The following is a 70,689-nucleotide window of genomic DNA, read 5'->3' on the forward strand; positions in this document are numbered from 1 at the left end:
AAGGGGCTGGGGAAGGGGCTGGGAGCCGACTTCAGAGCGTCTCCAGGAGCAAAGGGAGCGAGGGAGAAGCCCGGCGTAGGAGACACTGGGAACCTCCACTGAAGGCCTCGGCCACGTCCAGGGCGCTTCCCAAACACACACACACACACACACACACACACACACACCACACACACACACACACACACCACACACACACACACACCACACACACCACACACACACACACACCACACACACACACACACACACACACACACACACACACCACACACACCACACACACACACACACACACACACCACACACACACACACACACCACACACACACACACCACACACACACACACACACACACACCACACACACCACACACACACACACACACACACACACACACACACACACAGAGGCAGAGCGCGTCCTCCTGGCCGGCGCGGCCACTGAAGCCTGGCACGTGACCCGGCCCACTGCTGGCCCTTCCCCGCGGTGCTACCACTCGGAGGCTCTGGGGAAATTCCACCTGCTGGCTGAGCAGGGAGGGTCAGGGGGCAGGACTGGGCTCCTTCTGCAGCAGCCACGTGGGCTGCAAGCTGTGCGGGCGCTCCAGCTGGTGGGGGGAGGGTGGCAGGGTGTTTTCCTACTGGGGCTGGGGGCTTTGTCACTGGAAACTGAGACTGAGTTCCCCAGAACGCCCCCCCCCAGCCCCCCAACAATTTGGGTAACCACGAGCTCCCCAGTGTCTTGTTAGAACCCCTTTTCCTAGTCTATGGCAGAGGTGGCTTCCATTGTGTGCATTAAAAACCCTCAATAAGCCGACACCGGTGTGGCTCAGTGGATAGAGCATCGGCCTGCGGACTGTAAAGGTCACAGGTTTGATTCCGGTCAAAGGCATGTACCTTGGTTGCGGGCACATCCCCAGTAGGGGGTGTGCAGGAGGCAGCTGATCGATGACTCTCTCATTGATGTTTCTAACTCTCCCTCTCTCTTCCTCTCTGTAAAAAGTCAATAATATATATATATATATATATATTTTTTTTTTTAAACCCTCAAGGATAGTCTTGTTCAAGTTCGCCTGAGGGGTCATTTCTTGGAGTCCTGGCAGCAGCAGCAACAGCTGCCATTTGTGCTGGGACAGGGACAGGGACAGGGCAGTGCCAGGGGCTGTGTACAGGCTCCTGGAATTCTCACACCTCATTCAGAGCGGCGAAACGGAGCCGTTAAGGCCGTGGTCGGCAAATTGCAGCTCAAGAGCCACATAGCGGCTCTTTGTACCCTGGAGTGTGGCTCTTCAACAAAATACCACGTGTGGGCGTGCACACACGCACAGTGCAATTGAAACTTCGTGGCCCGTGCGCAGAAGTCGGTTTTCGGCTCTCCAAAGAAATGTCAATCGTTGTCCTGTCGATATTTGGCTCTGCTGACTAATGAGTTTGCCGACCCCTGCATTAAGGGATTGGGGAACCTGTGGCTCCGTCGGCGACCTATGAGCCCAGTAGGGGGCGTGCAGGAGGCAGCCAATCAGTGATTCTCTCTCATCATGGATGTTTCTCTCTCTCTCCCTTCCTCTCTGAATTCAATAGAAACAACTTTTTTAAAAATAATAAAATGAAAAGAGGGTAACTCAGTGTTGAAGTAGACGAGCTCTTGAGGCTCCACATGCTTCCACGAGAGACGGAGGCAGCCGTGGGGAGGCAGGGCCGGGGCAGCAGCTGTGAGGGACCAGCGACACCCTGCCACGCTCACAGCTGGTGAAGGAGCAGAGACGCTGGGCTGTCCGAACGCTTCCCCGGGACAATGGCAGAGATTGCTGACAGTGGGAGGCACTGTCACTCCACAGTGTCTTCTCTGAAGCCCCCAGGGCTGAGGGGACGGCAGCGAGTGGCACATGGCACAGGGCACAGGGCGCAGCGAGCACCTCCGGGCGCAGGCCTGCCTCACCCACACAAGCTAATGCAGGAAATCCCTCTGCCTGCGCTTCAAGCACTTATTTGATTTGCATAATTCCGAGGCCAATACATCTCCCCATTAAGGCTGATGTGGCCTGGGACGCAGACAGCCTAATTAAGAATGAGGCATTAGATCGGCTCCTCTAAATGTTCTTTTCTCTGGTCTACGATTTTCTATGCTGGGTTGATCATTTTTATTATTATTATTATTATTCATAAGGGCTTCATTCCGATTTGTCAAGGCTGCGTTAACTGGGCAGCTAATGGAGACGCAGACGTGGAAGTCTGATCGCATTTGTCCTCGGCAGCAAAGTGAACGAAGCAGCAGGAAAAGGTCCTCTCGCACCCGGACCTCTCTAGCCAACCTGAGTCGAGTCGCCTCAGATACGCTTGGCTTCGGTCCCCCAGAACCGGGCTTGGCTGGAGGCAGCTGGTCAATGTTTCTCTCTCATCAGTGTTTCTAGCTCTCTATCCCTCTCTCCTCCTCTCTGTAAAAAATCAATAAAAATACATATATAAAAAAACAAAGATATATATATATATATATTGTATGTGTATATATATATATATATATATATATATATATATATGTATTAAAAAAAAGATTCTTCAGTAAATATGGGCTGGACTCCTACTGTGTCCCTCAATGCTCACACGAGAAAAGGGAGAAAATGCTCTTCCTTCTCTTTGAAAAGAAAACATAAAAAATTACAGTGCGGTACCCTGGCCGGTGGGGCTCAGGGTTTGGGCAGGTTCCATTCCCAGTCAGGGCAAATACCCAGGTTTTGGGCTTGATTCCGGGTATGGGGGTGCGGGGGGAGGCGGGGGAGTACAGGAGGCAGCCAATTGAGAGTTCACGCTCCTATTGTTTCTCTTTCTCCCTCTCCCTTCCTCTCTCCCTAAAAATCAATAAAAAATATATTTTTTTTAAAATTACAATGCAATGAGGTAAGTACTCCAACATGGGCATCATGGGACTTTCCTTAATGCCAGAGTTATCAGCACTCAAAATTGAGACTCAAAAATCATCAAATAGCCCTAGCTGGTTTTGCTCAGTGGTTAGAGCATCAGCCTGCAGACTGAAGGGTCCCAGGTTTGATTCTGGTCAAGGACACACACTCAGGCTGCAGGCTCAATCCCCAATAGGGGGTGTGCAGGAGGCATCCAATTCATGATTCTCTCTTATCATTGATGTTTCTCTCTCCCTCTCCTTTCTTCTCTGAAATAAAAAATATATATTTTAAAAACATAAAATCAAATCATAAAAGTGACTCACATGTTTTTATTGGACATCACTGCCCTGGAGATTAAAAAGCCAGTTGGGAAGCACTAGCCCAGCAAAGCGTTACCTGGTACCACAAGGGGGCAGCACTGCAGCGCTGAGCTGCCTGGGGCGGGAGGTTAGGGGAACAGTCTGGCTCCTAACATTTATTCTGATACTTTTAAGGGTATTTTAAATTGCTTTTTCTAACGTTTGAATGGCCCTTATTCTGTTTTCCCCGAGTTAAATAATAAAAATAAGAAGCATAAAACTTCCAAACTCCTGAATTACAATATCCAAGCCTGGAATGTTAAGGTTTCACTGTCACAGCTAGGGAAGAACCATAGGCACACACTATGTGACTCAACTGCACCTTAAGGGGCTGGTGGAATGAATTCAGGAACAGCTATAATATGGAATTTTTTTTGTATTACAAAGGATGTAAATGGATTATTACTAAACACGGAAATACATTTATGCAAAATTCAGTGGAAAAAAAAAAATCCCAGCTACAGAATTGTATGTCCCGTATGTATGTCAATTGTAAAATGGAAAAAAAGAAAAGAAAGAAAAAACCATTAAAAGCATTCATTGGCAGAGGTTGGGCTGGAAGGACATGTCCAAGACATTAACAATCATCTCTGCACAGACTACGGGTGGCCTTCCTTCCTTATTTTTGCAACTGCCTTAAATTAATTTTTTAAAGTTATTTTTAAGTTGTCCTACCCATTCTTCATTTTCTAATGCCACCGTCTCTCCCAATCTGTCCTGAGCCTTTGCTAAAGAAAGAACCGGTGTCTTCGTTAAAATCCTGGCACGTCCCAGCACCCAGCTGGGGTTTGCGCCTTGTCACACCTCGTCCTCCTCTAGCCCGTGTGCATGTGGCCTCCCCTCCAGGCCAGGGGAGCTCTGCACGGGGTCCTGCGTCTCCTCTGGGTCCTGACCCTCTGCCTGGACCTGACCACCACGTTATGGTCAAACGAACCAAACTCCCATGGCTCCATCCCTGACACAAAGTGACCGACGCCCTGAGGATAGGCTAAGGACCTCTCTCTGGCTTCCGAAGCACCTGTCACCGCTGGGGCGTCTGCAGCTGGGCGGAGCGAACGCTCCCGGGACGCAACGCGGAGGCGCCGCCGCGAAGTTTGACCCTTCGGAGACGCCGTCCAGGCCGCCCGCGTCACGTGACCCGGGAGCCTGGTGGAGGCGGAAGTGGCTCGCTGCGGGGCTCGGGTCCGAGTGGACGGCCAGGCCGGCGGGATGGAGGCGACTTTGGAGCAGCACTTGGAGGACACGTGAGTGGCGCGGGCCCTTGATCGGGACGGACTGCGCGAGCCGCGAGGGCCGGCCGGCCGGCCGCGTGGCTCGGGGACGCCGCGCGACCCCCGGGCGCGGGTCCGGCGGGGAGCTGGCCCCGGCCCGCAGGCGGCCGGCGGCCCGGAATCAGAGTTCCCGCCCGCGGGGCCCCGCACACTCCCCAACGCTGCTCCGCGGCCCGAGCCCTGAACCGCCCCCGGTCCTGCCGAGATTGTCTCTGGACAGGGGCCGCCTTTTCGGGTTTCAGGAACTGCGTTAATTTGGGGGAAGGAAGTGCCACCCTGTGGACCAGTCCTGCAATGTAAACACACACACACACACCCCTCCTTCGTGGGTAACCTATTACTTGGTGATTAAAAGGAAAGTCATCCCTTCAGTTTAGTGGACGGAGAAGCACCTCCTTCGCCCCAATGCCCCTCAGCTTCCCAGTTCCCCGCGGTCCCCCCCTCCACCACCACCACCAGGAGGCGCCCGTGTTACTTGCCAGTAGTTTTAAGTTAGAACACGAAAGCACGCGTTAACGAGGGACACAGAATCCTAGTTACTTTAATGTCTGTGGCCTTCCTAAGCTCCTGGACATAATCTTTTCTGTCATCAGAGAAACTCATCTATTTTTTTTTTTTTATCGGGACGAGGGGGTGATTAAAAGAAAGTTGATAAACACTAATTTAAAGCACTTGCAACAATGCCTGCCTGGTACGTGTAATGCCTGTGTGTGTTGTTGTAATGTGTTAAGTTCCTTTTCTCACCTCATCTGCTCCTGGAAATAGAATGAAGAATCCATCCATTGTCGGAGTCCTGTGCACAGATTCACAAGGACTTAACCTGGGCTGTAAGTACCTCTCACAATCCTGAGGTGGGTTGCACAGTATTTGAAGTTGACTGGGAGTCATTGTGCCGTTACCCTGCCACTTTCTAGCTACTTCTGTAAGCAGAGATTATCTCCCAATAAGGAGATTAGAAGATTGGCTTTTTCATTTGGTATTTACGAAGGTAGAAATGTTCCTTGCACTACAGTTATTTCTACTGAAATGGTATTTGCCCCATTTTAAAAAGTGGATTGAAGAAAGCCTTCAGTTAACATTGAATGTGTGCCGACTGCTTGGACTGCTAGGCTTCATATACGGATTATCTAATTTTCACATTATTCCTGCAAGGTGCTATTTTTCAGTATACACTTAACCGTGAGGGGGCAGTAAAAATGAGGCTTCAGAGTCGGACACACCTGGGTTCTACTGCCTGCTCTTCTGTTTGCTGGGACCAAAAAGAACCTCTCTGAGCCTGTTTCTTTACTGGGTTGTTTAATAATTATTATTATTGAATTACGTTTGAGTTTTTCTGTGTGCCAGGCACCATTCTAAGTGTTCTACATGTACAATTCTACATGTTCTAAGTCATTTAGTTCTCAAAACAAAGAAATTAAGTGGTAGCCCTGGCCAGTGTGGCTCAGTTGGTGGGAGCGTTGTCCTGCGCACTGAAGGTTGGAGGTTTGATCCCCAGTTGGAGAGCTGTGGGAGGCAACCCATCAGTTTCTCATATCGACGTTTCTCATCCTCCCTCTCCTTCCAGAATCAATAAAAACATATCCTCGGGTGAGTATTAAAGAATTAAGTGGTCTAGCTGGGATTTGAGTCTGGCTCCAAAGTCTCAGTATCACAGTATTATAAGATGCTATGTGTAAAACACAATACATAACCCAGACATAATGCTCAATAAATGGTAACAATTACAGATGAAGAAATAAGTAACTAAGACATTTGGCTGATGAACATCAGAAGCAAGAAGCCTGGGACTCTTTAGTGTGGGGCTTTTTAAAGCTCTGAGCTTTTGCTGGGAAGTTATACACACTGTGAATTGGAAGGAAAAAGACCAAGAGGATGGGGACATTTACCAGACTCACTAATGAAAATTCAAGGAAATATAAAACTAAATTAGTTCCTAATTCTTCAAGGCCCTCAAGACTGCACTCTCGGTGCAGTTCATGTTCTATATAACAGTCAACCCACCAGCTCTGTGGCAGCAGCATGTCTGGTACCTGAGTTAGCAGATAGGCTTGGATTGCCCTTACACATACAAACATATTGTAAACTTAGTAATCACTTTTTTGCCTGCCACCCAAGATGTTATTATCTACAGGCGAAAACAAGAGCCTATTCTGTTGGTGTTGGCAAACAGCCAGCTTGTTCTGACGGGGTGAACTGCGCACAAAATGTCCACATGTGCTGTCAAGGTGGACGTACAGCTGAGCTCCCGAAAAAACGTGCGTAACCTTTGAGGCGGAGCTCAGGGAAGGAAATTGGATTTCCTACGAGGAATGCGTTTCAACAGGTCTCTTGTCCTTCCTGCCGTGTGTCAATCTCACCTCCGAGTGCCTTGTTGCTTTCAGCAAGGTTCCTGTGGAATGGATTTATGACTTTCAGAGCGACTTGAAATTACAGCTTCCTTGTATGCTTGGGATGGTGTTTAAAGATGGTGATGGGAATGACTTTGAAAACTGGGTGTCTGTTAGGCTTTATTGATTCAGGAGCTGGTGTGCGGCGTTCTCACGGAGGCACCCAGCTGAGTACAGCAGAGCAAAACCATTTCATGTCAGTAACTAACCTGAGAGACCAGGACTGAACTCTCATGAATAATTCATGAGGTACCACTACAGCTCTCCGCTCCTTTCTAAGACAGTCGGGCTACATAATATCATGTCTTCCAGGCCGTGGGACCCTGTCGGATGAGCACGCGGGGGTGATATCTGTTCTAGCCCAGCAGGCGGCGAAGCTGACCTCAGACCCCACCGATACCCCTGTGGTGTGTCTGGAGTCAGACAATGGGTGAGTCGAAGACAGCAGTCCCTTCCTTTCCTTTTTATTTAGAAAGATTTAGGGGAGGGACTGGGGCCTGCCCTGTGTTCTTGGTGGTTCTTCATTCAAAGGGCTTTAAGCTGACGGGCTTTCTGACCTCAGTGGCACTTAAAAGAAGAGGAAGCATTGTCATGAACTGTCAGTCTGTCAGGAAAAAGAAAGTAAAGTAGGGGAAGGCCAATCAAAGACCGGAAACTGCTTCTGCAATAACAGAAGTACTAAAGATCTTCCAAGGAGTGTCCTCAGAATAACGGACACAAGCAGAGGACAAACTACTACAGTATCTTCACAGCTTGTTAGAAGAGTGTGTCACAGGATACCTGCACATAAAACCTGGAAATAGTAACTGTTTGTCCGAGTGCCAGGGGATAGGAGTCATTTCATTTTTATAGTTAATACTTTTCTGTATTTCCCAAGTGTTCTGTTGTGTTCATATATTGCTTATAAAATTTTTCATTGTGTCCTAAACCATTACCGTCACCGCCTCCTCATGGAACGTGTTACTGAAGGTCTTCCGCTTTGCCTTCCAGGAACATTATGATCCAGAAACACGACGGCATCACAGTGGCTGTGCACAAGATGGCCTCCTGACGGTGCCCAGGCTCCCCGGCAGCGTCTGCTCCTCGCCGTACACTGTTAGTTCAGTGGTTAGGCCTGTCATCCAGCGTGCTGTGGGCACTTCTGTATTAACCCTTTGCACTCCGAACCATTCTGGACATTGGCTACCAGCTACTCGACGCTAACGGCGGAAACGTGCGTTGAATTAACTCAATTCCCCGTAATCACTAATAAACTGCAATGTCCCCTGAGAGGGGACATCCGAGTGATATGCTAGAATTCCGATGTCCCCTGAGAGGGGACAGCGGAGTGCAAAGGGTTAATTTAGGCTAAGTTGCTTCTGGACACTCTGTGGACTGACTTCCCAAAATATTAGTCAGAAAGGACCTTGCTTTGCAGCAGCAGGTCTCGGTGACTGTGTATAGAATTGTTGTGTTCAATAAATCCGGTTGGAGGAAAGCTTGGATCTTGTCTGGATTCTTTAAACTCATCCGCCTATGGCCATACCATGCTGGACACGCCCGACCCGTCCTAACTCTTACCAAATGTTCATTTTTTCAATTACCAAACTGGAAATTGTTTTCAAGGTCTTTGTTCCAAATTATTCTCTTCTCTTTCAGAAGTTCCCTCAAATACATATATCCCCACAGAAGTATCCACGGGTATTAAAACAAATCAAGCATATTCCTACCCTGTAATAAAAATACAATGGCTAGTATCATTAAGCACTTACTATTACTATATGCCAGGAACTCATTTAATTCTCATTTACTGGAAAGTAGGGATATTGTGTCTAGTCTTCACCACATACTCAGTGGTGTGAGGGTAATAGTGACTTAGGAGATACCACACTGCAATTCATTCCCCTCTGATCCCACAGCTCCCTCTGAAAGCCGTGCCAGGGGTTCATCTTGGGCCTCTGCAGCCCGGCCAGCCTGCCGCTGCGGCCACACTGCGATGGGCCCCGCCTCGCCTCCATCAGCCTGGCCTCGTCGCATCCTGCGATCAGAATCACAGGTCGCCCTGCTAAGAGTGACAGCTCCCACCAAAAACCAGTCCTGTAGATGTTCACTGGACGATGCTTTCCGGGTGTTTATAAGGACAAACACTGAATAGGACTCACCTTCTCTCTGAGGGGTTGCCCTCTGCTGGAGGTCTGTTCGGTCCCTAGCACCAGCAACACGTAACTAATCCTATCGCTCCTCATAAGGCGTTTCCCAAACCACTTCACTGGGATCCTGTACACGTTCATCTCAAAGTGTTAGTTTGGTTTCTAAGAGCCTGAGAAGCCACTTCCTTTTTAAAAAGGAATGTGAATAAAAATGTGCAGATTTTCCAGCTAAAACAAGAAAAACACACATTGGCCTAACATACATTCTGGTTTGAAACCTGGGATGTTGGGGAGATGAAAGGCCATTTCCTGTTGACTGGGTGTTGTTTTTTTTATTTTTGTTTTTGTTTGAGGTGGAGGGTAGCACAGAAAGGAAATGGAATAAGAAAGCTGGATCACCCCAGTAATTTTCTAGGAGATTCAGCCTTAACCATTTCCAAAATGCAAGAAGAAAAACGTTTCATTAAAATTCAAGTATACACCTTCTCTGGAAGGTGGTGGTAAGGTAATCAAGTATGAAAAACAGCTATTAAAATGGCGTCTGGAACCCCACGTTACTGCCCAGATTCAGTCAGTACATGTAAGGTCACATGTATGTGCTGCACTTGCGGAGCATTGCTGTCTGCAGCCCAGGAAATGGACCTCCCAACCCTGGGATGGGGGTGTCTTCCCAAGGACCCCGGAAGGAATGGCAGGGGCATGGCTCTCCGAGCCCTGGGGTCTTCCTCTGCCTTGAGCATGGCGTTAAACGGGAAGCTGAGGCATATTAAAACCGAATTTGAGCAAAAATCCATTTGAATCAGGCAGCACCAAACCCGAAGTAGGCAGGAGTGCTCCACCAGCAGCTGGGGGAGAGGCTAGTAGAGAAAAGGCAAAAGCAAAGCAGGGGAACGACTATCACGGAAGGCCTGACGGGCTGTGGGTGGTGGTTGGCCTTGGGTTTTCATCTCTTCACCTCAAGGCGTCTGCAGGCCTGGACTGGGGTTAGCTTACGCAGCCTCCGCACTGACCTTGTTTGAACTAACTCCGTGTCAGTGACCAAGAGGATTTTCTACTTGGTTCACCCGGATGCTTGCTGCTGCGCCTACGGTGAAACTACCTTCAGAGCCAGGAGGGGAGGTGTCAAACCAGTCTGCCTCCGCTCCTCAGGAGGTTGAAGTCCACTGGCCCGGGGCCCGCATCGGCCCTGCAGTCCTCTCTCACAGCTCACTTGTTCTCACAGCACAACATGACCAACTCCTTGGAGTAACATTCCAGAAAACGAGTTTGTTTCTCTTCCCGGAGTGTCACCTGTGGAGGATTCCTTTGCGGCACGCCACGTCCAAGGTAAGACGAGAATAGGATTGTGCATTGGGGGTGGTTTCCTATGATGTTCTGAATGACCCCCGGGCTTCTCTCCCAGCCCCGCTGCTCACCACACGGCCATTGCGCATGCCCGTCCACACAGTAGGAAACGGTCTGCCTGCTGACCGGACAGTGGGAAGTGAAGCATGCCGGATCCCTTCCAGGACACCTCCATTCTTGTCCTTGCTATTTGTCTTCTACCATTTAAAAAAAATATATTTTATTGATTTTTTTTTTTTTTAACAGAGAGGAAGGGAGAGAGATAGAGAGCCAGAAACGTCGATGAGAGAGAAACATCGGCCAGCTGCCTCTTGCACACCCCCTACCGGGGATGTGCCCGCAACCAATGTACATGCCCTTGACCGGGATCGAACCTGGGACCTTTCAGTCCGCAGACCGATGCTCTACCGCTGAGCCACACCGGCTTCGGCTGTCTTCTACCATTTGGGAGGAGGTAGCAGTTAGGACACTTCACCCCTAATGCCATGCAGCACGCTCTCCTGCAGAACCACAAGACCATCACACCACCAGGCGTGCCTGTGCTCACAGCCCACATTCCCACTCCTCCAGCTGGCTCCACAGCTCTTCCCCGTTCCTGGCCCAGGTCCCCTCAAGGAACAGTCACTGCATTTCGTTGTCACGTCTCCTTAGCCAGGGGTGGGGGGCACCAGGTCCTGCCAGGGCATCAGGGTTGGGTTTTACCAAATACAGCAGGCTCATTTTTAAGCTGGTATTTTTATACGACCTACGAATGATGTTACAAATATCCCAATGGCCCACAGCGGTTTTAAAAAGGTTCCCCACCCTGATTAGCCCCCTTAGAATAGTCTCATTTTAGCGAGGGCTTTGTAAACGGGATTCCTAGCCCACAGCAACCCGCCCTTTTTAAAAATTCCTCTCAAGTCGAAAGCTCACGCAGGGGACCAGAAAGCGGCGCACAGCTCCCCCAGGATCTGGGGTGCAGACTGGGGGGGAGACACCGAGGACAGTGCTAGGAGCCGCCACCCCAACCAGTAAGGTCGAGCTTTGCAGTGAACTTCGAAATTCCTTCCTGAAATAAGCCGAGTGGTCATCTCAGTGCCATTCAGACTGGTGATAAGACATCTCTCTGCAGTCGCTTCAAAATCCCTCAAATCACAGCCTATCTATCACTAGCTTTCTTCCTTCTCCCATGATTCTGCCTGGATCAAGACTATAGAAAAACAGGGATGGGGCATTAAAGCCAGGCAGCCTTTACACGTGCCTAGGACACGCTTCAGGGGCTCTCGAGCCCTGTGAGCGGCCAGCAGCAGTCAGGAAGCAGCCGGCAGGCCAGTCCCAAATTGTACAAAGTCCTGCTTGCATTTTGGAGGTGAAAACAGGTCTATGAACAGCTTTAGAAACAAAAGGAAATCACCCGTGTTTAAAGAGTTGGGCTAGAAAACATGTACAAGTGGTTTACTCCGCAGAGAGAAGTTACGTTTAAAAGTTTAGATGTTTCCTGTCAGTGGAATAAACGATGTCTTGGGTTTGTCCCAGGGACCGGCGCCATGCGGAGGGCGGGGAAGGCCCCACCGTACACCCAGGCCCTGGATGGAGGCTGGGGATGGATGATTGTGCTTCACTTCTTCCTGGTAAGGATTTCCTTTCCCTCCTCCCGTTGAAGGGCTGCCTCTGGAGGCCCAAGGTCCCTTATGAAACCCTTGGCATCTGAATGGAAAGGGCACAGAGCCGGGCTAGAAACTGCCAGTGGTTGCTCAAGTCAGAGGCCCACAGTGGGCCCAGGCTGAAACCGTCCACCTTGAGCAAAAGCAAAAGCATTCTATCTGGCCTCTCCTCCTCCTCCCTCCCATCCCTGCACCACAGAACGCTCCAGTCACCATCAACAGTCCTGCCCTGGCTGCATGACAGTTAGTTTTGGGGACAATCACACAATTAACCCCCCGGAAGTAGCACTGGCAAGGGCCAAAGCGTTTTTGGGCGGGATCCGCACTCAGCCCAGTGTAGACGTAACTGCTGGCAGCGACCTCCATCACTCACAGGGGACGGGGCCATTTCCTCCCCTCCTGCTGCCCACTTCCAGCCCTTCCCACCACCCACACGTGAGCTAGAATCAGGCCCGTGTGTATTTCTGTCTGGAGAGGGGAGGACACAGATTCTGAACCTGGAGCCCGTTTTTTCTCCTTCATCCATAAGCAGCTGGTCTGGGACACTTGTTTCTTAATGATCTTCTCTCTCCCTCACCGATCTGAGCGCCAGCACAGCCGTTCTAGGATACATGCATCCTCTCACCGCTAAGCCCCAAACACCCTGCAGATGGCACTAGCTCCACAGCTGCTCCTGTCCCCAGATCAGTTTACTCACAGGCACCCCTTCCCTCCAGCCCCTCCTTCCTCCCACAGCCCGACAGCTCAGGCCTCCGGCCCGGTGGGAGAGAAGGGGAAGTAGGAGCAGAGGTCCCAGCTAGGACTTGGGTAACACAAACTCCCCAACAGACAACCACTGGTGACACATGGGCCTCGCTGCCACAGAACGTGGGCTCTGTGTTACTAGAAATCACGCTGAGGTCTGAGAGCCCTTCCTGTGGCAGCGACCCTAAGTGAAGCAGAAACATCCAGGAGCAAGTGAGGAGCAGAAGTTGCTGAGAAGTCAGATGCCACAGAAATGACAACAGGCTGCTGGGGCAGTAACAGGGAAGTGTGTGATGACCTCGATAAGAGCCTGTACGATGGGTGCTGAGACAGGAAGTGCAGATAACCCAACAGACTCTCCTTTCTTTGGTCTGTGAAGGTCAGAAAGAGCAAGGGGGTGCGAGAGGGGTATCTAAGGGAGAGAGAACTTGCTATTGAACAGTAATTTCTAACAAAGCCGGATGCTCTTCACTCAAAGGGGCCACAGTGGCTGAACCAACCCCAAGACAATATTGTAATTAAAAGGATCTAGATGAGGAAGTTCTTATGGGGTAGGGGCATGCCCTTAAAGATAAAAAGGAAATGTCGGTGCTGGGTCAGCTTCGGGAAAATTTCAAAGGCTTTTGTTTTGGGGTGAGCCCACTGACAATGTTTGACTTAACGGCTGTTTAGCTTCTCCATGTGGACTCAGGACTAAAACCCAGCCACCTTGGTCCAAAGCATGGGGTGGAATCCAGATTTGTCTAGTCCACTCAACGAAGCAGAAACCCAGGCTTGGGCAAAGAAAAGCAGGCGTGCTCTCCCTCCAGGGAGCACATCCTCACCATTCCCTTCCTGTCTTCCCCCACAGGCGTGCACCTCCTAAACCCTAAAGGGCCCCACGGGACTCGCCCAGCAAGCAATGGGCAGCGGTAGCTTGTCCCGGGCAAACCCTCTGAACTTGTCCACAAGCCCCCCTTTCTCTGACTCCTTAGTGAGCCAAAGCAGCCCAGCTAGGCCCATTTCCCCACCTAATCTCTCCTCTGTTGCTTCTTCTATCCTCTATCTGTCCTTGTTTCACTGTTCCCAGCTTAAACAAACATTCTCTGGGAGAGGAGAGGGGCAGGAGAACAGAGACAAAGTTGGAAGGTTACGAGATAAGGGAGGGAGGCACGGTAGACCAAAGGCTGGCCTTGGCCTTGTTGATATCCACAGGGGAAGACGCGGACTCGGTGATTAGATACAAGGCATGGCTACTCACTGCTGCTTTTCCCAGTCGTCGAAGACGGACCAGAGGCCAGGTTCCGAACTGGGAGACCAGTAGCTAGCCCAATTCAGAGGCCAGCGTCCCTTAGATGCCAGCACAGAAAGCATGGTTAGGAGGAAGGATGTTTTCCAGAACGACGCCTCCCGGTGTCCCTGCTCAGACAGGGCGCAGTCACCGCTCTATACAGTGGTGCCTCGCATAACGAACGCCTCGCACAGCGAACTTTGGACAGGTTTTTCATGAAACCATCGGCCAAAAAGCAGAAAATGGATGAAGATGTGCAAGATTCGGTAGACTCTACTTAGTCTGTCTTAAAATTTAAAAAATGTGCGTTTTTTTTTTAAAAAATTATGTTTTTAGATGTATCTAAATAAAAATATGTCATCTTAGCATATTTTTTTTTTATGTCATCTTAGCATATTTTATGCTACAGAACGAATTATTTTTTTTAACATGTATTGTTATGGGAAAACGCTTTTCACATAACGAACTTTTTGCATAACAAGCTTGCTCCTGGAACGAATTAAGTTCGTTGTGTGAGGCACCACTGTATGTTGGACCAACAGAAACAAGTCTGGGTCGTTGGAGGTTCTTGCATGTTCTGTAGCCCCACTTCCTGATAGAAACACCTCTGGGTACATTCTGATGGCAGTGTCCCAATGAGGGCCTGATAAGATAGTTTTCACTGTAAAACATAGAGCCCTGGCGTCCACAGCATTGTTCATGTAAATCAGTGATTCCCAAAGTGGTCTATATCGACCCCCAGGGGTCTATGACAACCTGCAAGGGGTCTATGTCAGCGGAAAAAAAATTTGGGGGTCCATGAAATGAAAATGGGGGTCCACGATAGTGGATCTCAACATACACTGATAGTATCTATTTACTTACATCATATTATCTTATAATATAAAAACATATAAATTATTTATAAAAGTACCTATGAAGTAAAAAATTTATTATATATGTTTATAAAATTGTGTAAGTTGTAGGATAAAAACCTGCACATAATGATATACCAGTATCATCTTGTTACAAGCATACGTGCAGTAAACATTCTTGCCAATTTTTGTCTCAAAGCTTCACGAACTTGCACCGAGTTCAATCCGTCACTCTATAAATATGAATGTGAGAAAAATACGTTCATTCGTTTCCTGAATCTTGAAGAGGAAAGTGCTGAGAAAATATTTTAAAAAATATAAACTGGTAGTTTATCATACAAATTATAGTGAATCAGTGTTATTTTGTTTGAGAATGCCGGAGAAAAGTAGGTACATTATTTTTTATTAAATTTTAACACTAAACTTCACTACAGTTAGAAATTTACAAAAAAATCAATATCAGGTAAGTAGGGGGTCTACCCAAAACTGAAAAACATGGCAAGGGGTCTACGGCACAAACAAGTTTGGGAACCTCTGATGTAAATGATGAAAAATCAGTAGCTTCTATCAAGTCAAAATGGGAAAAACCTATTAAGGGACCTCCTCACCACCCCCAACTTTTGCAACCTCTGAGCACCACCACTGGTTTAGTCCCTTTCTCTAACAGCAGAGAACACTATTTCTGAAATACAAGTCTAGCTTGATTCCCCAGCAAGTGGGGGTTAAGGGAACAAGGAGGCAGGCTCAGACTCGGCTGAGTGGATAGATGGTAGCAATAAAAGGGAAATGAGAAGGAAAAGTGGGCATGGGACAAGGGAAAGACTTGCATTTTAGATGAGTTGGCATGAGTTAGACATGGTAGACAGTTATATAAACGAGTTCCAAACTCTTGAAAAATATTAACGGTTAAAGATAATAAAATCATAGTTAATAATTTGAGTATTAAATGCTACTTAATGGTCCCTGAATTGATGGTTTGACTTAACAATTGTTCAACTTTTCAATGGTGCAAAATTGATAAATTACATGATATTCAATGCTTTATTGTAAAATCATCTGTTGGATGATTCTGCCCAACTGTAGGCTATTTATTGTAAGTGTTCTGAGCATCTTTGAGGTAAGCTATACGATAATGTTCAGTAGTTGTATTAAATGCATTTTCAACTCAGAATATTTTCAACTCATGATGGGTTTATCGAGGTGTAACCCCAGGACAAGTTGAGAAACATCTGTATTAAGTTTTTTTTTTACCAGAACGTTCTCAATCTTCACTGTGCTGTGAGCTAGCTAACACTGACTTCATCTCCACTTTAAAAAAGAGGAAGCTTAACTTCTGTGAAATATAAAATATACAAAGCTGAACTCCACCCCCCGCTGGATTCTTATTTCAGAAAGTTTGCCCAAGCTCACAGCCCTAGTAGGAAGCTGAGCCAGGACTCAGGCCAAGGAGGCTGTGCAGACAGGTACTTAACTACTGCACCATGAGTATGTGGGTGGCAACTAAAACTGGGAGAGTGACCGTCTATGGGCATACTATTATATACTACCGTTTCCCCGAAAATAAGTTAATTTTTGCTCCCAAAGATGCGCTAGGTCTTATTTTCAGGGGATGTCTTATTTTTCCATGAAGAATACGGTACACATGTATTGTTAAATGAAAATAAAGGAAATTTATTACCTGTATATGGTACGGTAGTACGGTAGTTGCCAACACAAACCAGACAAACTGTGAATCCTACAGTAATAAGAATTTACTCATTTATTCAACGACAATCATGTCATCATCTTCTGGAACATCATCATAACAATCCAATTTCTGAATTTCCTGGTGAATTTCTTGTGACTCCATTTCTTTCAGAATCAATAGACCAAATCTCTTATGTTTAGCCTGGGGGGGGGGGGAGCTTACTTTGGGGGGATGCCTTATATTTCACTCAGAAGGAAACCTGTAAGTAGGTCTTATTTTTGGAGGATGTCTTATTTTCGGGGAAACATGGTAGCACTCCACAGAAAAACCTGACCTCAAAGGAGAGTGCCTCCTAGTGGCTATGTGACCCAACCATGTCCTGGCACAATTAACAGTGCTCCCTTTTGCCCTAAAAAGTGTTTCGATTTGGACAAATTACTATATGGCCACCCTACTTATGTATCAGGTGGTGAATAGTGCTCAGCTCAAGAGCAGAGTTAAAGCAAAGCTAACCCAGGAACTGATAGGAACGATTCATCTTTTGGAGCAACAACGTTCTCTCACAAAGGTATCAATTCAGCTGTGCTTAACAGAGGTTAATGTCGTAGAACAGTCGAGTAGGGATTGATCTGGGTTCAAATCTCAGCCCCAGCATCCCCACCTTCAGCAACTTCTTTAAGCCTCCATCTCCTGATCACTAGTACAATCGTGACACCTACTCCCCAGCCCTGATGATTCAAGGGACACTCATGTCAAGTGCTTAGAGCAGCAATTTGGGGATGGCCACGCATAAAACACAAAACATATTAACGGTAAGTGCTGGCGAGCTGCGGAACCGGGACCCCAAGCAGCTGTAACCCCTCTGTTGCACCCTGACTTGGACTCTGTCTGCTTTCATTTAGGTCAACATGTTTGTGATAGGAATGACCAAGACTTTTGCAATTTTCTTTGTGGTTTTTCAAGAAGAATTTGATGGCACCTCAGAGCAAACTGGCTGGATTGGCTCCATCATGTCATCACTCAGCTATTCCGCAGGTAGGAAGCCCAGGGATGAGCTCGCTGCTGTCCAAGGAAAAGGCCAGAGGGCAGTTCTAGGACAGCACGAAGCTGCTACCCTCAGGTCTGCTACCCTCACATCGCTTACTAATATGGGCAGCCGAGAAAAGGAAAAACCTGCGGTGTGCAGCCTCCACCTGAGTCGGTAAAACTGGAAAAATCATCCAGTTCAAAGAAAGTGGGAGTCCAACTACTGAACTGCACGGTTCCTCATGCGTGTTTCTTTTTAAGTGCCCTTCCCTAGGTTCAGTGAGCCCCCGTCAGCTGGGAAGTCAGACCTCGGCATTCTGACCTGATCACCTAAGCATTCACAGAACACGCTGGGAACCAATTCCTCTTCCTGCAGATCTGTTTGGAGCCTAGCGTGGTGCAGAGGTTAAGGAGCAAATTTGCTCTAGTCATAGGCCACCAGCAGCACTCTGACTGTGTGGAGGTTTTGCAACGCTTTTTCAGTAAGCTTCACCTCCAAGCCTGCTCATTTAGAATTTTTTCCTTAAAAAACAAAGCAAATAAAGTGGACTGAGACTATAAAACCCAGCACAGGCACCTTGTGAAGGACACACCTCACTCCCAAGTGTTTTCCTAAAGCCGCTCATTTTAGCTGGCGCCTCGATCAGGGACGCTGAGCACTCACCTGGAACCAGCTTCTCTCTCCCCAAGGCCCCCTGGTTGCCATCGCCTGTGACATGTGCGGAGAGAAGACTGCCTCCCTGCTTGGGGCCTTCCTCGTGTCTGGAGGATATGTGATCAGCAGCTGGGCCACGAGCATCCCCTTTCTGTGTGTGACCATGGGAGTTCTACCTGGTGAGTCCGCCGTAAAAAGGCTAGAAAAATGGGAGCCGTCCCTCTTACGGACCACATGTCCAAAGGCCCGGTTTCATTATCTCGGTCCAGGAGAGTATCTGGTCTGGTACAAGGCACCTCATGTAAGCGATTCCAACCTCCTATGGTTTTCTTTTTAGGTTTGGGTTCCGCCTTCTTGTACCAAGGAGCGATGGTGGTAATGAGCAAATACTTCAAAAAACGACTGGCGCTTTCTACAGCTATTGCCCGTTCAGGGATGGGACTGACATTTCTCCTGGCACCTTTTGCAAAAGTCCTGATAGATCTCTATGACTGGTCAGGTGAGTCATGCTAAGTGCAGACACACCTATCAACTCCGCAAGACTTCAAGTTCAGCTTTTCCCCTGGAGGACGGGAGGGGAAGGTGTATGGAGCCAGAGCAGAAATGATTTCTAGACAATCACGCTCCTCCTTGGGGAATACACAGCAGCGAGGTTCTGAACTACTTGCAGGCTCTGCCAGCCACACCAGCAGCTCCGAGTCCAGCCCAGGGTCCTGTCTGGGGCACAGAGCGCCTCTGTGGGCTGTGAGACACCCCGCAGGGAAGGCAATACCGCTCAGGAGACAAGGGCACCCCTTCCTTCCACCACCAAAGCACTCTTTCCAAATTCTCCCTTTAAGAAGAAATCTTCATTAAAACATGCCTCCTCCATTAGACTCACTAACCCAGAACCAAAAGAAAAAGACAGGTAAAAAGATTATGTTCCTTAATACTTAATCTTTTACACAAATGAATGAAAATCATTCACTTTACCATTTTCTTTGTGCCTTACAGTAAATATCTGGATTAAAGCATCTTACATTCCTGGAAACATGATATACACATATGCATGTATATGTCTACTTCTACAGAAAGACACAAATTCACAGAGCAGTTGTGCAGGGGTCTCAGGTGACAAATCCAGGACAGGAGGGCGGGACCTGCGGCCAGCCCTGTCTCTCAGAGCAACACACCCCTCAGCTTAGTCAGGTCACACAAAAACTATTGTAAGACCTACCTACTCAGCTTCAGAGGCGAAACTGGCATCTGCCTTCTTTCAAAATGTATACCCACCTCGGAACATTTCATGTCCCTCTTCAAAATCCATGTGATGTTCTAACATGTGAAACAGCTCCCCGGCTACTCCAAGGAAACCCTGTTCTCGTTTCCTCTGGCACAAATAATTCCCCTTCCGTGCCGGCTTTCTGGCATCCGATCTGCAAAAAGCCACCGTTTCACAAGATACAGCCGTGTGTACGGCTCACACGGTGAAGTCACCAGATTCTAATACTTCCAGTTAAAATCAGGAGACAATGCAGTATCTCAAGGAATTATCTCGCTATGAGTTTTTAGCAACACTGTGAATGTTCTGAGCCTGAGAACAGAGCACTGTGAAATGAGAGGGGTGATTTTTAACAACTTGGCGATTTCTCTCTGTGTAGGTGCCCTTATGTTATTTGGAGCGATCATCCTGAACTTGGTGCCTTCGAGTATGCTCTTGAGAGCCATCCACAGCACAAGCGGGAGCAACTCCGACAGGAAAGATGAAGGGAGCAGCCTGTCTGCCAGTGGTCCGGAGGCAGGGCGCGAGATGGACACGTCACACTGCAGCGAGACACCAGAGTTCCCCACCAGGGACAGGACCATGCAGACGGTTGGACAAGCCGGTGCAAGTCTCATAGACTCGCAGCAGCACCAAAAGGAAGAGGTCAACAACGGGCCGAGCGGGAACAGACTGTCCCTAACACCTAAAAACAGACGTTTCCAGCAGAAGGCTGCTTTGTGGAGCTGTAAACAAAACCTCTGTGATCTTTCTCTCTTAAAGAACCCTTTCTTCTGCATATTTACCTGGTCTCTTCTCTTCAGTCAGCTGGCGTATATGGTCTCTGCCTTCCACCTGGTGGCCAGAGCCAAAACACTAGGGATCGATATGATGGACGCCTCCTACCTCGTTTCTGTAGCTGGTAAGAAAGCCTACTGCAACCTCACACTCAGACAAACAGAAAGATCTTGTTAGTTTTTCATAGTGTCCGACACAGGAGACATTGGGCATTTGTTGGAAAAGACAGGATTTTTAAAAGCTGGTGCTTAGTGGCAACCACCAGCGGAGGAGCAAAACAAATCCCAGGTAGTTAGCATAGTGCACTGACTGAAAGGTTTGATTCTGGAGCTAGACTTCCCAGGTTCAAGTTTTTGCTCTCTATTTCCAAGCTGTATGACTTTGGGCAAGGTACGTGCTTTCTCTGTGCCTCAATGTCCTCATCTGTAATATAGGGATAATAGTACCTACCTACCCTGATAAGGTTATGATTAGAAATGTAATGTATGAGAGGTTTAGGATTATGCTTAGCCCATTGTAAACATCCAATTATGTTTTACTATTAATAATATTTGTAGCTAAGCGTTTTCCACTTGAACTCATAGTTAAGACATATATATGCCTATTGAGGCTAGTCACTAATGGATTGACTGATCTTTTTCTTTTTTTTTTTTAAGTGAGAAGGGATGAAATGGAACTGGTTAGCTCTAGTTATATGGAAAGTCTCAGTAGCTCCAAGTGACTTTCCTCTTGCAAGACTATTTACCAAGCCTTACAAAACTGACTGCACTCCGCCTCCAACTGCAAAGGTACTCTCAGTCAAATAAAAGGTATATACACACACACACACGATACTAGCTCAACAGATGTTCTCACTAAAATGTCTAGTAGTATTAATTTAGATCAGATTAGGGCTATATAAAGGAACAAAAGAACGTAACATAAACTCAGTATGTATCCTAGGAAATAACTATAAATACAGAAATGGTAGTATTCTGTATTTTTACTTCCTTTTAGTGTGTGTGTGTGTGTGTGTGTGTGTGTGTGTGTGTAGCAATTTCTGTTTGAACTGTAGGAAGGATTTGAAGCATAAAACCACCATAGCTCATGCTACTCTTGGGGAAAATCTCTTGGTATTTAACCGCTACATTAGCTTCTAATAGGATAAAGGTTAAGAATTTTTGTTATGAAATTGAGCAAAATTGCGGTTCTTACATTTTGTTCAAGTTACATCTTAGCTCCAGTGTTCAAAATCTGACCTCCCATTTCCAGACTTCCTACCTGTTTTCAAGTTAAGCATAACAACTTTTGGAGAAGGACTTCATTTTCAAATCCTCATATACTTGTAAGACTCCCAATACCTCCTTTTTCTTTTTATAATAAACACAAGGCTTTATTATTTACACTCATCATCCCCCCTCTGACTTCCCCAGGACACAAACCAGAAGGCCCACTAGTCTTTACAAGCCCACACTTCCTTTCTGAGGGTCCCTGAGCCCGGGGCCTCAGTAACCAGGGCCTCCCAGCTCAGTGGTATGAACTTTCTGATAATTTATCAGCTGTGTCTGGAGTACCTCAGTAAATAATATAATCTACTGGTAGGCAAATGTGTCCTAGCCTAAGGATGAAGTCATATTAGTTAGGAAAAGATGCCTAAGGCATTTACATTCTTCAAAGGGGCTGGGGAAAATGGAATTAGGATTTCATAAGACCTTTCCAATTTCTTCTAGGTATCACTGAGGTAGTCAGTCAGATTCTCTCTGGATGGATTGCTGATCAAAACTGGACCAGCAAGTACCATTACCACAAGTCTTACCTCGTACTCTGCGGCGTTACTAACCTGCTTGCTCCGTTAGCCACCACCTTCCCACTACTGATGACCTATACCGTCATGTTTGCCGTTTTCTCTGGTGGTTACCTGGCACTGATACTTCCTGTTCTGGTGAGTAGACACACTCATTAACATTGTTAAACCATTTAGTAAAAGCAAGGATGAATAATCATCTTGCCCAAAGAGAATACATGTTTTGTATTAATTTTATAATTATAAAACACAGCCAAGGCCTCAGAAACCCTGTAGCTATATCCTAATCCAGTTACTCACCTTAACCTGGAATGATGGGAGAACTGTCTGTCCACAGGGAACAAGAGGAATGGAAATCAATAAGGGGCCAACAGGATTCTATTTTGCTGACCAGTTTCCCAGGTCAGGCTTCTGTTTACTTCTTTCCTTCAGCTCTGGAAACTTCCTTGGCTCCCTCCTAAGATACAACCCTGAAGAGTTCCTGAGAGAGAAGGGCTTTCCTGACAGTGTGGCTTCTCTCTTGCTGAGAGCAGCTCTGTCTTTCAACAGGGGCATTTAAAAAACAACTCTCTTCTTCATTTTTACCTCCAATCGACTTCAAGTCCTGGACCCAAGTGGACATGACATACAAACTTCAGGGTTCTCCTTAGCGCCAAGTCCCCGAGGTGCCAGAACACAATCCCTGGGCGAGTCCTGGCCCCACGGCCGTGTTAGCTCCAGTGCTGCAGGACATACACGAGGCTTAGGCAAAAGCCAAACTTTCTCAAATTGAATCAACTCCTCATAACATCTGATTGCTTACAAACCAATGGCTGGTACTCAGCCTCAGGTGGATTCAAGAGTCCCAACGTCAGCTAGATTGTAAATACCGTTTCCTAACAGAGAAGAGCCGTGAGGTTCAGGGGGAAAGGTTCCCCTGAGCCACCAGGAAGACTTAAGAAACAAAAACCAATGTTCCTTACTCATACAGGGAACGCCACCTGCCTAGCGAGACTTCTGGTCCTATTTGCCTCAGCTCTTGCACAATTCAGAGCACAAGGCCACCCACATCGCCCCAAAGCCAACAGTTCAGTTTGAGATGACCAACAGTGTGTGTCCCCTGGTAGGCGCGGGTCTCCACAAAATCTCACGCTCCCATCTGGCGAACAAATAATTCTAATCCCTACAGGTTGACCTGTCTGGGAGCTCTGCAGTGCACAGGTTCATGGGACTTGCCAATTTCTTCGTCGGGATAGCTGTCCTTTCTGGACCACCAATAGCGGGTAAGTTTAGCCATATTCTGAGCAAATGGAAGAAAATGCCGACCCGTGATTAACAGAAACATGTAATGACGACATCAGGCTAAAGGAAACTGGTATCTGTGCTGTTCCCGTACCAACCCTCACACCCCACCGCCAGTCAGAATGTGAGGGTTAACCCAGCAGATGTGCATTAAGCAGGTCCTTACAGCCTCTTGGGCGTCTTAGAGCAGAGACTGTAGGCATGTCTAGTTATCTGGAAAGACAATACAGTTTTATCGAATTTTCAAAGACCTATGATGCTTAAAAGAAAAAGAACCACTACCACTTTTACCTAAACAGAAGTCACTTCTATAGAGCTTGAAACTGCAAGCCTGACCCTTTTGCGTCTTCTCAACATCTTTTTAAAAAATATATATATTTTATTTCAGAGAGGAAGGGAGGAGATAGAAACATCAATGAGAGAGAATCATTGATTGGCTGCCTCCTTCACAATCCACAACCCAGGCATGTGCCCTTGACTGGAATTGAACCCCAGACCCTTCAGACTCCACTGAGCTCTATCCACTGAGCCAAACTGGCTAGGGCTCAGCATCTCTGATGGTCAAAGAGGGATGGAGGCCCTTCACTTTGGATCTGTAACAAAGGTGGGAGGATACTAGGCTAACGGTCAGTCTCTGTGGAGGGGCTTTGTGAGACCACTGGTGAACATTAAACACAAGTAGAGTAAAATCTGGGGGAGTTCTGATCATGTAAGATAGCTTTAAGACTGAAGTGTGTTTATTTTTACTCACTGTCTACCTAACAGGACATTTAATCCAAGACTAACTACTTATAGGGAACAGACAAGAGTATTTTCCAAACTATAGTTCTCACTATACTGGAATGTGGACATTGCTGCAGCATTCCCAAACACCCACAAAAAGGAATTCAATTGAAAACTTCACTTTTGCCTCCTTTAGTCCTGAAGTGAGACAGAAAAAGGAACTATCTTGCCCACTATCATTCTTCAAATCGGTACAAATATACAACCAAATCCTTATTTGCCCGTATGAACACACATCGTCCCATGTTGTCCAGCTCAGTCTATACTTCATACCTGGAGAGTAGGCTAGGATACTGTTCTCTAGGGACTAGCAAGAGAAAACCACACACCAGAGACACCTGGCAGAACTACTGTATGGCCAGCGCCCAGTCCGTGAGGCACAGAAAACAGCCCAAGCACAGTTTGCTCATGCATTTCTTTCCATCCTGATCCCTCTTCACTGGGTCCAATGAGGCCTGGAACTCTCAGCCCAGCAGGCCGAAAGCACAGGGCGGTAACCAATTCCAGCGCACAGAGCATCTCACACAACTGGGAAAGGCAAGTAGCTGAACTACAACATGTTTAGAGATTTTACATTCCAGTTTTTGTACACATTTTAAAATAAAATATTCAAAGAGGTCCGTATATGAGAAGACGAGGTATGTCTTGTGAGGACCACTACCTGGAAAGGAAAAGCTGCCGATGTGTGTGGGTCTTGAAATCAATGCCTTGGGTCATGATCTTTTCATTTATCTTTGAATGAAAAAGGACAGACTACAACAGAGCAGATTAGAAAACAGTGCACCTCTTTATTGTGAAACTTTTATTTTACGTATATGTTGTACGTATATGTGATGTAAAGTATCAATACATTTCTTGCTATCTGTGAATAAATAAGTTAATTAATTTTGAGCCTTTTATATTACCCAAAGTCCACAATGCCCCAGCTATGAAGAGAAAGGAAGCTTTTTTTTATCTGCCAATTCTCAGCATGTTATTTAGGCAACTATAAATTTTATAAGTTTAAAAAAAAAAAAAAAGTCAAAGTGCTGAGGCTGCTGCTGAAAGCTTATGTATAGATTTTCTGGTCTGAGAGTGGCTCGCAGTGCCTTATAACAAGATGATGATAATTGATATAGAAATGGTTAAATGTCCCTCTCTATAAAAGCATCTCTCCCTGACCGCGACACTGTACTGCGCGCACCGTGGGAGGGAGAAACCTCAGCAAGTCTTTCCTCTGGGAGGTGACAAAGGACTTGACAAAGGCCATTAGGTTTGTTCCTAGATTCTGACTTCAACAGCAACTACCAAAGAAACATCAGAAATGCTGCCTTAAAGATTCACTCCGTTCTCAACAGGACTGGGCAGTTCCATTACTGTCTTTAGCTTTAAATAAATCAACAGGCTTTCTGGTTACAAAATATTAAATTCTCAACCAAACTTAGATCTTCAAATTGTACGAGATTCTCATTTTTTTTACTTACCTGTTAGATCTGTTATTACCAAATCGCAAAAGTTGAAATTCCTATAAAAAATTACAGGCATTTTAAATCAGGACTCTAGCAAACAGTAAAACTTCCCACAGAATCCTCAAACACTAGTTAATAATGGTTACATCGGTTATCTGAACAATATTTTCTCTTTCCTGTGTGGAAATGAAAAAGAAAAGCAAGTTAGTCATATACGGCATAGTTTAATAAAACACAGAAAGAAAACCCTTAAGAATCATAGCTGAGTTTCTTAAAAACACACTTTTTTCTTTTAAAAATGTAAATAGAGCATTTGGCAAAAAGATTATTTATACACCTTTAAAACCATGATTATGATAGTATAGTAGCAACAAGATTCTTCTATCAATAGGGACCGAAAAGAAAGAAGTTTAAAATTACTCCATAACTCACCTCCTCCACAAGCCACGCCCCTGCCCACTGCACCCCCCAACCTGCCCCTCCTGTTCCTTTCCAATACTTAGTGACAAATTCATAGCTAATTATGTGGCCTGCTTCAGACTAGGCCAGCTTTAGGGGGTGTTCTGACCTAGGATGATCAGCAGACCTACGTATAGGCCAATGTCCTGACTTATCCAAACCCAACTGCTGGAAGCAGCCTCCAGATCTAAATGCTGGCACCAAGATGGAAGTCTTGAAAAGTTGTGAGAAAACAAAAAGCATTGCTATTTTAAAGCATTATTTTATTTCTAGTATACCCTGTTAACAAAAGTAGGCCTTTAGACAGCAATATAAAAACAAAAATAGTGTCTTGGGCAAAAAAAAAATCAAGTATATAGTCATATTCTCCAATATACCAGTCAAATGTAAGCTGCTTATGTGAAATTCCTAATCTATCCAAAGGCATTTGATGTGTGAGCTCAAAATGTTAAAGGCTCAGTTTCATGTAAAAATAAAAGCAAAGGCCCATATTGGCTGCCTATAAAACAGAACTGAATATAGTTTCCCTCTCTTCCATATACCCCCCATTCCCAACTGATGAATATAATATATATTTACATAAATCCCAATTATCTTCTGAAAACTCCCTTAAAATACCAGAAACAATTATTTGATAGCTCAGTATTCATCCAATAATTACCAAGCCCTTTATTAGCACAGCTCTCTGCTAGTTGTCCCGTGGGATACAGAGAAGATAATCTTCTCTTAATGCTCCTCCATTGTTCACTGAGTAATGGCACATACACGGACAGGACCCAATGCTATAACCAGCAATTCTGCCCTGGCTCATTTGGCTCAGTGGATAGAGCATCGGCCTGGGTACTGAAGGGTCCCGGGTTCCATTCCGGTCGGGGAACATGCCCGGGTTGTGGGCTCATGCCCAAGTTGTGGGCTCGATCCCCAGTAGGGGACATGCAGGAGGCAGCTGATTGGTGATTCTCTCTCATCATTGATGTTTCTATCTCTCTCTCTCTTTCTCTCTCTCTCTCTCTTCCTTCCTCTCTGCAATCAATAAAAATATATTTTAAATTTTTTTTAAAATAAAAATAAAACCAGCAATCTGGAACCTCTAACACTGAGAATTTAATAGAATGTGCATTCTTCTTCCATTTCATTAACATAACTTAGGTTAAGCCATGTCTCCATTTTGCTACCTTTAAATGAAGACTTCCTGAGCTGTGGTATAGAAAGAATGGCCGTTACTCAATCCAGCGGGTACTTCACAAAAGTGTTTGTTGTGTTCTTTTCAACAAACTCGAGAAATTATTTCTAAGACCAAATAATTATAAGTTGATTGTACGCCAGCACAAGTTCAAATTAACTAGTTCCTAAAAGAGAAGTACATCTCTCTCATACTATTATCAAAAACACCATGGAGTGAAACTGGTAATTCTGCACTAACTCTTCATCTGTGTTTTATAAGAAAAGACAATGGCTAGATGAAAATTCATCCAAGTTTGCCTCTGCCCCACTAACACAGATAAGTTCCCCTCCTCATGAAATAGTAAGTCATTTCCTATGTCTCTTCCTTTCCTCACTTCAGATACAATATTAAGCAAATATTACGCCCAGTCTTCACTCCACCTGTTATCAAGCATCCGCTCCACATTATCAGTCATCTTGGCCTATCAGTTAGGAATTTCTCTATGGTCTGAAACTGAATTTGAAAAACAAACAAAACAACTCAACCTTTCGGTCTGCTATACATCCCTGTAGGTTGGAGTAAGTGGGGGACAGTGAGAAAGCAGAGCAAGGTTCTCTGTCCTGAAATCCTGAGGGATATATTATAACCTGAAGAGGCAAAGGAAAACCATGTAAATCATCTCTTTATCCAGTGATTTCCATGGAAATTTTATTTTGATTCAGTATTTCCAGGATGAATGACTCCCTACAAAAACATTTTTTTAAAAAATCTCAATTAGCTCTTTAGTGTGGTTTAAAAAGAGGAGGACGGTTAGTCCTTCCCTTGCAAATATATTCCTTTGCAAGGCCATGGATTCAAGCTTCAAAATCCTAACATAGACCACAGACATGTTAGTAAAACCCACAGCACAGAGCCAATGCCCAAAGCTCACCCAATAAATCTTACTGCAAGTTTCTATCATAAGGTGTTTGGAGAATTCTGGTCTTAAAAGACACTGAGGTTGAAATGTGCTAAACCGCACTTCCCAAGATTATTGGAAATCTCTATGTATTTTCCCATCATGGCACTTATAGAAAATACGTTATATTCTAAGATTGGAGATGAGTGCTGGGTCCACAATGACCGTCTCCATGGGTTGAGTCCCTAAGTCAAGTGGAACTGATGTAAGTAACTCCCTCACTAGGAATAAGACAGGGAAGGAGCTGGACTGACTTCCTAAGAGGTCACAATCCAGACCGGTTAAGTTCACGGCTGAGGACTATGGGAGGGTCTGCTTGGCTAACAGAAACCATTCTTCCTTCCAGGCTGGTTATACGATTACACCCAGACATACGCAGGCTCCTTCTACCTCTCTGGCACGTGCTACCTCCTCTCCTCGGTGTCCCTTTTCCTTGTACCACTGGCTGAAAGGTGGAAAAGCAGTCTGACCGGAAGGAGAGAGGACTGCAATCAAGTACAAGCTTAACAAAAGAAAAGCTAAATTAGTAAGTCATTAGAAACAAAAGAAAACCTACAGGAATAAGTTACCACCACAAAGACTCAGAAGAACAGTTTTTTCATTTGTAAAAGAAGAAGGCAAACCAAATAGTTTTTAAGGTTCCCTTTCCTTTGCCATTCCTAAGAATGAATTGGTGGCAAGAAAGGGGTAGTAGCCACTGAAAGCATGCCATTTGTTAGTACTTTTAATCAGTTAAAGCAGCCACCTTAGTTATTAAATGAAAATCAGAATGTATGTAATAATAACTAAACTCTCAATTGTGCATTGTAATTCCGTCAATAAAATAAGTGAAGGCAGAAAACCTTTTTCCTTAATTCAAGGTATCAAATATATCCATTGGTTGACTAGAACTCTGGAATCTGAGTATTTAATGACTGTAATATTATATACCCAAAAAAAGTTTATCTTTGCTTATTGTTTAGAGGTATTTTTATTTTCTTTGCATTATTTTGTTTCTTAAATTTTCTTTGATAAACATGTATTGCTATATAATAAAAAAATGTTTTTAAAAAATCCCCTTTATTTCAAGATTATTTGAATAGTATTCCTGCCCATCCAAACAATATTACTTTTTCCCTACATCTAATTAGTAGAAATATTCCAGCTAATTATCTAAATGTTTCTTTATTCCCACAAGTTTTACATGAAAGTTGAATAGGTGGCTTTTAATGGGAAATACCCTTAAATGGAAAGATTCTTCTTACATATGGAAAAATTATGTTAACTAACAATGCCACTTAGACTAAGAAATTACATGTCAATAGAGAGCCCTTCATTACTTGGCGATTTTAAGAAGGAAAAAAACACCTAACACCGACCTTCGTTAGCATCTCTTCAGAATGCTGTCATTATTATTATTATTACATCTTTCCGTCCTTTTCTGCTTTAAAATAGCTATTGATCCCCTACAGAGAAAAATCCTAAACTGAAAGCCTGGTTTTAGCTCCTCTTCCTCCCGGTGGCCACCTTTGTGCAAGGTTTGCTACCACCCTACAGGCTCAGGTGTCCTTCCCAATCCGATTCACTCAAAGGCATTTTCCTCTGAAAAACTTTCTTGGCATGAAAGCATTCTCTCACCTGGAACCCCATCTAAACTTTAACAGAGTGCCACGTGAGCCTGCATGTCAACCAGTCAACCAGGTGGATAATGTTTTATTCATCTTTGCATTCCCCAAAGCCCAGCAGAAACTCTGGACCAAATTAATCTGGGTTCGAATCTCAGTTATCTTAAAAATAGTAATTGGCCCTATTTAAAATGTATAGGGTTTACCTTTAAATGTAAATATCTAACTTCTTTTTTTTTCTTTCAATTTGGATATATAGTCTTAAAAACCCATCAGAAACACCACTCCTCTCACACACACAAGCAGCAAACATAGTTAATATTAAATCCCAGCTCTGCCACTTGTTACCAGGTGACCTGATATGTTTCTCCACCTCTCTATGTCCCAATTTCCCCCTCTGTAAATCAGGATGTCACCAACCTACCTCACGAGTATATTGTGTGGATTAAAGGAAAATATACTTGTACCAAGCAAAAACAAACAAAACAAAAAAACCCGAAAAACCCTCATATACAGGACCTTCTAATTTCCTCTTTGTTTTATATATCAAAAGAGAAGATAAAATAAATCAATAAATTATTAAAAACCATTTTCCTCCATGCCTCTTCCTTTTTGAACAGTAACTGTTTTTCAAAAGACCCTCTAACTACCCAGGGTAACTCTGCTTTCCTCCTGTGACAGCAGACTATACATTTTAAGCAGGACCAACTAAAGAACTCCTAGTTGAATTCTGATTTATTAATCTTATGCAACAGAGCTGTTTTTCATCCTTCTCAATGGGAATAGTCCCCCTAAACCTGGGAGGTGTGGACTAAGAAAAATCTGAATAATGTATATACAATAGGACTATCCCTAATACAGACATTATAATTAACTCACCATGTTCCTGTTCATTTACTAGTACTTTTCTTGGACATTATAAGATGTCGACACACTTCTAATCCACAATCTAGAAACGCTACCCCAGATCTATTTCAAGAAAAGCAAAATAATAAACTGATTTCCAGCCTTGCCCCTCAAGAGATCCCTAGGTGACAAAGAGGAAAACAAATATTAGACGTTGGTTATAACAGTGTGTTTGGAGTGGTAGACTGGTGAATAACTTTATTTCAACATCTAATATATCCTAATCACTGAGATAGGCACATTTTATAAATTATCTTATTTAATCTTCAGCAGACACTAAAATACCCATTTACAAATGAATAAATGGATCAAGAAAGTAAACACCCAGTAAGTGATGGAGTCACAATTCAAACACACTTTCCAAAGCCCTATGCTTTTGTTAGGGGCAGGAATAGAACAGTGGGGACTAGCTATAGTTATTATAAGAAATATTAATCACACTCCCTTAATTGCGATCGTTCTGTTCTGATTAAAGAAAGCACATTCTAATCTGGCTGGGCCCTGGGAGTCAACCTTTCAATTCGGTCCATTCTCCTTCTCCTTCTCCAAGAACTGCCTGTCCTCTTGGGAAGGTTAATTGTTGCCGAGAAACAATGCCCTTGCCACCTCCGGCATTGCCTGGAATCTGTAACCATTTTACCGTTTGTTTTTTTTTGTTTTTTTTTTAAATATATATTTTATTGATTTTGTACAGAGAGGAAGGGAGAGAGATAGAGAGTTAGAAACATCGATGAGAGAGAGTCATCGATCAGCCGCCTCCTGCACACCTCCTACCGGGGATGTGTCCGCAACCAAGGTACATGCCCTTGACCGGAATCGAACCTGGGACCCTTCAGTCCCCAAGCCGACGCTCTATCCATTGAGCCAAACCGGTTCCGGCCATTTTACCGTTCTTACTCCCTTTGCCTCCTTCCCCATGCCTGCCAATACCCACTTATTCCTTTTGCATACATTCTTATTCCTCTTACCTACTTCGCCATGTAATCTTTGTCCTTCTACCCAATATAAGCATCTGGTTCATGGGGGGAAGGAGAGGGCAGAGCAGATTTTCATGGATGCCCTGCTGTTCTCCAAACACTGCAGGCAGTATTGGAGCAAACCACTCACATGTGATTCAAGCTGTCTCTGCTTCACTGGCTCCAGTAGTGAGTGATAGGCAGGCGGACCCATTCCTTGTCCGGTTTCACTGTCTTTCCTCTCTCCATCACCCTGGCTTCTTGGCATTACCGTGAGTTTATGAAGCTAATTTAATTGAAAGCAGTTATTTTTCAATAAATTTGTTCTAACTCAAATTGTTAGGGGGAAAACGGAATAATGGGGACTAGCTATGGTTACGGGAAATATTAACTTTGTTCTGTTAACCACGATTGCCTTGTGTTGGTTTAAGAAAGGGCATTCTGACCTGGCTGGGAGTTGTATGCCCTCAGGACCTGGGAGTCAACCTTGGAACCGTTCTCATTCTGGAACTAACTGCCTTTGGTCATGGCAGATTAACAACCTTATTGCCCAAACAATGGAGTCCCACCCAGCCTCCTACTTCCCCATGCCTGTGGACCCCACTTCCCGTGTAGTCCTGGTCCCACCCTCTATTAGGAGCTGGCTGTGGGGACTTGCAGAGCAGATTTTTATGAATGACCTACTTGCTCTCCCATACTGCGGGCAGTAAACGTTCACACGATTCAACCCCGTCTCTGCTTAATTGGCTGAATGCCATACCATCACTGTTGAAGAATTTTCTATATAAGTCATTAAATACTATTTCTAATACTAACCTACCTTACAGTACTTTTTAAATTTAAGTTCTTCCCCACTTATCACCTCATTATCATGTCCATCTGTAAGGAGCTGGAAATGTATCATTATTTCTATTTTATAAATAAGGAACAAAAGCAAATGAAAACCAAGTCATTTGCCTAAAGTCCTGGACAGAGCCAATTCTGAAACCTGATTACCAGTGTTCGTTAGATCATGGCCCTTGGTTTCTCTTCTTTAATGATTCTCTAGTTTAAAATTCAATAAAAGCAACAATTATACTTAGGTGGATTAGTGATAATTTTGTGATCTTTTCAAAAAATCTAGGCATATTAATATATGATGCTTTCTTTACACAAAGTTAGCTCCTTGCCTTAGCCGGTTTGGCTCAGTGGATAGAGCGTCGGCCTGCAGACTGAAGTTCCCAGGTTTGATTTCGGTCAAAGGCATATGCCCAGGTTTCGGGCTAGCTCCCCATTTAGGGGTGTGCAGCAGATCAGTGATTCTCTCTCATCATTGATGTTTCTTTCTCTCTCTCACTTCCTCTCTGAAATCAATAAAAATATATTTAAAAAAAGAAAATGGATGTCTAAATTTGAATGACACCATTAAAAAAAAAAAAATAGCTCCTTAGTGAATAACATGCCTAACTGTAAAATCAGCTTTTTCCATAGGAGAAAAAACAGTCTATTAGTATTGGATTTTAACAGTTTTTAAGAGACACAATATAAAACATAGACAGTGGTTTCTCTACTACCTCAATATAAAACCAAATTTCAGTATTTTTTAAAAACCTTGAGTAGTTTTGAAATGGGATGACCAATGGGTCCGGATGCCTGTCACTGCTTGAGCCAATTAAGCAGAGAGAGGGTTGAGTCAAATATCAGCGTTTATCGCAATAATGATGGCATATGGGAGAGCAGTAGGTCATTCCAAAAATCTCCTCTACTCTCCACCTCTCTGCCCCATAAACCAGCTGTTATTTCGGGAAGAAGGACAAAGATTGCATGGGGTAGGCAAAAGGAGTAAGAATGGATATAATGGTCACAGGCAATGTGGGCAAGGGGCATGCATCTCTTTCCAGGATAAAAGGCAGCTCTCAGATAAGGAGAATGGACCCATTCCGGGTTAACTCCCAAATCCCAGGCAGGAACAACCCTCAGCCAGGATAGAATGTACTTTCTCTGATCAGAACACAATTGTGGTTAACCTAGCATGATTAATATTTCTACCCCTAACCATTTTTTAAACCATATCTAACTTACGTGAGGCTTTCTGTCTACTTGGTAGCCTCACGTGGTACATTTGCCACAAATACCTACCCAGCTGTCTTTGCCTCTATCACTTACTAGAGGCCTGATAAACGAAATTCGTCCCTAGGCGTGGCTGGCAATCAGGGCAGATCAGGTTCCCCGCCTCCCAGCCTCCTCTTTCCCTCACCATCCTCGCGGTTCCTCCTCCTCCCGCTGCCTTCCCACCTCCCCCTCTCCTCAGTGCCCTGCCGCAGTCCGAGCAGCCCTTGGGTGGTCAGCGCATGTCATGGTGAGCAATTAACTCCCGAACTCCCAAGGGGACGCTTTGCATATTAGCCTTTTATATATATGAATTAAGGTGACCAGACGTCCCACTTTTGGCGGGACAGTCCCGAATTTTAACATTTGTTAAATTGTTAAAGAATCTTTCTAAAAACCGGACTTTTTTTTTTAAAAACACCACGGGACGTGGGACAAATTGTTAAAAAACGCCACGGGACACGGGACAAATTGTTAAAAATCGGGACTGTCCCACCAAAAGCGGGATGGCTGGTCACCTTAATATAGATGGTCTTAACATATACAAACAAATAAAAAAATAATTAAAGTCCTCGGAATCCACTTTTAAATAAATCAGTTTAAAATGTATGTCTTATTTCTATGATGGAATTACCTAATATTACTGAAACAAAAAAACACAATAATTTCTTAAAAAAAGAACTAATCCCTGGTACATTCTGATGAAAGCTAGTATATGGTGAAATCTCCAAAATGATCAATAACACCTAGAGAGGCCTTTTCAGGGATGCAGAGAATAAACTAACTTCTAGTGACCAAGGTCTGGGTTTGGCTGACGATGAGGGAGCTCTTAGAACTGACTTCCAGTTTTAAAACAAGGATGAGTTGACCACCCTGACACTAAGGACCAAAGAACCCCTTCTAGATATTTGACAGCATACAGACAAAAACTAAATTTTTTCTAATCACCTTCCCTTCAAAAATCGCAAATTCAATTCTATTGTTGCCTCATTCAATCCACAGTGAGCAAAGAAAAATGAACAGGATACACAGTAGTTAAGGAAGAGAGGTGTGTATTTTTTTGTGAGAATCTATTTTCAGGCATCAACTTACGAAGTGAAATTTTAAAAAGTGAATTCTCTTTCCCACTGAAAAACGTCCAACTTTCACTTCTTAGGCTATTTTTACATAACTGACTATTTGAGTTGAAATAAAGCCAAGAGGTCCTATCCTGTGGTTAGTGCTCATTTAGCAGGGAAAAGAGAAGTCTGTGACAATATACTTGAGAGTAGCATGTCAGGATCAAGAGAATGAGACAGTATGTTTTAAAGGACATGAGCTAATACTATCTTCCAATATCTCAAAACTAGTCAGTTTAGTGTAAATCATTTATATACACCAACCTGTCAATCAGTTTTTCACACTTGATTAGACAATTTCAAGCCTTCATGCCCCAGCTATGCACTTAGCCCTCTGAAGCCACAGCAGTAAGATGACTCACCAATTGGCAGCTGTCTTAGGTTCTACAAATAATGGGTGCCTGCCTGGATGAGAACAAATGTGTGTGCCCAGCAGATGACCCTTCCTGCTTGGATAAGAGAGAGAGAGAGAGAGGCTAAAGAGCTGGTCAGCAGTACAGTACTTGTTATATAGTGTAGAGAATCAGACTTTGGCCCTAGCTGGTTTGGCTAGTGGACAGCGCTTCAGCCTGCGGACTGAGAGTCCCGGGTGCGATTCCAGTCAAGGGCACATTCTCGGGTTTCGGGCTCAATCCCCAGTGGGAGGCATGAAAAAGGCAGCCAATCAATTCTCTCTCATTCCCTCTCTCTTACTCTCTGAAATCAATAAAACATATTAAAAAATAAGTCTGTTCCAAAGAACACTTATAGTTCATGTGGATCTTTAAAATGTCCTCTGTACATTTTATATTCCAATGTTCACTTAAAGAAAAGTACAACAGAATTAGACCTAAAAGGATAAAAATCAATTTTATGACCCCCTAAATTAGAAATAACTGAACATGCAAATTATACTGAGTTAGCTGCTTCAAGAAACTTGAAGTCAGAGTCACGAGAAAAATAAATCCATATTTAAACCCTCCTGATATTTAATGACTTGATGTCAGTTTCCACTCGTGAAAATTAGTGGTTCATATTTAAGTTCTAGTTCCTTGATGGGAATCTTCCTTTATGTGGAAACTGACGCCACGCCAATTAATAACGTATGGGTTTATAAATATGGAGTTTACAAGACACTTACCCTTTCCCTTGTGCAGCTCTGACTTCCCACCGTTTCTATAGAAACAGGAGGACAAGTGCCAATGCCAGAAGTCTGCCAATTAGAACTCATCTTTTAGTTGCTGAATAATAAAGCCAAATCCCAAAATCGGCTATCGGTTTTTGATTCTCAGTAGTTCCTAAAAAAGAAACCCAGGAGGAAAAAAAGACATTTAACCAATTACTGTACTTAGAAACACTCCCTCCTTTCAACTTGGCTATTAAAGTAGAGGAGGTAGATCCAATACCATATGTATTTTAAAAAATTATAGTAGACCTTCAGATATCTCTAAATTTCAGAAGCAGCAAACAGAAGCAAAAGTATCATTGCAGGTTCAAAATACCTTTAAACCAACACATTAAAGCAAAACCCACTCATGTATCACAGAAGTATTTTCAATCCCCAAACTTTAAAGTTCAGATGAAGTCACTCCTTTTGCAGACTGAATTTTCAGTGAGATGATAACACTGAGGAGGGTAAATTTCACAAATGAAATTTCTCAGGAGGAATCGGTAAGTCTCCACTAAAAACGGACCTCTCAGGTCTCAGGAGGAATCGGTAAGTCACAAATAAAGCCTAGAAAAGGTTTCTAGAGATGCTGACAGTGCTGTGCTTGACAAAAAAAATCTCTGCAAAACACACACGTCAATTTAAAAACTGTGGGATGTGAGAACAGTCTAGCTGCAGCTTTTCATTTGGTATCGACATGGTTGCTTGGCAAATGTATTTCAGTATCTTTCCTCGTAAAAACGAACACATTAAAAATATCATTCCTGTGTCTAAATTGATGTTGCAATTTATTCTTTGAACATTCATACTGAACCACTCCTGTTAGCATATGTGAATTTTAACATTTGTTATATTATGTTATTGTGAACTTTAAGATGAATTGAATATATAATAAATTAGATTTCTTATTCTTATTGCTATGTGAGAAAAATCAGTTCACTTATGAAGTTACTATAATATTAAAATTAAAGCAGAAAGGCCCTATAGGAACCACTCTCCAGTCCTGTCCATATCCCTCTCCCCACTGAAAGCTCTAAACCTACCTCGACCAAATTTTCTAAATTAGGGGACATCTATCATCAGAGTCTCAAATAACCTCATCTGTATCTATAAAAAGTAGCATGTTCAATCTCATAAAGAAAAGAGTGGACTAGGACACAATAGGAAAGACAGAAAAAAGCCATAAACATAAAATAACCAAGAACCAAGTAGGAGAGGCCATGGTTACCCCTCCCCCGTCTTGGTGGCAGAGACCACTGGTCTCTGGTCGCCAGAAGCTCCCTAAGAACTCTTTTGTGCCTCCGTTTCTTGTTGAAAAATCTTGTTTAAATTCTTTAAAGTAAATGTCACTAACGCACAAATCTGAGAATCTTACTCAGAAGGGATAAGTCTCATCATCTATTTTTATTACTACACAGAATATCTATGTATCTACATCTTCAGCAGTGCTTCTCAATCTTTCAAGTCCGGTACCTACCAATTGCCTGGGGATCTGGGTCCATTCAACAGGTTTGGGGTGAGGCTCTGCAATTTTGTTATTTCTAACCAACTTCCAAGTGATGCTAATGCTGCTGGACACACTCTGAATAGCAAGGCTGGTAGAAGACTAAGCAATATACCTGCTGTACTGAACCCGTGTGTTTAACCTTTGTTTCTGCAGCAGTGGTTTTCAACCCTGGCTACACAGCAGTCACCTGGTACAGTGAAAACAAATACTGGGAACTGGGCAGAGTCCCACTTGACCTAGGACCAATTTTTATGAAGCTCTGAGCACCTGTCCCAGCCATTGGTATGAAAAAGTTGACTCCAATGTGGAGCTAGGTTTAAGACCTCTGCTATGCAGAACTCAGAAAAATTCTAATTAAGGTACCTAATTTATTGAGGTTGTTCTGCATATAAAGAATACACACACACTAGATGCTTGTCTTGAGAGTAAAGTATAACTATTGTCAGTTTCTGTATGCTGAAATAAAAATTATATGGAGCCAAAACCGGTTTGGCTCAGTGGATAGAGAGCGTTGGTCTGCGGACTGAAGGGTCCCAGGTTCGATTCCGGTCAAGGGCATGTACCTTGGTTGCGGGCACAATCCCAATAGGGGGTGTGCAAGAGGCAGCTGGTCGATGTTTCTCTCTCATCGACGTTTCTAACTCTCTATCCCTCTTCCTTCCTCTCTGTGGAAAATCAATAAAATATTTATTTTTTTAAATTATATAAAATAATTTCCCCAAGATGCCTTAAAATATGTATGTCTGTAGCACCTCAAAGTGTTAATGTTGCCTGTGATCACAGTTCTAATCTGAACACAAATGTATGAAGTCCTTTTCTGGGTAAAAGGAAATCTGTTGGTCATTTGGGAAAGGTCAGATACCAATTCAGCACTTAAAAATACGATCTCGTTTGCATAGGATGACAGCCATTCTACAGAAAGACCCTCTAAACTGACTTTTAGTAAGAAAGTTTGGTTTGATATCGCTGGAGAAATTGGCAAGTTATGAAATATAGAAAGCATGGTCCATGTGTTTTAGCAAAAACTACATATGATGACTATGTATGCCTACGGCTGAAACTGTCATGAGTCTGATGAAAGCAGGTAGAATAAGAAATAACATGATGAGAAACCTTAAGGTGGCCAACAATTATGAACCTGAAGAAGAAATGAAATTTCTATTATGATATTTAAATATGGAACACTGCGGATCTCTGAAGAACACAGTGTAACAGAAAATCTGAAATGCTAATTATCTTTGAAGGAAAATCTGAAATGCTAATTATCTTTGACTTGTAAATGTTTGAAGGAGTTCCCATTTTGAATTACCTGTACCGGTTTATCTACAGTTTGTGTAGCTAGTTAATTAATTCTTCAAATATTTGGCCACCTATTACATGTCAGGCGTTATTCTCAATCTTGGAAATAATATTAGAAAATTTGTGTTACTTTCCTAAGACAGGTAGTCAAATCTTGATCAAATCACATCACTCCTGCTTAAAACCTCCAATAACTTTCCATCACACTCAGCCCTTAGACCAAAATAATCCAAACCCTTTGTCCTTGGCAGCAAGGCCCTAACATGGTGCACGACCTCCCTTCTTCCATCAGAAAGTAAGTGCCACGAGAAAGAGAAACTTGTCTGTTTTCTTTATCAATATACTCCTCCCCCCAAGATCTAGAATAACGCCTGCTATAAAATAGGTAAGTAAATATGTGAAGAATTGGCTACATTAATTGAAGACAACCCAGTACACATAATTCAAAATAGGAAATCTTTCAACTATTTACAAGTCAAAGAAACGCTCAACTTTACCTATAATCCTATTGTCTCCATCCTATTGGTAACCTAGTTAGAAGGTAGTTGACAGTTGATGTTCATTCATGGAAAATAACTTGCATGTGTACATACACATGCAATCCTAGAATCACCTGCAATTTTAATTTAAGTTAGACTATAGTCACGTTATTTTTAGATTAACGTGAAAACTCAAGGATATCTCAATCCTTTCCTGGCTGTGTATTCCTTACCCAAGTCACAAACTTTTCTGATATCCCTTTAGCATATAATAAACTAAAAAGTGGCCCTTCTTCACAGACTGTTATAAGGCAAAATTAAATACTAAGCAAGATTGAATTCCTTGGAGAAATAATTATGTGACTATAAGACTGTTATTTAAGTGACACTTTCAGTGATAAATTCCATGGCATTTGTTGTTTCATTCTGCTTGTCTGTGCAACAGCTTTAATTCATCATCTGGAAGTGCCTCATCTCAGCTTCAGAGACAGAACAGTATATTCTGGCTCTCCTACCGGGGTTTCTTTCCCAGCACCATGTTCCCTTCCCATGTCTTAAATATGTCCATACTTCAGCACTCCACTCTGGGACAGTGCTGCCCAACACGTGGCCACTGACCAGAACTACAGCAGAATGGACCTGGGGAGCTTGTGAAAGAACAGACTCCTGGGCCATGCTGGCCCTAACAAATCCCTGAGTGTCTGGGATTGGAGTCAGGGAAGGGCCTGTATGTTTCCCAAGAACTCCGAATGTTGATACACTCCATAGCTTGAAATCCATTGCCCATATGCTGAAGTTTATAGCTTCCATCCCATCCCAGCCCGCAGAGAGTAGCGAAGTGTGACAGTACAGTGGCAATAAAGGCCTGGTTAGAATCCTGGTTCTATCACTTACTAGCTATAACATTATGGCCTGTGGTGAGACATGAGACAATGTGTAATAGAATTTCGCAGAATGTTGGCGTAAAGGGGGTATTCGATGATTGCTATTATTAATATTGTTACTTTTTATCAACATGTTTCAACTGGTTGTGCATCCTCACTCCTTGCCCTCCTCAAACTGGCTTACCCTCAGGATTCTGTTTTTGTTGACCCAACCATTTTACTCCTTTTCCAAGATTCCGCTTGCATCTTTTCCATCAATCAACAGGCTGCTAGATTGTGATTCATGCTTGTCTGCCTGATATCTCAATCCCAACCTTCCTCCCCCAATCCACATCCTGGTCCAACTAACAAACTCTTTTGTAAGGCTTATGACCATTCTAGCTTAAAGTAACCTTTAAACTTCATCTACTCATTCATATAACCATATCATCTGTGAAAATTCATTAGTAAACCAACACAATATTGTGACATCTCTCCTAGAGTTGTTTTAAACTGTGAACTTTCCCCCTGATATTTAACTATTTACCTGGCTATGGTTATGTCACTTTACTTCAAGGTCAAAATCTCTTCTTAATTGCTAAGAACAATCTTGTCTGAGGTTTGAAGGAATTTTGTTATTCAACAAATTCCTCTGCTAACAATTTAAAACTAGGTTACAATTCAAGTTATTAAGTAAAAGCGTCTTTTAACCAGGGAAGCTTAAAGAGAGTAAGATGGGAGATAAAGGTGATCAACAAGCCATAATCAGATACCCTATTGCACAAAGAAAATAGATGCTATACAAGTCATAAGTACTAAATTTATTTCCTGAGATAAACAACTTGGAAACAACAATATAACTTAACCTACACAAGTGGCAATTTATAAAATCAAGGTTGATTTACCACAGTCAGGGTAATCCCTATTTTCAACTTTAACCCTCACAGCCAGGCTTCCCAACATCACAAATCAATTCAGAGATGGTCAAGGAATTATTTCCTTTAAAGTAGACCCTAAACTTAGATCATGTGAAAGACACTGAGAAACCACACCAATATTTCAAAAGGGCAGTTCCCAATTTACAAAACCAGACCCTAGCTCTAACAGTGGACCTAATTAGTTTTTCTTTCCCAGTGTAGCTGGCGTTAAAACTTCTTGACTAATTTCAAAATTGCCATGCTGTGTACCTTTCCATTTTGCATATAGTTTCACAGACAAATAAGCAAAAGCCTTGGTGCAACATTTCTTCTTATTCCTGAGAGAGGAAGCCTGAGATCTTAGAAAGATACCAGATATGCAGAAATATGTAGAGTATAACATAATCTTCCTCAAACCGCTATACTAACTTAAAATACTTAATAACTGGAAAAAATGACTTAATGGGCTTTCAGGATGAACTAGCCCAGAGAAAGAAAATGCACTGGAAATTAACATTCCTAACAGGTATAAATCCTTTAGACATGTAGGTAAGCAATCATTCAGCAAAGCTTTAGATGGCAGCCAACTCATAAGCAGATGTTTAAAAACTCTTGTAAGGCACACTGAAAAATCTGGAAAAAAAGAAAAAAGATCTTTCCCCTTTGTAAGAGATAAACAAAAATTTCATTAAAAAATGCCCAAAATTCTTATCCCATTTTCAATAAACCAAGAAAACCTAAATTGTGTTATACATTAAACTATTGTGCTTGTGTTAAGTTGCCAAAAGCTCACACTTAATGTTGGGGGAGGAGCCGGAAGGGTTCAGAGGCTGGGAAGACTAAATGGACCATGAAAATGATGTAATAGCCTTGTCAACATTGTCTGTTCACTCCCCTAAAGTTGTAGTGGCCAAATTTTATAATTAATCTTTGTAGGACAAGAAAAAAAGAAAGAAACGAAACTAACCATTTTGGCTAAATTATCTATCATTCCTGGTCTGATGGTACACATTTCTTTGTTGTTGTTGCTACTACTATAATTTTGTTAACTTGGAGGTTTACAGCAGGAAATTCTTCCAGCACCAGTAAATCACCACCAAGGGTGAAGGTCATGGCTAATGGAAAATGTCAAAATTTTAAAGGATATCAAGGCTGTAGGCCCCAAATCCATAACCAAGATTTCAATGCTTTGGCTCCCACAATAATTTTTTTTTTTTTAAATAAAAATTCCAGAACAAAAGTTCTGGCCTGGAATTTTACAAATACAAGACTTTGGTGACGGGGAGGCAGTGCCCGAAGATTCCCCGAGAAGCATCCCCCCAACATTAAAACCCCTCACCCTGTTCATTAGAACGCATTTTGACCTCTACAAACCCTCTTACCTGTTTACAAGAGTCTATACGGCTGTTTGCCACTGGAACACCACCTTGCAGAGTATAAGCGTGGCATCCTTTGTTGGTAATCACCTGTTGCCTAAGTAATCATCCTCCCGCACGGAGACACACAGCACTAGGCTCTTCCATCCGAGGTTACAATTCAAAACAAGCCCAGCGAGCCTGCATTTCAAGGTGGTCTTCGTCTGCAACTAGTTAGGTTTACAACTGGCAAACAGTGGTGTCTGAGGCCAATGGCGCAGCCCGGCTGGCTTCCTCTTGAGCTCCAGCGTTGTCACCGTGCACGGAAGTCTCCTCTGCAAAGAGGGGAGTTGTTCTGCACTGGGAACAGCTTCCAAAGCTCAGGACCCCCCGTGCAGGACAGTGCAGGAACTAAAGGCAAACACTTCCTCCTCCTTAAGGATGCCTCCATTTTTTTCCTCACCATCTGTACTACCAACCGAGGTGTCTGGGCCTGAGTGTGCGTTCGTACCTATGAAACCGTCACGGTGCATGCACATCCAAGGCATGTGGAACCACAGGTCAGGTAAGGCACAGATACCGAGTAACGGCTCTAATTACAAACGCTAGCTCTCAGGAACTCTTCATCCATTCAGAACTAAACCCATCACTGCATACCTCTGGTGAGAAGCCCCTGGAGACGGAGGAGCCCCTCCAATGGGTCGGGAAAGGCTTTATTAACATCATCATTAACATTTAAAAAGCACACGGAGCATTCTCCTTCTTTTGGCAATTTGGTGCAAATGTTAAGTGCAAGATAAAGCAATCGCAAACTTTTCTTCAAATTAAAAATGAAACTAAGGCCAAACGTGACAGGTGAACAAAATAAATCAAAACTTAAATTTCAGCAACTCCGGCTCTTCAACCAGCAAAGCCCCCGGCTCGTGCACTGTGGTGAGGCTTACGGTGCTCGCCCCGGCTTCTTTCGTGCCAGCCAACAGCACCATGTCCTCAGCAGGTTGAGGACCGAGAAGCAATGATCCCCTTCGCTGCAAACAAAGGGGGTCACGGGAACACTAGCGATCCTTCAGAATGGACACACCGCGATAAGTCAAAATGATGGTCTCCCTGCTTCTTGCTCAGGACATACAAGATCTGAGCAGCAGCAAGTAACGCCTCAGCTGCAAACAAAGGGGTCAAAGGTTTGCCGTCAATTCACTTCCAGGCAGAAAAACATTTTCCTCAAAAGAAACAATTTATTTAGAATAAAACAAAAGCAGCTCAACTGTGAGCGCACGTTTGAGTGACAGCTACTTTTAAGCTGTGTGAGCCATAAAAAGGGTTTTTCTTTACTTTTCCAGAAATCTTGTGTACACAGCACAAAGCAAGAGGTCATTTTTTTTTCCACTTAAAACACCGGCATTGGCATCACAATAGCAGATACACAACTTTAAGCTGCCATTTTAGTAAAATGCACAAATACTAAACAGATTAGCTTTCTTCCGTCAAGAGGCCCGTGGACACTCCACACAAGCCACAACTTCTCTTCGAAAAGGTCCATTAGAGCTTTGATTTCCGTATCTTCATCCACTGTTCACCAGCTTTGCTTGCAGAAGGGAAAAAAAGGTTATTCAGTAAAAATGTTTACAATATTAAAAATATATATATTTTCCCTACGCCATCATAGATGAACACACTGTTAACAAGCCCTTCCTGGATACCTTGACCTCAAAAAGCACCAATAATACCCATTGGCACAAACCTTGAAACAAATTTACTGTATGAACAGACAAATAACAAGTAGAATAGGGTGGATTTTTTTTAAAGACTGCAATTAAGTGAGGATTATAGGACTGAAAATATCCTTTATACTCATGTAACTGAGCAAAACACACTGAAAAAAATTTCAGAAGACAGCAAGTTTATCATCAACCTATAATCAATATATTCTACATATAACTTAAAAAAATGAAACCGTAAAACAGTAAAGTTTAGTGAAACTTTTACCCCCTCTATTTTCATTCTGAAATTTATATGGAGCAATACAGAACTGCTCCATTATTATAGAAAGGGGTCAAGATACAAAACCACTTAAAAATCCACCTTTATCCATGTTACCAAAGACAGCAGCTGTTACTTTAAGAAAAACACTCACATAAACTCATTGCTAAACAGCCAAGAACATTTTAGGACTTTTACTTTTCAGTGCTGTTGAAATCACACATAAAACTTTTTATGAAGATGGACAACTCACTGCGGTGACCTGACTCATTTTCTCCCCTCCCTTAGCAACGTCACTGTAACCAGAATGTTAACAGGGTCACATCCACGTCTCCTCTGCTTGTTCTAATTCTTAACTTCTATCTCAAAACCATGCATTGTGGCAGAGACAGTGAAAAATGTCCAGAAATTCTCTCCAAAATTTTTTTCACATGAAAAGTCATAAAGGCCCTCTTCTCAAGAGGATTTCCTAATTCTGTTACCACAGAGTTTTTGGTGAATGGTTCCAAACTGCAATTCAAGCTACGCCTATATAACGAGCAATTTCACTGTCTAAAAACAGTGGATTTAAAATTTAAAAAAAAGAAAAAGAAAAGGTAATGTCAGTGAAAAACTGCTCATAAGTTTTAAATAAACCTAAACTGTTTTTGATTCCGAAAGCAACGAACAAACACCTATCTTTTGCTACTGTACCTCAAATGATCTAGTTAAGAGAAGGGCCAGAACATATTACCTTCAAAATGTGTCAAAAACTTACACAAGCCAGAGGATGGACATTTTAAGGTGTAATCTTTAAAGGGAAGTCTATCTATGCTCAGTTAAAAGTCAACGTATACATCTTAAACAAGGAATTTAATTTTTTGTGTGGAAAACTCTAAGAATCGTTACAACCAACAAAATAATATTAAAAAAACTGGCTAGGAGCTGAACACTTAATTTTCCATAAACTTCGAAGTAGTGATCCAAAAGTCTTAATTAGCTTGATGTTTTCACCAGTAATAATAAGTCATTAAATGATACACTCAAGAAATTTTCTTTTCATTCATTTGAACTGAATTCCAGAAACATCAACTAAACAAGTATTTTTTTTAAAGTATAAGAAGTAGAAAAAATTGGTTGTTACAAAGAACACCCAATGCTGAGATAATGAAATTCTGATCAATCAGCATCAGTTTTAGACTTTTGCTTTCATTCCATTCTGAAGATTTAGGTCAATAGTTCACCAATATTATAAAACTGCACGAGAATGGGTATCACAAATAAGAGACTCATCTGAATGATGGCACTCTGTAGGTAAGCACCAAACAAAACATAATTAGGTATTTACAATACATATGTTTAGAAATGATATCAAGCCATTGTTCCTAAAACACTGAAGCACAAATTTCCCAGATTTAACAAAAGCTGCGATGTCAAATAAAAATTCACACAAACATGGAGCAAGCACACAAAGAGAAAGAGAGAGAAAAAAGAGAGAAAAGCACACACACTTTGGATTATCATAAAATCAGATGTCATGGACTTCACTCCCTAAAGGAGCAAAATTACTTGTCCAGTCATCTTATCACAAGATATTCAAAAGTTAATGGTTAGTGAGATTTAAACTGGAAAAATGTATCTAGCCAAACTGTACTTTGACCCCATGTATGAACAGAATGCACACTTGCCTTAGTTTCTGAACAGGTGTCTATGCCATATTACCATGCCACATCGGCCTTTTAAAAGCAAAAAGCAGCCCGGCAGGCATGGCTCAGTGTTGAGCGCTAAGCTCCTATGAACTTAGGAGGCTGCGGGTTGATTTCCCTATCAGGGCATGTTCCTGGTCAGGGCGAGTGCCCACGGTAGCCAGCTGCATCCTCGGTGGGGGCATGAAATCAATGATCCTCTCTCATCACTGATGTCTTTCTCTCTCTCTCTCTCTCTCTCCCCTTCACCTCTGAAATCAATAAGAATATATTCATTAAAAAAAAGAAAAAAGAAAAAGAAAGAAAAGAAAAAAGAAAAAAGAAAAAAGCACCCAAAGCTTTAATTGTAGGACTTTAGGTATTTTCCCTACAGGGTAACCAGGGACATTTGTGTTTATAGCCTAGTACTTTCCTTCCCTCAAAATGACTAGTTTTTCCAGTTTAAAAACAAACAAAAAAATCTCTAAACCTAAAAAGAATATTTATGAATGCATAGTGAAAACCAAACAAAACAAAGCAGCGGTGAGGTTTTCATGCTAACATGCATTAGAGACCTGTCGTAATGAAAAACAAAAAATTACATGACACTTCCCTGGGTTATTATTGGTGCTATTTTAAACTACCAGCTTTGATAACAGAAAGAAAACAGTTGGGTTCTGCCAGGCTTTCAATAAGTCACTTTCACAGAATAGAAACATGACCATGAACCAAAGGTCCTAAAGTTTCTAATCATAGTTAAATATCAAGGGCCTTAGCCAAAGTTTTCAGTATTTAAATCAGGGGCTTGTGTGGGGGAGGGAGGAGAGAAGGAAGGGGAAGGAGTGGATATACTAATGATCTGAGAAACTAGAAGTGGGGGCTAAGGAATAGATGGGGAAAAAAAAAAAAAAAAGACCCCAAAAATCATCCATTACTGTTAAGCAGCGAAATCCCTTGTTAAGAACCAGAAGTCAATATAATCTTCAGCTTTAAAAAAAAAAAAAAAAAAACCATGAGGGTGGGTTATTTTCAATTAATTCCAGATGTCTGGGAAAATAAAACAAAAAGTTTTCCTTACACTGACATTTTAATTCTCTGTGGTTGGACCAGTGCAAATATTAAGCCCAATATTTCAAAGATAGTCCAAACATTTTCCATAATGTAATGTCATCGCTACTGTTTAAATATGAAAATAAGAATACAAGCAAAATTTTAAGAGCACATCAAAGGCATTTCACGATGACTAAAAAATTCTGCTATCTAGAAATGGCTGATGAATGCCCATAGAAACAAAAGATGACTTATGAGCCTGCAAACAACTCTTCTTTCTATTATTGAAATCAGGAATTAGAATGAATACAAAAACTCATCTTTGATGAAAAACACTTGAGTTTTAAAATATGCACAATTAGAAATGTACCTGCTACACTTCTCTGAAAAAATCAGTAAAAACAACCCACACACCAATAACTGACCAAAGAATTCTGAGTTTAAAAGCACCTACTCACTTGCATACTAGTGTAAGGATAAGACATATGGTTTGTAACATACTCCTCAATTTTTACTGAACAGTTACAGCTACAAACCAAAAGTGCATATACGGGATACAGAACTCAAGAATTAATGATAAAGATGCATATGTTAAAGCAAACTTTCTGGGAATAAACCGTGTATTTTAAGAGAAATACTCAAATACCTGATTAAAATAATTACATAGCTATACAATTTACCAGCATATACTTTTTGAGGTCCCTGATCAAAATTTTTCATACAAATAATATTTCTGGTACAGAAATTATTTACCTACATACCAATCAAGCCATATTTAGGTGCATATCTTTATATAATCAATGGGCTTTTTCCTCCAGATTTTGACTTCAAAATTTTGGTTTTGTAACTTTGAGGATTTTTTTTTTTAAGCTCAAGGTTAAAAAAGAAAAAAAAAAACAAAGAGGAGGAAAGAAGTTACTCATAAGAGTGAGAACTGCTAATTAAAGTAAATCCATCTGCCTGCTACCTTCAGGGCATCCCTTTCACTTAATAACTAAATTATCCTGACTTCTATAAGGTTTATAAAAATATAAAAAAGAAAAAAGCTACAACTACACAACTAATTAAAAAGAGAATTTCACCTAATGCTGTATCCCATTACACATCACAAAACAGGAACCATGTCAAAGTAGCAAATACAAGTTACACATGGACTTTAGGACGCACCACGGACAATGATCATGACCAGGTAATCTTCTTCAGATTTGGCCAGTGCCTTGGCAGGAGAATCCAGGAACTGCTGGGAGAACTCACAGGGTGGGAAGGCATGAAGGACGCCGGTGTTTTCCTTGTCTTTGTTGCCCCCCACGGGGAGGCTGATCACCCCAGCAGCCTGCTTTTGCTTTAAATAGGACACCAGGTTCCTAAGTGGCCTCTGAGTAGAGGTGGCAGTATCTGTGGTGGCAGAGGAAGAGGATCTGCCGTCAGAACTTCCAGGCACAGCCAGAAGAATGGCATAACCATTGGGCCCTGCCACTTTGATGCGCCGAGTTACTTCATCCAACTTGGGCTGGTCCAAACGAAGACGCTGAGTGATCTTGAGCTGGGCGACTTTGCCTCCGCTGGAGCCCTCCACGAGAAGACTGCTAGCCACCTGGAGGTCGCCCTGCAGCAGGTGCATGTTGGAAGGAAAGTTGCTGTTCTTCAACAGAAGCATGCCCTGCCAGGCCAAGCAGAGCTTGGGAGAGGCTGCCGCCGCGGGCGCCGGCCCCCCATCCTGCTTCTGGGAGGGGGACTTCAGCTTGGAAGAGACGGCGCTGGCGCTGGCGCTGGCTGCGCTCCCATCCGGCCGGTCTTCTTTTTTCAGAGGGCTTTTCCCCTCAGTGGGAGCAGCTGTCCGATGCTTCCTATCACGTTCAACCGAGGCAGAGTTTTTGCGGTCTCGCTTGTCACCCTGGCTTTTCTCCAAACTGCCGCGTCTGTCTTTGATTGGAGAGGGCCTTTCCAAGAGGAGAAGACGAGAAGATCGATCGTTGTCACTGTTGTAGCGATCCCGGCTACTGCTCAAGTCTGGACTGCGGTCAGGAGAGGAGGGGATGCAGTGACGTTTCCGAGGACGGTCACTCTCAGGGGACCTGTCCAGGTGCCGCCCCCCACTGTCCTCGGGCAGCCTTCGCTTCCTCGGCTGGTCCCTGCTGCTGGGCAGATCTCGGTCACCTCTGTCCCGGTCCAGGGACCAGCCATCCCGCCTGCGATCCAGGCTATCCAGTGGCTCATAAGCAGACACAGAAGTAGGGGCAGTCCGAGTGCTGCGTTCCCGGACCGGGGGTGGGGGCGGCACCCAATCGGAGTCAGCATACAGGTCCCGATCACGATCTCTGTATAGTAAGGGTGGTGTCCTATCCCTCGCACCCCTCAAAGGGTCCGGCGCCCGATGTCCAAAAGCATCTGTCACCAGGTCATAATGAGTTAAGGGCAGAGGCTGCAGATACTGCTGGTGGTACCGATGTTCTGTGTCTGCAAAGTCTACTCTAAGGCGACGATCTGGACCACCAAGCGGAAAGCCCCGCATATGGGTCCAGGCAGCGTGAGCGGCATCCAGGCTTTCATACTGGATGTAGGCCCAGCTATCGCCTTTGCGGTAGTCTATGGTGCGGATGGTGCCGAATCGGTCAAATTCTCGTGCCAGGGCAGCGAGGGGCACCCAAGGTCCCAGGCCACCGACCCAGAGGCGGGTGGTGGGTGTAGCTTTACCATAACCTATTTTGATAGGATTCTGAATGATAATCTTGCCAGACATTGCTAGTTTGGCTCGGTGAGACATGTCCAGGTTCTCAAATTTGAGAAAACCATAGGTACTGGTCTGGCCCCGCGAAGGCCTCTTGATGTCCACCTCTGTGATGACCCCGAAGCGATCGAAAGCCCTTCTCAGATCGCTCTCGGTCACCGTGATGTCTAGGTTGCCCAAGAAAAGCGTCCTGTTAGCTCGCTGATCGTCCTCCGGTGAGATCTCGTCCACTTCCCGGAAAGGAGCAGCACCTGCTCCGGCTCCCACCCGGGGCTCGAGGTTGTACGCGGGGCGCACTCTCTCGTAGAACGGGTAGTCCCGCTCCCTGTCCAGGTCCCGGGGCAAGGGCGGCGGCGGGGGCGGGGGCAGGCGGCCGAGCGCCAGCTGCTGCAGGCGGTAGTCTCTGTACCCCAAGGCCGCCCCGCCGGGGGAAAGGGACCTCTGGCCCCCGCCGCCTCCGGGAGCGTGCCGGTGGCCGCCGACTGAGGCCCCGACCACGCTGGACGAAGGCGGGTAGGAGTCTTTGTCCAGCGGGGAGCGGCTGCGGCGGCGGCTCGCGTACACGGCCTCGATCTTGAGGGGCCGGTCGTAGAGCACCAGGCGGCCTCTGGCATGCTTGGCCGCCCGCGCGTCCTCGGACCGCCGGAAGTTCACAAAGGCTACGCGCTCGTCCCCGCCGCCGGAACCCGAGAGGTGGCTGATTTTGACACTCACGTCGCCGAAGCGTTTGAACTCGTGGAACAGGCCGTCCTCCACCGCCTCGTCGCTCAGCTGGGAGCCCAGCTCGCTGATCTTGAGGGTCTTGTACTCCCCGCCGTCCGCGGCCGAGGAGGCGGCCCCCGAGGAACGTGACTCGCCGCCTCCGCCGCGGGAGCTGCTGCGCGACTCGCCCCCGCCCGAGGAATTCTTAGCGCTCGGGGAGCTGTAGCTGTGCAGGCGGCTGCTGGAGCTGCCCCCGCCCGTGTCGTACTCGCGGCTGCCGCCTCGGCTGCTGGACTTGTCGAGATGAAGGCTGCGCCGCGACCCGCCGCCGTCGGTCTTAGCGCTGCTGCTCCCATTGCTGCCGCCGGAGCCCCCCAACTTCTTGCTCCGCTCCCCGCGAGAAGTCGAATCCTCACCGCCACGGGAGCGTTTGGACTTGACCGGAGAGCGCTCTTTCCCCTTCATGGCTGCGGGTCGCCGGAGGTCGTCTCCGCGGAGCTGAGGAACCCGCCGCCCCGCGCTGGTTTCACACAGCGGAACCGCATGCCGCCATCTTGGGCTCCGCCGCTGCAAAGGATCCCGCCCCGCAGCCTCCATTGGCCCAGTAGCTCCCCTCTTCTACAGTCTCATTGGGAAAACTGCGTGCCTGTCTTTACATCTCCCCGCGCTCCGGGAAGGCGCCCGCCCGACCACTGTTATTGGGTTCCCAACGCCTCAGCCGGAGTGCCTCATTGGTTACACTCGGTGTCCGTCTTAACGGTTCCTCGCGCCAGGCTGTAGCCCCGCCCCTCGCACTCTGTGGTCACCTGAGCCAAAGTCTGGAGGCGTTGATTGGACAAAAAGTGTGCCCTGTAACGGTACTTCTGGCTACGGAAAGCGATGGTCCCGCCTCCTCATCCCTTTTATTGGTTTTCGACCCCGTCCTTTAACCCACTACTTGGAAGGTCGGGCCATCTTTTCTGGCGTTTTTTTTTTTTTTTTTTTTCCTCAGAGGCCGCCTCCCGGCGATCTCGCGCGAGAGAGCTCTCCCTCTTTCGACCCCTTTTTTCCAACTCCTTTGGCGGCTGAGAGAAATTTAAATCTGATTGGATGGTGGTGGGGGCGTTGAGTGGCTGAACTAACTGTCAATCACTCGCTTAAAGGGGTAGGCCCACGTACCGCGGGAGCGGACTGAAGGTGAAAGAGTGGAACACGCGAGTGCCGTGCGACGTCACTGAGACGTCGCGAGATGGTGACCAGAATCCCGCCCCGCCTCTCGCAGCTGCGGGCGTTCTGCCCGGCCCACATTTGTTCCGTCGGGCGGCGTGCGCCGCCGTGCTCCGGCCGTGGGAGCGCGGGGCTTCGGGCCTCCCCGCTTCATACCTCCGGCTGTCGGGCCCACACATCCTCCTGGTGGCCGCTCCCTGGGCGCCCGGCGGACACCATCTTAGTCCCTCGGGCCTCTTTGTGAACAGCCGGAGAAAGCCACACTCGCCATGCGCGAGAGCGCGCCGCCCCTGGAGCCCGCGGGGCCGGCCGCCGGGAGGTCACAGGTCACCGGCCGCGGGTCACGTTAGCGCCCTGGGGGCGGGGGGCCGAGGTCGGCCGAGCAGCTGCGCAGCAGGGACGGGTCCTCGCCCGGAGCCCGGCTCGCCCTGCCCGCCCCGTTCCCGCCCTGGTGCCCGCGGAGCCGCGGGGAGTGGCGGACGCCCTCCGCGGGCGTGGCTGCAGGCTTCCTGGTTTATGTTACGGGTTCACGTGGACTGGAGGTTTTGTAGTCCCGTACTAGAGCTGTTTGTGTCATTGTTCTCCCCTCCCGCTAAGTAATCGAGTGACATGGACGCGCCAGGCGGCAGTGTCACCTGTTTTTCCCCCCGGGGGCTTCTTGCACACCCCGCCCACCTCGCGGCTATTGTTTAGAATCCTGAGGCATCATCCCCGTGCCGTCTGTAAATGCACCTCTTGGGGCTCCCTCCGTCATGATGCGCCTCCAACCCCAACTTCCATTCTTTCCAGAGACCTTGGTTGTGTGAGACCAGTGGTCTGCAAACTCATTCGTCCAGAGAGCCAAATATCAACAAGCACGATTGGCATTTCTCTTGAGAGCCACATTTTTAAAACTTAAGCGTCTTCTAATGCCACTTCTTCTGGTATTTTGTGGAAGAGCCACACACTCAAGGGGCCAAAGAGCTGCATGTGGCTCGGGAGCCGCAGTTTGCCGGCCACGGTGTTAGACAGTAGGGCGCCTGTGCGTGCTGGAGACACCGAGGTCAGGTGCAGCCTCGGTCCTGCCCCTGGCCCTCGGGCGAGGCGAAGGGTGGTGGCCCTGAGGTCATCACAGCAGTCCTGCCAGGTAGCCTGCGGGCCCGACATGAGGATTCTTGTCTTGATCTCTCCAGCCACATCTCTCAGGGTCCCATATGGAGTAAAGAATGTCAGGTGCCGAAACCGGTTTGGCTCAATGGATAGAGCATCGGCTTGGGGACTGAAAGGTCCCGGGTTCGATTCCGGTCAAGGGCATGTACCTTGGTTGTGGGCATATCCCCAGTAGGGGGTGTGCAAGAGGCAGCTGATTGATGACTCTCTCTCGTTGATGTTTCTAACTATCTCTCTCCCTTCCTCTCTGTACAAAATCAATAAAATATATATATTTAAAAAAAAAAAAAAAAAAAAGAATGTCAGGTGTTTTTAAGCACAACCTTCTTCAAAGTAGCAATAATGTCCCCTAAACTTGAAAACTCTAAGGATTAGGGACTGCAAGCCCTCCTTAGTCATGCTTCTCTTTCTTTTTAAAATACATTTTTTAATTGATTTTTTACAGAAAGGAAGGGAGAGGGATAGATAGTGAAAAACATCGATCAGCTGCCTCCTGCACGCCCCCTAACGGGGATATGCCTGCAACCAAGGTACATGCCCTTGACCGGAATCAAACCCAGGACCCTTCAGTCTACAGGCCGATGCTCTATCCACTGAGCCAAACCAGTTAGGGGACATGCTTCTCTTTCTAAATAATTTTGAGGAAGGTGAATATGGGGGGCTTTTGTCTTAATTAGCTCAAAGAAGCTTGAAAAAAGCCCAATATATAAAATCATAAAAATCAATGGTATTGGCCGTGTTACTATTTCATCTTTTTAATAGAAATTAATTTTAGCTTTCCTTAAAAAAGTTTTTTATGGAAAAAGTAAAAAAAATATACAAATGTAGAAATACTATAAAGAACTATGTGCCACCCAATTTCAACAGTATCTCGTCAGCTTGATTCATCTATACTCTCTTCCCAGTCTTGCCCCTCTTGATGATTTTGGTGCAGGTTTATCAGATATATTTTTCTGCCCCAGATATGGAATCAGTCATTTCTCTGAGGAGTTTTGGTTTCTTTTAGCAGGAAATGATATTTAAAGATAAAAATCTGGATGCTAGAGGATTAAAAAAAACAACCCACAACGCCCAATATATTAGTTCTAAAAGCACAAAACATTCTGAATAAAAACTACCTAGCAGGTTTTAATCTATTTCGACATTATATTAATACAACATGAAACTGAACTTAAGCCATGATCTGATTAGTTAAGGTTAATAGCCAATGCAAATAAGCCAGGCTCCAGAGTGACTACGTTTGGCCTAAATGACCTGCTTAGATGACTCACTGATGGAAGAAAAAGATGATGGCCAGAGATCTGTACACATTCCCAGATCTCGCGATAGGAGTGAGGGAGCGAAGGAGGGAATTCAGGGAGCTGCTACCAGTATGTGTGGCGCTACCTTCATGCCTGCTAGGCTTAGAAACTTGCTGTTTGAAATTCCAGTGAGCTTGATAGGCTACTGTCTGTGCCTGGCTGCACCTGGAGGGCTTGCCTAAGGAGGCTGCTGTCAAGAGGACTGGTAAGTTCAATGGGCCAATAGGAAAGGCCTGATGCCATTATTAGTAACAGCTGAAATACAGCCTGTGCCATGTGTGTGTCCATGACGGAACTGAATAATGGCATCATATGTAGATGCATACTGTAGTCAGAATAGTAAAAAAAAAAAAAATTTTTTTTTCAGTTCCTTTGTTTTCTTCAAAGTACAAAGCTACCTAGTAAGTTAAATCAGCCTATTTTCACACACGTGCATTAAAGCTGAGAGCAGGAAAGTGACCCATGGTTTAGAGGGCCAGGACTTTGAACCCCTTTACTGGTGTTGGTGATGGGGTTATTGAATATAGATCCAGTCCAAATTTTCATCTGATCTACTTGTGAATCTATGCCAGATTTGTGATGGCAGCTGACCCAGGCAAGGAAGATCTTTGAGCGGTCATGAGACCAGAGTTAAGCTACCAACAGTTTTTCTGAGCATCAGAGCAGCGTTTTGATCGCCTCCTAGAGCCTTGTCAGAAACCAAGTGTGTTGAGGAAAAGCTGCTATCACTCATTTTGGGGTCCGTGCTGGCCGCTGGGAGCTGTACAACTCAGGCCCTAGAGCCGTGGTCGGCAAACTGCAGCTCTTTGGCCCCTTGAGTGTGGCTCTTCCACAAAATACCACGGCCTGGGTGAGTCTATTTTGAAGAAGTGGCATTAGAAGAAGTTTAAGTTTAAAAAATTTGGCTCTCAAAAGAAATTTCAATCGTTGTGCTATTGATATTTGGCTCTGTGGACCAATGCGTTTGCCGACCACTGACCTAGAGGATGCAGTCCAGCAGGAGAGCGGCCACAAGTAGCTTCCTATATAAAGTGCTTTTTCACATGGGTTACTGATCCCCATTGAGGGATGTACAGGAATCAGCCGATCAATGATTTTCTCTCTCATCATTGATGTTTCTGTCTATCCCTCTTCCCCTCTGAAGTCAATAAAAATATTTAAAATAAGTAAATAAAGTGCTTTCTCTCCTTTAAATGTTTGGAATGGAAAAGGAAAAAGCAAAAATAAAAGTTACCCACATGGAAGAAAACTGTACAATTAAAGGATGTATCAGTATGCTTTCAGTGAAATGTCTTCTTTCCACTTCCTAAGTTTTATTGTTTGTATATCCTTAATGCACATATAGACATTTAATTGCAACAGCAAATGTACTTGGGAGCTGAGAGCTATTCAATTTCCTGGCAGATATAAAAAGGCCTAAAGCTGGGAACTGGAAAAAAATTCCCACCAATAGGATTAAAATGTTCCATTCCTTCATAAAATGGTCTCCTGATAGTGAGGTTTGTTTGTTTGATATGAAAAAAAAAAAAGTGTAATTTACTCACAGGCATATAATAAATCCCTAAAATGGCCAACAATCATTTAGGACCCAGTTTGCATTATAAAGACACTTACTTGTGGTTTGTGGAGTTTTTTAACAGCCTTATTAAGATATAATTTACATACCATAAAGTTCCCCCAGTTAAAGTGTACAATCCAGTGGTTTTTAGTTTGTACATCAGAGCTATACATGTGGTTCATCCTTTAATATTATTACAGAAAGCGCTGTGCTATAGTTTCTCTTAGGCGACTAAGACCTAACATAATTACCTTTCATTTATCCAGACACCCTAAAAGGCAGTGGTTAAGAGCATGGACTCCGGGCCAGCCAGCCTAGATTTAAATTCAGTTCTGCTGTGGGTCTCTGCTGTTAATCTCTCTTGATTTGCTTGTTTATAAAATGGGGGAAAATCTGCCTGGCCAGAGCGGCTCAGTTGGCTGATTGTTATCCTGTGCACCAAAAGGTTGCCAGTTTGATTTCCGGTCAGGGCACATAACCTGGGTTGCAGGTTGGATCCCTGGCCGGAACATACGCTCAGGGCACATACCAAAGGCAACTGACTTATGTTTCTTTCTCCTTCGCTCTGTCTCTCTCCCTTCCTCTAAGCATGTCCTCCAGTGAGGATTAAAACAATAATAATAATGGTAAAAATCACAGAATCTCTTCCTGTGGGAAATTAAATGGGATAAAACATACACAGAGCTTAGAACAGTGCACAGTACACGGTAAGCACAGAATGGACAGCCCACACGGTCCTGTAATTCCACGTATGTTGGTGATTTTCTCAGTGAGGCACTTAGATCGGCAAGGTGGGGGCAGAACGCAGGCCCATGGGCTGCTGCTGTGGGTTTGCCTGTGAACCTGGGAGCTGGAATAACATGGTGGCGGCAGCAGCCCCTCCTTCCCACAAGTAGAAATCCAAATAACACACCGTGTTAAACAATCCATTTATCAATAGGTAATAAAAATAAAAGCCAGCCTTTGCTAAACACATACAACATACCAGGCACGCTGCTAAAACTCTCCTCATTAGCTTACTTTACCCTCACAACAGCCCCAGGAGGTATGTAGGCTTATAATCTCTCTTTTTTTCAGATAAGAATATGTGTACACTAAAATACTGTTTTGTTTTGCTTTTAAAAATATATATTTTCATTGATTTCAGAGAGGAAGGGAGGGAGAGAGACAGAGGGAGAGAGAGAGAAACATAATGATGAGAGAGAATCATTGATCACCCCTTGCACACCCCTACTGGGGATGTGCCCTGACCATGACCTCCTGGCTCACAGGTCGATGCTCATCCACTAAGTCACTGCGACCTGGCTTGTTTTGCTTTTCCCAGTCTGTGAAAAGCATTTTATTTGAAATCATCCTGACATAGTATGGGTGACACTGCCTGTTGCCTAATCAATATCCACCCCCCCCTCCTTTGTTGCGATCAGTACAGTACTGTGATAGGGAAAATTTTAGAATAAGGCGTCCAGACAATTTCTTAGGCCAGGAGCAGAAGCTGCCCCGTTAACTGGAGGATGGACTTCTTACGCAGCACAGTTTGCAGCTGGATAAATGCTGGTTCCAAGAATGAACGGAGAAAGCAGCAGGGGTGATGATACCTCAGCTAGTGGCCCCGTCTTTTCATCAAAGGGTAACTGTCAGGTCAAACCTTTCATTCAAGTGTGAGGAGAAGACGGTTAAGCTTGATAGCTAATGCGTGGGCATTTTAATTTGCTAATTAGTGCATTAGTGGCATAATAAACCACAGGGCTCAAAGGATCTCTCTCTCAGTAGCTAGATTTAAAGAGGCATCCCACATTCTGTGGGTCAGTAAACACCGGCCTTCACTTATTGGTTTTGTGATAAATGTTTTCTCAATGGCTAGGATTTCACATGAACTTTCTTTTTGTCAACTCCAATGTTTCCTTCCGCCCACCCCAGGGTTCACCCTCCTCCAACTCTCGGTGTCTTTTTCACAGTGTTTAGCAACCGCTCCTTCTAGAAATTCTCTCTGCCCTTGTCTCTGTGCTCTGCACCTTCAATTCAATTACATTTCAACCAATATTTATTGATTGATTGTGATGTGCCAGACCCTGGGCTATCATCATTCATTTATGAGCTCATTCATCAACACTCATGGAGTTCCCACTGGTCGGCACGGTACCAGTGACGGATACAGAGATGAACAAGACAGCCGAAACGGGTTTGGCTCAGTGGATGGAGCGTCGGTCTGGGGACTGAGGGGTCCCAGGTTTGATTCCGGTCAAGGGCATGTACCTTGGTTCCGGGTACATCCCCAGTAGGGGGTGTGCAAGAGGCAGCTAATCGATGATCCTCTCTCATCGATGTTTCTAACTCTCTATCCCTCTCTCATCCTCTCTGTAAAAAATCAATAAAATATATATATATTTTTTAAAAAGATGAACAAGACAGAATCCCTGGCCTAAGAAGCTGCACAGTCTAAGGAGACACCAAACATCCCACGAAATGAGGAGGCTTCCGGGGAAGCACCAACTCGGGGGCCGGGGCCCTCAGACAAGGAAGCCATTGCTTCTCTCTGGAAGGGGCACGCTTTGCATAGCACAGTGCCTGGCACGTGCTGAATTTCAATCCATATTTGTCAAAAGAACAAAAAGCCCTGCAGGCAGACAGACTAGCATGACTAGGGAACATTCAGGGAGCCCTACTGGCTAACGCCATGGGGTTCATCAACTCCGCGGGGCAGGGATCAGATTCTCTGGGGCGTGGAAGGGGCAGTGATGGGGATAATGTTTATCTGAAAGAGTAATTTTTTCCCTCCTGTTACTATTTACTTTATAAATTTTATGCACATGCATATTTAAAAAGCACATTACATTAATTATTCATTTGCAACTTTTGTTTTATTTTTTAAAAACTTTAAAAAAATATTTTTTATTGATTTTTTTTTTTTTTTTTTTTTTTTTTTTTTTTTTTACAGAGAGGAAGGGAGAGGATTGGAGAGTTAGAAACATCGATCAGCTGCCTCCTGCACACCTCCTACTGGGGATGTGCCCACAACCAAGGTATGTGCCCTTAACCAGAATCAAACCTGGGACCCTTCAATCCGCAGGCCGACGCTCTATCCACTGAGCCAAACTGGTACCGGTTAGGGTGCAACTTTTGTTTTATACATTTATTTATCAAGAATGAGAATAACATGATTGTTTTTATAATATAAATTACAGGAATTCAAGGTCAAACTAGGTAAATAGAGAGGGTGCCTGGGTTCTGCAGCAAAGCCCCTATCCTCTTGAGGGGAGTGGTGAGATTTTTATGTTTAACAAGAGGGGAGGGGAATGTTGGGTTGTGAAGAACTGCATCCTGGAGGTTACAGTTTGCCGACCAGCATCAAAATAAAATGACCCCACTTGGCCAGCATGGCTCAGTGGTTGAGCATGAACCTATGAACCAGGAGGCCACAGTTTGATTCTCCGTCAGGGCACATGCCTGGGTTGCACAGTAGGGGCAAGTAGGAGGTAGCTGGTCAATGATTCTCTCTCATCATTGTTATTTCTCTCTATCCCTCTCCCTTCCTCTCCAAAATTAATAAAAATATATTTTAAAAATAAATAAAAATTAAAAAAAAAAATAAAATGACCCAAGGATCACATTTTCAAAAGCAAATTCCTGAGCTCTGTTTGCATTAGCAGGGCTCTCCAGAGAAACAGAATTAACAGGAAACAGAGATAGAGACAGCTGCAGCTATATTTTATGTATGTAAGTATGTTATATGCAAATATATGTAACTACATACTTGTAGCTAATGACGCCTGCTCCCCTTCCTGTGGCTGCCGAACAAAGGATCCCTGAGCACAGCAGCTGGAAACAGCTGTGGGCCAGGAATCTGAGAACGGCTCCACCAGACGATTAAAGCTCAGGCCTCTTCTGTTGTTGCTGCCAGGTGGTGGCTGTAGCTTTCGTCATCTCACCAGGCCGATTATCCAAGATGGCCATTCTCATGGTTGGCAGTTGGCATCAGCTGTCATCTGCAACCCATGGCCGCTGCAGCAGAGTCATCTGAGGGTCCTCAGCCTTCTACATGGGATCCGGCTCCACCCACACGGTCCTCAGCCTTCTACATGGCATCCGGCTCCACCCACAGGGTCCTCAGCCTTCTACATGGCATCCGGCTCCACCCACACGGTCCTCAGCCTTCTACATGGCATCTGCCTCCACCCACACGGTCCTCAGCCTTCTACATGGGATCCGGCTCCATCCACATGGTGCTCAGCCTTCTACATGGGATCCGGCTCCATCCACACGGTCCTCAGCCTTCTACATGGGATCCGGCTCCATCCACATGGTGCTCAGCCTTCTACATGGGATCTGGCTCCATCCACACGGTCCTCAGCCTTCTACATGGGATCCGGCTCCATCCACACGGTCCTCAGCCTTCTACATGGCATCCGACTCCATCCACAGGGCCCTCAGCCTTCTACATGGCATCCGGCTCCATCCACACGGTCCTCAGCCTTCTACATGGGATCCGGCTCCATCCACAGGGTCCTCAGCCTTCTACATGGCATCCGGCTCCATCCACAGGGCCCTCAGCCTTCTACATGGCATCCGGCTCCATCCACACGGTCCTCAGCCTTCTACATGGGATCCGGCTCCATCCACAGGGCCCTCAGCCTTCTACATGGCATCCGGCTCCATCCACAGGGCCCTCAGCCTTCTACATGGGATCCGGCTCCATCCACATGGTGTTCAGCCTTCTACATGGCATTCAGCTTCACCCACAGAGAAGCCCCAGGGCCTTTCTGGCCTGGCCTCATAAGTCGCACAGCCTAACTTCCACATACCTGGGTCAAAGCCGTCACAAGTCTTCTCAGATTCAAGGGGTGGGACTTAGAATTAGACTCCACTTGGTTTGTTGTTGTTTTTTGTTTTGTTTGTTTTTTAAATGTATTTTTATTGATTTCAGAGAGAGAAACACCAGTGATGAGAGAGAATCACTGATCGGCTACCTCCTGCATGCCCCACCCTGGGGACCGAGCCCACAGTCTGGGCATGCACCCTGACTGGGAATGAAACCGTGACCTCCTGGTTCACAGGTTGACGCTCGACCCCTGAGCCACGCCAGCTGGGTTAAGATGCCACTTCTTGAAGGGGCAGTGGCACGGTCACCATGCAGAAGAGCGTGGGGATGGGAGATCTCGCTGTGGCCATCTTTGGAAGATACAGTCTGACATCCCTCCCAAGCCAACCTTTTCCGCCCTGACCGCTTATCTACTCTCCTGTTTCCTATACACAGCCGCCCAGAAGATATCTCCACCTGGGACTCTTGTCAACCCAAACTCACGTCTAAAACAGGATTTCCCCCATGGGAAGGAGCGCGACCGTGGGCACAGCAGCCCTCTGCCGGGGAGGAGTCCCCTGGGGTGGCTGGTGCTCACTGGCTGCGGAGCAATTCCTTCCCTGAGCGGCAGTGGGCAGCCTGGCCCTGGCCCCGTGTCCACCGGTTCCCTCACCTCTTCAGTCACGCCGCCCATGGCACACCTTCTCTTGGGTGCTTCCAAGCCCAGCTTCAAGTTCTTCTTTCATTTGACCTTCAGCAAACCCCAGTCCACACGCTCTTCACTGGACCTACCCTCTGATTACCTCACATACTTCATTCTACCTCGTTCCACCCCGGCGGGTTCCGCATTCTTGGAGGCAATGAATGGAGCATCCCCGCCCCCCGCCCCCGCAGGGTGTGCAGCACAGCGGTGGGGACACATACATTGCTAGTCAGAGCTCAAGAGATGCTTGGGGTCCATTGGCCATTGTGGACACTGTGCTGCCTTCAGTTCCATCCCCACAGGAGAATGCATGGAGTAGGAAACCACGCCCTCACTGTCCTTCCGAGGGAGGAGGAGGAGGAAACTCTTGCCAACGACCAGCGCTTGCTCTGCTGGGGCTGGAGGGGAGTGGGGCCTGGGGATGACGTGAGAGATACTCCCCATCCCTTTGCTCCCAACCCCCACAACAGCCAAGACTCCTTCTTGGACTCACGGGGAGCTGTGGACATGGAACTAACTAACAGCCATGTGTGTTGCCCAAAGCCACGTGGAATTACCGTGAGGATCCTTTGTCTGGAGGGGCAGCTCGCCAGCGGCTACCAGGAGGGAGAGGAGCTGTTTTCCTGTCCTGGGGGGGTCTGGACAGAGGGTGCGGACGCCCGAGTACGCCCAGGCAGGGAGCTCCATTGGTCAGCTTGCTCTTTGGAGGTTCCTCGCTGCTTCGGGGGAAGGAAAGGCGTTCCAGAAGCCACCACTGAGCCGCTATGCTGTGACTGCCGGGTGCAGGGAACTGACAGGCCATCTCTAGGTATACAGGTCACAGGACGGGGGCTCCCCGTGAAAGTGGTAAGGGGCAGATATAATGTCAAAAGGAAGACCGTTCTTTTGATCTGAGCTCTCCGAAGGCGGGAAAGGCTACTCTGAGAGCTAGTGAGCGCCCTGTCACTAGCAGCATGCAAGCAGAGACTTGAGTGCACCCCGTGGAGATGCGGTGGAGGAGACTCTGATGAGGTAGGAGGGGAGGAACTAGCTGGCCGGGGCCTGGAGAATTCTAGAGCTTCTCGGTGAAGGCTGCAGGCCTTGGGGGAGGGAGCACCCAGGAAGGGAGGAGGGACTGCCCAGGGGGTGGCTGGAGGGAGCCCAGGCTCAGTCATTGTGCCGAGGGCAGTCCCTGTTTCTTGGGAGGCTCGAGGCCCCGGAGCCTGTAACTGTACACAATCCACGCACTGGTGCAGTTAACTGAGCAAACATTTACCAGCCTGAGCGGCAGCTCCCCGCGGGAACCCCCCCTCCCCCGCTGTGGGGTGGCCTGCGCGCTGCTCTCCAGCCTCCCGCTCAGTGCCCAGCGGCGGCCGGCAGGGGACAGCAGAGACGCGCAGATGCCACACTGCGCAGCCTGCCGCTCAGCGTCCCTGCTGGGGAAACTGGGTCACTCGGTCCTGCCAAGCGGCAAACATGCCCAGGCAGGTGGGCACACCGGGCTTCTCGGCAAGGGCTTTGCGGGCCAGATGCCACTTGACGGGGCCATCGGCAGAAGCAGCCCCTGCTGGCCGAGGAAGGGGGAGGCTGAGGACATGGGGTGGCTTAGGCCTGGGGCAGAAGGCTGGGGGGATCCTGTGCCAGCAAAGGGTTTGGTTTAGCTGGACACACCCCGGGGCTGCATAGTATAATAGAAAAGGTCAGAGGCGGGTCTGCCAAGGCTGGGGGGCACAGGTGGCTTGCTTCAGGGATTACCGGGGACCTCAGTGCGGACTGTGAGGCCCTCTTTAGGGCTGGGTGAACCTCCATGCCAGTCAGTAAATGCCAGATCTTGCCACCTGTTCGCTACAGGACTCGGGTGACTCATTTTCAGACCCCCGTTTCCTTGTCCATAAAGCAGGTGGCTCTGTTGTCAAGAGGGAGTGGGAGACGGATGTGACTGTAGCCAGGTATTGTTCGGTCTCCCCCCCACCCTCCCCCACCAGGCACCAGGCGGACACCCTCTGCAGGGAGGCCCACGGGAGCCGAGCACAGCAGGGGGAGGGCTGCCCACAGAGCCGTCTGTCCGGGCCGGGCGACCTCATCCCGCAGGAATGCTGTCTCAGTCTGTGGGGCCGCCTCTCCCACGGCCCTCCCCACCCCCGAGCACTCGCGGCAGAGATGGGAGGGTCTCCACTCTCAAACCTCGTCTTTTGAGTCAAGACGTCGGGGAGATGCAACAGGCCTGGAACGAGGGGGGCCTGGAGGATGGGACCGGGAGAGAGCCGCCCGACACTCCAGCTCCTCCAGGGGACGCCGTTACATGTTCTTCCAGATTGTCCTCCTCCACTCCTCTGAGACCTTGACGCCCGGCGGCGCTGGCCCTTCTGCCCTGCACTGCTGGGGGCGGATGCTTCCCTATGAGGGCTCAGCTCAGGGCTGGACCAAGCGGGCTGTTAACAAAGGAGGAATTCTGGCTGAAACCGGTTTGGCTCAGTGGATAGAGCGTCAGCCTGCAGACTGAAAGGTCCCGGGTTCGATTCCGGACAAGGGCATGTACCTTGGTTGCGGGCACGTTTCTAGCTTTCTAACCTTCTCTCTTCCTCTCTAAAAACTCAATAAAATATATATTTTTAAAAAAAATTTAAAAAAACTGCTTCTACTGTTCTCAAAATTACTATTATTTTTTTTTTTAAGAGGAAGAATTCTGGAGAACTGATTTGAGCCTCCAGTTTTACTGATTTGAAAAAGAAAAAGAAAAAGAAAAAAAGACCACCATTAAAAACACACTCACTGGGGCTCAAAGAACAGTGGGAGCACCGAAAGGAAAGTTCCTACCCTTTTTAATTGCTTCTAGAATCTTCCCCCACGACCTGTGACTATTGGGAGGAAGTGACCAGGTCCCTGCAGGGAGCAGCCCAAACCTGAGAGTATCCCCACCTCCTTGGGGATTTCCCTTTGCTCATCTGCTCCCTGCATCACCTCTGGCCACTGCCCAACCTTAGGCATGAGACAGACTGAGCCTCCCAGCAATGAGGCCAGTTGCTTCCATTGGAACCCCACCACTGCCGTGTGCCAGCTATGGGAGCTTGGGCAAGCTACTTCATCTCCCTGAGCCTCAGTTTTCTCATCTGTGAAATGGGCACAATGATGGTTTGTTGTTTTTTTTTTTTCCATCAGAGCTACGATTCTTCCCAGTCCCTCGTCATCTGAAACAAAAAGCAACAACAAACTAAAGAGCCAGCTTCTTCCCTAGGAAAGCCAAACAGCAGGGCCCAGAAAGGAAGGGGGTGGAAGTCAGACTTTGGAGTCTTCCAGTCCGGGCACAGGGAGCTCCGTGGGGGGCAGAAATCACTCAGGAGCCAGCACATCTCTGGCCCCCAGAGTGCATTGTGACGGCATCCGGGTCGCTGGGCCCCTTCAGCCCTTACTATCCTCCACCGGACAACGGGGACATTGGTCTCCGAGGCCCCTGCAGCCTCTGAGAGTCTCAGCCACGAGCGAGGCCCTCGTTCTCTGGGCCGCGGCCCAGGCCTCCCGCAGCCACAGCCGCGGACGCGGCACTCGCCTGGGCTCTGGCCCGCGGCCCAGAGGAGGTCACCGGCCCCAGGGAAGCCCCTGGTTTGCAGCAGGAACTCTGGCCTGTTGGCATCCGGCTGCAGCCGAGGCTTTCCAGGGAAGGACGGGAGGAACGGCGGGGCTGGCAGAGGCCTGGCCAAAGCGGCCGGCAGCTCGGCCCGGCGGCCTTGCCTGGCAATCCACAGCCTCGGCCGCCTGGGAGAGGAAGGCGCGGAGGGCGCCGTGGCTGGGGGCGGGCAGCTTCCTGTTTGGAAGGCCTGGGTCCGGGTGGGTTCCCTGGGACGGGAAGTGTTGGAAGGAGGAGCTCAGCAAAGGGGCCCAGCAGGCTCCCCATCCCTGACTGAGTCCGTGAGCAGTGATTCAGCACGTCCTCTGTGTGTGAGCCACCCTGTGGCCGCTGTGGGGGCATCAGCAGAGGGTCAGGCAGGGCTAGCCTCGGAGGGCTTGGCAGTCCACCGTGTGGACAGTTCGGTGGGACCGGGCAGGGCGAGAGGAACTGAATCCCAGGGGGCCTCCAGGAGGTGGCAGGAGCTGGCTGCCTTCCTCTGACAGGAGGTCGGTCCGTTTTCCTCCCCCCGGCAGGGAGCCATCCAGAACGCCCACCTCCTCCTTCGACAGCCATTGCAGGCCTGCTGCTGGGCAGCATGCCCCGCGTGGTGACAGGGTGGCGCTGGGGACCTCTCTCCCAGTCCCTGGGGCCAGCGCGATGAGGACCACCCTGTCCGCAGACAAGCAAACGGAAGACCAGCCGCAAGTGCCTCTCCCGGGCCGCTCAGCTTCTGAGGCTGGGAGCTGGGTTCGAATCCATGTCCAGCTATCCTCCAGACCTGGGTCCATTCCATTGAGATTCTGACTCCCACTGCTGCCTGTAGCAAGGATGGACACCCCCCTCCCCCTGACACCCATCCCATGCAGGCTGGGCGATTTTGCCAGAAATGTAGACATTGCCAGGGGGAACTGGCTGCTCTGGTTGTCTGCCCCCACTGCGAGCAGGAGCACAGCTCAGGGTCTGCAGGTCACCGGGATTTACCTCAGTTGGGGATCGGCATCCTCCGAGGCGCCCTGGATGTGGACGCCTTCACTTCCTCTTGGTGACTCCAGTCCAGGACTTCCGGGTGACTCCTGCAGAAGCAGAAGCATGGCCTTGCAGAGCCAGGCAGAACCCACTGGAGAAGGCCCTTCGGTGACCAGATGACCTTGAGCACATTTCAGAGCCCTCGGAGCCTGGCTCCTTCGTCTGCGAGGACAACGACAGCCGACAGCCGTGCCAGACAAGACTGACAGCCTGAGCCTGAGCCCGGCTGAGCTCATCCGTGGGAAGCCCCCTCACTCTAGGACGATAGGTAGTAAATGCTGTTCTTCAGGATCACTGAGCCTTAAAAACACAGTCCGGGGACCATGCTTAGCCCTTCAGCATCTCACGGAGCCTCCCAGCACTCCTAAGAGTGGAGCCTCAAGTGAGCAGCTAGGCTGGGATGAAGCAGCCCCAGGAGAGAAGCAGAAGAAATGTGAAAGCTGCTAAAGACCAAACGTGCTCACTTCTTAGGGCAGGGTGGAATGTCTTAAGGAAAGCTCGATAAAATGGAGAGAAGCCAACAGAATGAGTGCAAGGCTGCTGGGACCAGGGGGGAGACTGGGTAGAAGCCAGAGGGGTCTGGAGCAGCCCCAGAGGCTCTGCTGAGGAGGAGGGAAGGGGCTGGACAAAACGGAGACGCGCCCCCCAAGCAAAGCCAGGAGGAGGCGGACCTGGGGTGGGGTGGCCGGAGCTGGACGCTCTGCATGACGGTGGCTGTGGAAGGAGCAGTTCCTGGGTCCCCGCGGAGGCCCTGAGAGCCAGGAGGACGAATAAAGCAGGCACGGGCTCAAGGCGGGAGGCTGTTCACTCGAGGCTCCACGGACACTTGACTGAGCTCCTCTGCGGGCTTAAGTGGCGCCCTCCAATGCGGAGGGCCTTAGCTGGAGCGCGCCTCCGGGAAGACCCGGCCGGAGAGAGCAGAGGCCAGAGGGACAGAAGGAGCCCAGACCTAAGGACACACCGTCCGCGGACACGGTCCCCTGCTCTCAGCCCGGGGTGGGCCTCTTTGTCCCCCAAAGAGGGTCTTTCTGAGCTTCAAATCTCACCTCTGCAACTGATCAAAACTGGCTGGCACGAGGGCTCCTACCTATAGGAGGTGCAGGGAAGGGAGGGGAGGGGAAAGGAGGGGAGTGGAAAGGAGGGGAGCGGAAGGGAGGGGAGGGGAGAGAAGGGGAGGAGAGGGAAGGGGAAGATAGGAGGGAACTTTCCATCATCTAGAAACAGGGGCTGCTCTCAATCAGCGCTCTCCTCTGACCCACGAGGCTCTGCTCTCCCCAGCGAGGGGGAAGAAGCTAGAAGCTTGCCTGGTGGCGAGCCATTCACCAGCCTGCAGGGGCAGAAGTGTCTTTCTGGCCTTGGGACCAAGTGAGATCGTCAGAGCAGTTTGCAGAGCAGCCTGCACGGTGACACGGACAGGGACATGTGTGTGGGGAGAGAAGTTCCTCCATGCACAGAGTTTTGAGACAGATATGCCCTGCCCGTCAGCCAGAAACAGGACCAAACACCTAAAGCCTGATGTCAGGACGCCCCGTGGACAGACGTGTGCGTGTGTGCATGCGTGGCCCTCTCACTCCAATGCAGGGGGTTCTGCTCTCCTGGGTTATTCCGGACTCCGGTGGCCCTGGTTTGGCCACCTCCCACACAAGGCCGCCCTGCCTGGCACCGTCCAGCAGATGCGGAGAGGACAGGAGATTGTGCCTGGCACATGTTTGTGGCCAGGCCCGGCGCACACACCTGCCCCGCCATTGCCTGGAACTCAGTCCCATGGACGCGGCTCAGCTGCGGGGAGGCTGGGACGCGGAGCCTCGTGTGCCCGGGAGAAAGGCGGGATGGGTTTGCTGGTCTGTCAGCAATCTCTGCCACGCACCCCGGAAGCACATGGGGCGTTTGGGGACCGAAGCTTCGGAAGAGGAACCGGAGAAAGAAACAGACGGAAGAGACACGGAGGGTTCGCAACAACATGGCACCTCGAGGCGGCCTTCGTCGGCGGCCCCTCCTCAGGCTGGCGGGAAGGACACGCGGGAGTCCGGTGAGCTTTGACTTGGAAAGTGAGAAGAAGTGGGGAGCTGTGGCCTGGGGGAAGGGGCGGTCTGGAGGCCTGGAGAATGTTCTGGAGCGAGGACCAGGGCCCAGCCGCTCAGGGAGGATCTGGAGTCCGATGAGGCAGGTCCAGAAGGTGTAGCCCAAGCCACCAGGGAAGGAAAGAAAGCAGGGCTCCCCCCTGCAACACCCACGTGCAAGCCTCTGTGCCCCATCTCCGTGCACGGGGACTGGGGAGCCAGTGCCCACAGGAGGAGGCACCCTGGAGGCCAGCGGACAAGGGGAGTGTGGGTGCTCTGGAGGGTCAGCCGGGAGAGCGGGGAGCCCAGGGCACCTGGGCAGGAGGCACAGGGGGGTGGGGGACTGGGACCTGATGGGCAGGGGGTGGCGCTGTGGTACAGGGTGTGGGTTGAGCTCCTGATAGTTACGCCGATGTTACTCTGGGGCATGGCAGGGCTATGCAATGTGAAAATGCTCTCTCAGGCTGTCCGGCATGGTAACTAGGGGCCACATGTGGTATCGGGCGCTTGAAGGGTGGCTAGCGTGATTGAGGAGCTGAACTTGAAATGCATTCCGTTTTAATTAAGTTCAATGGAAGTAGCCACTCGTGGCTGCACTATTGGCCAGCGCGGGCACAGCTCAGCCCAGCGGAAGTGGGGGGCAGGGGTCGTCAGGAACCACTGACTCTCCATTCTCGGCCTCCCACTCCCGGCCGCCCCGCCTCGCCCCACGGTGCACGGCTTTGGGCCGCTGAGACTCTCATTTGCCTCCACCCTTGCAGGTCTCTGAGACTGGCCAGCACGGTGCGGGGAAGAGAGATTAGTGTGCCCGGAGCATTCTAGAATCTTCGTGGTCCTAGTTCTGAGCGGAAGAAGGGACTGGGGCCCTGTGTTCTCTGCCTTTGATTTCAAGGCGCTGGGCTTCAGTCGGAGGGTCTGAGCCCCTGAGGCCCGGCCGAGGCCTCCTCCAGGTGCTCTGGGCGGCATCTCACCGGCTGGAGCCTCGCCGGGGCTGACTGACCTGTAACTGCGCGGATGGCCGCCATTCCCGCCCCTCATCCCTCACCATGCCCCACCCCCAGCTTCGTTTGAATCACCAGCCCTGGGTTCCTTTCCGGCACATCCGTCTGCTGGTTCCAGACCAGCGGGAACAGCTCTGCTTCCCGGGCTGCTGTCGCTGTCTGTCATCCTCTCTCCTCACATCAAAATGCGGACGGGGAGCATTATTAATAGACGGGACTGTCTGTCTCTGTCCCTGAGGGGCCCCCAGACCCAGGGCTGCCCTGACCGGCTCAGAGCAACTCCGGAAGGCCTGAGGCTGCTCTGCCCTCAGCACGGCCCCTGCCCACCTCCGGGCCCAGGAGCAGAGCTGGAGGGGGATTCCCACAGCGTTTCCTTCCCTCCTCTCCCAACACACTTCCTTCCCCTCCCCGAGCGTGGAGACCCGGTTAGGGCTGGTGCGGTCCCTTTCTGGGAGCAGATGCTCCATAAATATTTATGGGTGGTTAACTCCCAGCGCTCTGTTCTCAGGATGGCGCTGGGCTCAGATTCAGCTTTGTCCATGCAGGTCCTTCTTTGTTGTCTCGTCTACAGGGAGGTGCAGAGGATGGTCTCAGGGCGATGGGTGTAAGACAGTTCTCTCTGCCCACTGCCCTCCTAGGGACCCCGAGCCGGAGATTTCAAAGGGGGGCCAGCAAGCTCTCCTGCCTCTGGACTGCTCTCTTGGGACCAGCTTCCCACAGCCTCCCCCGTCCCCGGAGCAGCCGATGCTCCTTCTGTGCTGGGCTTGGCAGTGGCTTCTCCCCTGCCGCTGCCACTCCGCCACCCGCTCCAGCGCCAAGCTCCCTCCTCCACACCTGATGGCGCACCTGGCCAGCTGGGCCTCACTCCCGAGCGCTCTCTTCCATTCCAAGTCAGGCTGTCTTTCCTCTTCTTCTCGGACGGAACACCCATGGCTCTGGGCCATCACTGCCCAACCCTTTTCTGTCCGTGGGCCTCCCTGCCAGGTGCCTCCATCTCCCCGGCCACAGCTGGGCCCCCTCACCCTGGTTTTGGCACCAAACCGCACTTGGCCTCTTGAATGTCCTCGCAGGCTTTCTCTCCCTGTGCGTCCCGTGGGGGCAGGTCTGGGGTGACGTGCTGCTTTGAAGCCTCCGCATTCCCCGTCTTATCCCACAGGACCTCGTACACTGGAGCACTAATGCCTCTTTATTGATTACTCTGCTGAGAAGGCTCCTCGAGGGCCTTGTGGAACCTGGGATCCTCCCATTAAGACAATGGAGCCTGGGATCTCTCCCATTAAGACAATGGAACCTGGGATCTCTCCCATTAAGACAATGGAGCCTGGGATCTCTCCCATTAAGACAATGGAACCTGGGATCTCTCCCATTAAGACAATGGAGCCTGGGATCTCTCCCATTAAGACAATGGAGCCTGGGGTCACTCCCATTAAGACAAGGACCACTCCCATTAAGACAATGGAACCTGAGATCTCTCCCATTAAGACAATGGAGCCTGGGATCTCTCCCATTAAGACAATGGAACCTGGGATCTCTCCCATTAAGACAATGGAACCTGGGATCCTCCCATTAAGACAATGGAACCTGGGATCTCTCCCATTAAGACAGTGGAGCCTGGGATCTCTCCCATTAAGACAATGGAGCCTGGGGTCACTCCCATTAAGACAAGGACCACTCCCATTAAGACAATGGAACCTGGGATCTCTCCCATTAAGACAATGGAGCCTGGGATCTCTCCCATTAAGACAATGGAG

General features: G+C 46.8%; 3 protein-coding genes across 7 annotated transcripts; 2 read left to right on the plus strand and 1 right to left on the minus strand.

Annotated features, from left to right (window-relative positions):
• The first annotated feature begins 4,331 nt into the window (after positions 1–4,331).
• LAMTOR5 (late endosomal/lysosomal adaptor, MAPK and MTOR activator 5) lies at positions 4,332–8,397 on the plus strand. 2 transcript variants are annotated; one of them, XR_014793374.1, is made up of 5 exons: positions 4,352–4,506; positions 5,299–5,360; positions 7,233–7,350; positions 7,911–8,066; positions 8,258–8,397. XR_014793374.1 is itself a non-coding variant. In XM_084866308.1 (4 exons), the coding sequence occupies exons 1-4, from the start codon at positions 4,472–4,474 to the stop codon at positions 7,969–7,971; spliced, it is 276 nt and encodes a 91-aa protein (XP_084722434.1). In that variant the 5' UTR covers positions 4,332–4,471; the 3' UTR covers positions 7,972–8,397. The 2 variants fall into 2 exon arrangements, 1 of the variants encoding a protein (XP_084722434.1); XM_084866308.1 differs by having other exon boundaries at positions 4,332–4,506; positions 7,911–8,397.
• On the minus strand, positions 8,165–51,289 carry RBM15 (RNA binding motif protein 15). 4 transcript variants are annotated; one of them, XM_084866169.1, is made up of 4 exons: positions 48,291–51,289; positions 42,457–43,589; positions 34,213–36,139; positions 8,165–8,275 (listed from the first exon to the last, which is right to left on the minus strand). In XM_084866169.1, the coding sequence occupies exons 1-2, from the start codon at positions 51,148–51,150 to the stop codon at positions 43,474–43,476; spliced, it is 2,976 nt and encodes a 991-aa protein (XP_084722295.1). In that variant the 5' UTR covers positions 51,151–51,289; the 3' UTR covers positions 8,165–8,275; positions 34,213–36,139; positions 42,457–43,473. The 4 variants fall into 4 exon arrangements, with proteins under 4 accessions (XP_084722295.1, XP_084722292.1, XP_084722293.1 ...); XM_084866166.1 differs by lacking the exons at positions 8,165–8,275; positions 34,213–36,139; positions 42,457–43,589 and adding an exon at positions 43,641–44,009; XM_084866167.1 differs by lacking the exons at positions 8,165–8,275; positions 34,213–36,139; positions 42,457–43,589 and adding an exon at positions 43,641–44,014.
• On the plus strand, positions 8,522–31,345 carry SLC16A4 (solute carrier family 16 member 4). Its single transcript, XM_084866232.1, has 9 exons — positions 8,522–10,375; positions 11,912–12,006; positions 17,497–17,629; positions 18,311–18,454; positions 18,613–18,774; positions 19,916–20,437; positions 22,023–22,234; positions 23,265–23,358; positions 28,537–31,345. Exons 2-9 carry the CDS (start codon positions 11,923–11,925, stop codon positions 28,695–28,697), a joined length of 1,512 nt encoding a protein of 503 aa, XP_084722358.1. The 5' UTR covers positions 8,522–10,375; positions 11,912–11,922; the 3' UTR covers positions 28,698–31,345.
• Positions 51,290–70,689: the final 19,400 nt, after the last annotated feature.

This window comes from Pipistrellus hanaki, assembly GCF_964339955.1.
Source record: "Pipistrellus hanaki genome assembly, chromosome: 18".
NCBI classification, from domain to species: Eukaryota; Metazoa; Chordata; class Mammalia; order Chiroptera; family Vespertilionidae; genus Pipistrellus; species Pipistrellus hanaki.

Bases quoted from the DNA above. Each gene is read 5' to 3' on its own strand.
- LAMTOR5 (XM_084866308.1), top strand. From the start codon at position 4,472: ATGGAGGCGACTTTGGAGCAGCACTTGGAGGACAC. The intron at 4,507-5,298 runs GTGAGTGGCGCG...TCCTGGAAATAG, and splicing joins GAGCAGCACTTGGAGGACAC to AATGAAGAATCCATCCATTG. The intron at 5,361-7,232 runs GTAAGTACCTCT...CATGTCTTCCAG, and splicing joins ACAAGGACTTAACCTGGGCT to GCCGTGGGACCCTGTCGGAT.
- SLC16A4 (XM_084866232.1), top strand. From the start codon at position 11,923: ATGCGGAGGGCGGGGAAGGCCCCACCGTACACCCAGGCCCTGGATGGA. The intron at 18,455-18,612 runs GTGAGTCCGCCG...TTTTCTTTTTAG, and splicing joins GACCATGGGAGTTCTACCTG to GTTTGGGTTCCGCCTTCTTG. The intron at 20,438-22,022 runs GTAAGAAAGCCT...AATTTCTTCTAG, and splicing joins CTACCTCGTTTCTGTAGCTG to GTATCACTGAGGTAGTCAGT.
- RBM15 (XM_084866169.1), bottom strand. From the start codon at position 51,150: ATGGAGGCTGCGGGGCGGGATCCTTTGCAGCGGCGGAGCCCAAGATGG. The intron at 43,590-48,290 runs GTGCGTCCTAAA...CTTTGTTTGCAG, and splicing joins GGTCATGATCATTGTCCGTG to CTGAGGCGTTACTTGCTGCT.